We start from the raw sequence: 72,089 nt of genomic DNA, 5'->3' as shown, positions 1-72,089 counted from the left end.
ACTATGCTTACAACACCCTGAAAATGCCTGAGCCATTAGGAGTCCTCACTATCCCGTCATATGAGAAGGATGCAATTATCTGTGTGGACAAGATGTATCGGGATGCAGTTGCAGTAGAGGCTGCAGCAGCAGTAGTTCCCGCCAAGGAAAGCAAAGGAAAGAAGAGGGATTGTAGTACCTCCGGCAAGGAGTCTGGGAAGCGTGCCCCCTCCGAGTGCATGACACCCATTGACGACGTGCCGAAGTGTTCCAACAGCAAGAGATCCAAGGTTACTACACCCCATGTGAAGAAGGTCCCGGCAGGGCTAGCTGGCATTGATGGTACTTTCACTATCAGCGCCACCCTCGATGACAAATAGGAAAGCGCGCTCGTTGCCTTCCTGTGGGTGAATATCGATGTGGTTTCTTGTCAACCATCTGATATCCCCAGTGTTCCCAGGGTGGTAATTGAGCAGCACCTTGCTGTCTGCCCACATGCCCGACCCATTAAGCAGAAAGTATCAAAGCAGGCCTTGGAGAGGTAGCAGTTCATTGCCGAAGAGATCAAGAAGTTAGAGGCAGCTAGTTTTGTCAGAGGAGTATTGCATCCTTCATGGTTAGCAAATCCAGTAGTGGTCCGGAAAGCTAACGGGAAGTGGAGGCTTTGCATTGATTTCACAGACCTCAACAAGGCTTGCCCAAAGGACCAATTTCCCTTGCCGCGCATCGACCAGATCATGGATTCTACTTCAGGATATGATTTGATCTCCTTTTTGGATGCATACTTAGGATATCATTAGATTTTCATAACCAAGGAAGGTGAAGAGAAGACATCATTCATCACTCCGTGTGGTACATACTGCTTTGTCCGTATGCCATTCGAATTGAAGAGTGCCGGGTCCACTTTTGCAAGGGCAGTCCAGATCGGTTTTGAGCCATAGTTGCACAGAAATATAGAAGCCTATATGGATGATATCGTGGTCAAAACCAAGGATAAGGCCACCCTTATCCATGATTTGGAAGAGACGTTTTCCAATCTGTGCAAGATCAATTTGAAGCTTAATCCATAGAAGTGTGTACTTGGTGTTCCCTCTGGCAAGCTACTTGGGTTCTTCGTGTCCCAGTGGGGGATCGAAGCCAACCCCGACAAGATCAAGGCCATTGAGCAAATCCAAGCGCCAAGGACAGTTAAGGATGTGAGGCGCTTGACGAGATGCGTTGCCGCGCTAAGCAGATTCATCTTCAAGTCTGCCGAGCATGCCCTGTCGTTCTTCAAGGTTTTGAAGGAGGTGGGGCCTATGAAGTGGACCCCGGAAGCAGATGCAGTTCTGCAGGAATTGAAAGCCTACCTATCATCGGTGCCTATCTTGGTTGCACCCAAACCCCAAGAGCCATTATTGCTTTTCTTGGCGGCAACCAACCAAGTGGTTGGTGCAGCCTTGGTAGCACAGCGAGACGTAGATGAGGCAGAAAGTGGCCAGATCACGCCAGATTCAAAAGAATCAGAACATCAATGAGCACGGCAACGAGAGCAACCCCTAGGACGCGACAAAGGAAGAAAGTGGTGTAGCGCCCAGTGTACTTGTTAGCTCCTTGTTACAGGGGGCTAGATCTAGGTACTCTGGCGTCCAAAAGTTGATCTTTGGTCTCATTATGTCCTCAAGGAAACTGCGCCACTACTTCCAAGCCCATGAGATCACGGTTGTCACTCGTTTCCCGTTGCAAAGGATACTCCAAAACCCTGAGGCAACTAGAAGAATAGTGGAATGGGCTTTGGAGTTATCTAGGTTTGGTTTGAAGTTTGAGAGCACTTCAACTATTCAGAGCACACTACAGGAATCAGCTACTTTGCCGTCTGCCACGGCGGACGGCAAAGGCCTGAACGGCGGACGGCAAAGGCCTTTCCCGTCAGCCACGGACGGCAAAAGGCTCCGGCAAAGTAGGCTTCGGTAAACAGCTACTTTGCCGTCTGCTACTGACGGCAAAGTCTTTGTCGTCTGCGGCGGACGGCAAAGAGAGCGCGGCGGACGGCAAAGAGAGCGGACGGCAATAATTGCGCTGTCAGTCCGTTAAGTGGCTAACGGAAGGCCTTTGCCATCCGCCGCTGACGGCAAAATTTCTAGGGTCTTTGCCGTCCGCCGTGTGATGTCATCTACACGTCACTACATGACAGGTTCTTTGCCGTCCGCCACTGACGGCAAAGTCTTTGCCGTCTGCCACTGTAGGCAAACTGACCAAATGGGTCAGCTCCCAGGAAGCACAGCTGGATGCCACGTGGCTTCTTTGCCGTCCGTGGCAGACGACAAAGAGCCCGTTGCCGTCAGTGGCATACGGCAAAGAGCCTGCATTGCCTCTGTTTTTTCATGTACCCAACCATTTTCACAGCAAATAGATGATACATATATATTTTTCACATGGCAAGTTCACAGCAAACATATGAGATATCCAACACATATAATTTCATCATACATGCATAGTTCCATCAACCATACATAGCAAGTTCGACATACATGCATCCAACCATACATATTACAATAGTGTCATCCTACCATACATGCATAGTTCATAGATACAAAGGAAACATAGTTCATCCAAACAAGCACTCCATCTATGCAAGCTTCCGTGAAGTGAATGAATTCTGCAAAATGGGAAATAAGAAAGTTAGAAGAAGAAGATTAGAAGAAGAAGAAGAAGAAGAAGAAGATTAGAAGAAGAAGAAGAAGAAGAAGAAGAAGATTAGAAGAAGAAGAAGAAGAAGAAGAAGAAGAAAATGAAGAAGAAGAAGAATATATGACATTTATGAGCTAATTTAGGTGAAATTGATCATTTGTGAGCTAACTTAGGTGAAATGGATCGTTTATGAGCTAACCTAGGTGCAATGGATCGCTTATGAGCAAACTTAGGTAAAATGCATCATTTTAGAGGTAACCTAGGTAAGATGGATCATTTTGGAGCTAACCTAGGTAAAATGGGTCATTTCAGAGCTAACTTGGGTAGAATGGATCATTTATGAGCTAAGTAAGGTTAAATGGGTCATTTTAGAGCTAATGTAGGTAAAATGGATCGTTTATGAGCTAAGTAAGGTAAAATGGATCATTTTAGAACTAACTTAGGTAAAATGGATCGTTTATGAGCTAACTAAGCTAATTATGCCATTTTTGACATAAGTAAGCTAAGTACATGTCATTATTGAGCAAACCTAGTTAACTAAGCATATTAGAGCTAACTTTGGTCATTTTGGAGGAAACAAAGCTAAGTACAGACCGTTTTAGAGCTAACTTAGGTAAAATGGATGGTTTTGGAGGTCAGTAAGCTTATTAAGTCATTTTGGAGGTGAAGAAGCTAAGTCTAGGTCATTATGGTAAGCATTGGAGAAAATAAAGCTAAGTCTAGGTCTTTATGCATGTGTTAAGCAAAGCACTAGATAAACTTACCAAGATGTAGGAGGTGTAGGAGCGGGGTGGCTCGTGTCGGTAGCTGGAGAAGGATCGTGCGATGCTTGTCTGGAGTTACGCTGCACCAAAGATCATTTCCAATGTCTTGTTAGCATGATGACACTCAAATGTTAAGACTAGCAAGTAATGTCCATTCAATAAAACTCACCGTGGTCCCAGGAGCAATCACTGGCATCGGCGGAGCGGTCTGACCTGTCTTCTCGCACACAGACTGCACATTTGGTTTTGACGACTCAGTCATACTAGTTAGTAATGAGACAAACACTACATGAATGTTTTGGCTAATCTGCAGAAGAAACTTACCACAAGGAGCTCGTACATGGCCCTTGCCTGCATGTCATTCCGTGCCCTCTCCTCCTCCATCATCTTTGTCGTCCTCTCCTCCAACTCCCGCTGCCTCTCCGCCGCCTCCGCCAGAAGTTTCTCCGTTCTATCTCTCTCACTCTGTATAGCAGCCTGCAACACCACTCACATGACCATTTGTAATCATTGATGGAAGCGCACAGAATGTAATGGAGAAAGATAACTAAGTACGTATCACTAACCTTGATGGCGAGTTGCACTGGCTGTTCACGAGGCCTTATCTAAGGAGCGGAGCTCGACTGGCGCGCCTTGATCTCTGGGAGAGTGCTAGGACAACGGATAAGTCCATGTCCAATGGCTATGGAGCCATGGGACCTCCCGCCACCAGATATCATCAACAGCTCTGGATCAATGGGACCCTGGCTCGGGTTAAATTCCTCCCCTTTCCTCGCCTTCCCCTCATCTCTATATCTCACGAGCTTGTTGTGGGAGGAGATGTTGGTGAAGTTGTTTGCATCATCGAGGTCAGACTGAGAGAAAGCCTTGACTTTCTTGAAAGAGGCAGTGTGGGCCATGGCATACAGGTCGTACACCTCTGGCACCTTATCCGCCTTATTGTAGCGTGCCTGAAAGAAAGAAACAATGAAAATTAGTAATTAAAGGGCTCAAGCTAGCATGATGAATGAATTGCATGAATCATGAAGCAAACCACATACCTAGTTGCGCCCGAACTGATATAAGTTGGAGCTGCCTTGATGGTGTGGCACACCTTCCATTTGGGCATGTTTGTCCTTGGCCTCATTGTGGAGGGCTAGCCATTGTGGAGAGCACCACTCATCGACCAACACCTCCCAACAATCCATCCGATCCGCACACCATCTCGGAGGCGCCTAAGTTAGCAAATAGAAACTTGAGCGCTATGGCTAAGAATTACTAAATGAAGGAACTTAAGTAGAGAAGGCCTTAAGAATTACCTTCATGTACTGCTCCTTACTCAGGAACTTATCGCGGCACGCCGGCTTGGTCTTCTTGATACCACGCAAGGCGTAGTAGTCTCGAACAGCCTGCACCCGAGCCTCGTGCCGTAAGTTCTGGAGTAGGCGCTTGCAGACGTTCTCGATAACATGTGCCGCGTCCTCCTCGTATCCCTCCTCACACCTGTAGAATGTCTGCAATCAAATGAGACAATATTGATTAGTACAATTAATAACTAGCTAGTTGAAGATTTTTAAATGTGTAAAGGAGAAACTACCCAAAACTTTCTGATCACCATGTCTGCCCTCGTGTCGCACACGACACCGTCGATAATCTCATCCGGCGGGGCCGGGGCAGCCACGTAGTGCTCCCAGCTCAATCCAAGCTCTGGAAGCCGACCCTCACCAGGCAACGTGACAAACCCCGGGAAGTTTTGCCGGCAAAGAACTCCAAGGACGGAGTTGGGCCGGCGGACACTATGATGGTGGTCCCAACCCCTGCAGCATGACAAGGCCAACGCATTAGTTATTTGAAAAAACGTGAATGCACAAGGTACAAAAATTTTAAATGCACTTACGTACCTCTCCCCATCAGGGAAAATCAACCACCTCTGCTCGCGGGTCACCGACACGGACGGGAGCCGTGTAGCACCACGCTGGTAGATGGTGCCCCCCTCCTCCTCAAGATCAGTCGGCTCCCCACCATCATCAGCATGGCCACTCGGCTCCTCGGGCTGATCCGGCCAGGTACCCCATCCGGACGTGTGCTCCTCCGGGGTCACGTGGGCCGAACTCTCGTGGGCCGAAGGCCAGTCGACCCGAGGCTCGTGGGCCCAAGACCCGTGGACCGGAGGCTCGTGGACCGGAGTCCGTGTAGCCTCCTCCTCGGACGAGTCCACCCTAGCAGTCACGTGCTCGGGTGAAACAGCCGGGGGTGGCGGCGAGGAAGGCGCCGTAGCCCTACCTCCTCTCCCACGACCACGTGCCCCACCTCCTCTCTTCCTACCTCGAGCTCGTCCCCTGCTGGGCACCGCGGTCGATGAAGAAGGGCCCGGCGGTGTGGCCATACTGTCCAGCAACGCTCGGCGGAGAGGTGCGTCTGGAATGGAAGACCTCAGACCACGCTCCCGACCAGCGCCCACCATCTTTCAACACCTGCCATGACAAACAGTAAACGAAATTAGTACAACATAAAAAAAGACCGACATGAATAATAATATGTGTATCACTTAAGTGTATCATCATCAAGTACAACATAAAAAAATGTAATACCTGACACTACTAATAATCTCGATCAGTATCATCAATAAATGCATAATCATCATCATCACTATAATCAATGACGGGCTCATAGGGTTCATTGGCATCAACATGTGCAAGGCCACCTTGACGTAATCGGTCAAGCATTGACAGGTCATCCCGCAGCAGTAACCTCTTCTTGTTCCGGCTCTTCTTGTTCCTCCTCTGGGGTGATGTCGGATTCATTGTCGCTGTCTACTTCAATGTTTTGGGGTGAAGTATAGCGGTTCTTGAAACGCTTTTTGGAAAGACGTGTCTCTTGGAAGAATTCTCCTTCATATGTGTCTGGGTTAATGTGAGGTTCATAATCCTCTTCCTTTGGGGGAGAAAGTCTAGCACGTGGCGGCACTTCATAAACGACATCCCAACCTTTCAGATTTGGATTAGTTTGGCAGGCCCACGGTAGATAGAATACTTGGGTCGCCTGTTGAGCCATAATATAGACATCAGGAACATCTAAATGAGTGCTTTGGTTGATTTCAACTAGCCCTACATGTTCATGAGTCCTTCTAGTCTCCTTCGGCTGAAACCAATAACATTTGAAGACTACGACATTCGGTGGATTTTCACCATAGAACAGAAGTTCATAAATTGCTTCAACTCTCCCATAATACTCGGTACCTCCTTCGCCGATAGCAGATACACAACAATTTGTTGACTTTCGGTCGGCCATAGATAGCTCTTTGCCATAGGTACGAAAGCGATACCCGTTGATGTTGTACTTGTCAAATGAACGGACCTTATAGTCAAAACCATTAGCGACTTGTCTCAATTCGGCGTCCATAGACTCTGAATTAGCCTACAAGTTTAATATGAAAGGATTGTTGCATTATGCACAAATTAGCGAATGAAATGAAATTGTCTAATAGAAATTACCGTTTGTTTGAACCAAGAGATGAAACCGGGATAGCCACCTCCTTGCTTTGCGAGAAGCTCATACTCTTCGACGGAATCCTTTTGGATCTCCGCTCCATACGAGAATATGGTGACGTATCGACTGTATGACATATCCAGGAATAAGAGTAGTTCAAAGGAAATAGAAGTTGCGAAACAATGTACCGAGAACTTACTCGATGTACGGCCGCACTTCTATCAGGTTGTTGAAGATATACAACGAAATGGTCCGCCATTCTTCGTTATCCAAAGATACTGGATGTGAAACACTAGCTGGTGCGAGATTCCCTTTGAATAGGCTGAGGTTGGATCCACCCTTTTTAGGCTCGTCAGCATTGTACCGAGGCTTCGGATTATGCAAATGACGATTTTTGGCTTCGTAGTGCGCTGTTACGAAGTTTGCCGCCTCCTCTGTGATGAATGCCTCAGCCATCGATGCTTCAATTCTACGTTTATTTTTACATTTTTCTCGAAGCGTCTTCTGCATCCTCTCAGTTGGGTAGCACCAACGATTTTGCACGGGCCCCCCCCAATCTTGCCTCGGTCGGGAGATGCAAAATCAAATGCTGCATTGGATTAAAGAAGCCCGGTGGAAAGATCTTCTCTAACTTGCAGATCAACTCCGGCGCCAACTCTTCCATTTCTTCTAGCACGCCAGGCGATAGTTCTTTCGCACAAAGAACACGGAAGAAATAGCTGAGTTCTGCCAGTACTAGCCATTCATCCTCAGGGATGAAGCCACGCAACATCACCGGCATTACCCGCTCAATCCATATGTGCCAATCATGACTCTTGAGACCAAATATCTTCAGTTTATCAAGATTCGCTCCCCTCTTTAGATTCGCTGCATACCCATCGGGGAACATCAACTGCTGTTGCACCCACAAGAATATTCCCTCATAGCTGGCCTTCCAAGATTGAACCATGCCTTTGGCTTCGTCCAGTTCTGCTTTCCTTTCGGTTCTTTCATGTTTTGTAACGGCCTATCACATAGCGCCTCCAGATCGACTCTAGCCTTAGTATTATCCTTTGACTTCCCATCTATGCCGAACAATGTACCAAAAAGTGCCTCGGCGATATTCTTCTCAGTGTGCATCACGTCGATGTTGTGTGGGCAAAGGAGGTCTTTGAAGTAAGGCAGATCCCATAAGCATGTTTTGTGAGTCCACGCGTGCTTAGTATTATACCCCTTGAAGTACCCTGGACGTTGTGGATCTGGCTCGAGAGCGTTTAACTGATCCAGGGTCTGTTGGCCTGTCAATGCAGGTGGTGCAGAGTTTTTGACAACTCTACCCCTGATGAAGTTCTTCTTGTCTTTCCTGAACTTATGGCGAGGATCCAGGAACTGTCTATGCATGTCGAAGCAAGAAAACTTGCGACCGGCCTGAAGCCAACGAAACTCAAGAGCTCCCTTGCATGTGGGGCACGGGAACCTTCCATGCACACACCAGCCAACGAATAGCGCATACGCCGGCAAGTCATGCGTCGAGTACATGTACCAGACACGCATTATGAAGTTCCGTTTGCTAAAGGCGTCGTATGTCTTGAACCCATTATCCCAGGCTTCTTGCAATTCGTCCTTAAGCGGCTGCATGTACACATTCATATTTTTGCCCGGATAGTTGGGTCCTGGAATTATCAACGTCAGGAAAATGTTCTTTCTTTGCATAATCTGTCCGGGGGGGAGATTGAGTGGAAAGACAAATACGGGCCAACAACTGTATTGGGCTGCCGTCATACCAAACACACTGAACCCATCCGTGCTGATGCCGACTCGAGGATGCCTCGGATCTGCCGCTTTGTCAGCATGTAATTCATCAAACTTTTTCCACGCAACACCATCCGATGTGTGTACCATCATCAGATTCCCATCTGCATCTAGTTCGGTTCTTTTGCCTGTTTTGTGCCATGTCATCTGTCTGGCCGTCTCTTCGACCATGAAAAGACGTTGAAGTCTTGGTACGATTGGCATATACCGAAGAACACTAACGGGGATTTTGGTCTGTGTCTTCTCACCCATACCGTTGTCTACCACAATATACCTGGAAGACTTGCAAATGGGACAATAGTTCAAGTCCGCATAGTCAAGCCTAAATAAGGCACATCCTTTCTCACAGGCATGTATCTTCTCATAGGGCATCTTCAGTGCACGGAGGATTTTGTCCGACTGGTACAGGTTTGCAGGCATTACATGGCCTTTGGGTAGAAAGCGTCCAAATACTGTCATAATTGCGTCATAGCATTCTCTGCCCAAGTTGAACTGAGCCTTCAGAGCCATTACTTGTGAGATGGCATCCAACTGACAAAGCTCAGTGTGCTCGTGGAGCGGACGTTTGAAGACTCCAACATTTCATTGAAGGCCTTTGCAGATTCCTCCATCTCCTCGTCCGAATACCGAGCATCATCATAGTCTTGCACCATGTTTTCCATCCCAGTACCATGCTCGTCGGTGCGACGACGATCCACCTCAGCTCGGTCAAGTTGGGCAAACTCACCATGAAATGTCCACACCGTATAATCGGGCGTAAAACCACTCTTCTACAGGTGTTTGCCCATTTCAGCATCTGTCCTCTTTTCCCAATTGCCGCACCGGAAATAGGGGCACCAGGTTTTCTTCTGGCCATTTGCAAATGCGGCTTGCACAAACCCCTAGGTTTTTGTGAACCATTCAGCGCTCCATTTGTTCTGACCAGTGTGACTGGTATACATCCACACACGATCACTCATCTTGAATTTCAGAGCTACTGGACACACAACAATTATATATGTAATTCACCATGTATATTCTCATCAGTTGATCTACTTTGTCAATTTTATTACGTCCATGCAACCTACACTCTAATAGGTAATGATAGGTCCTAATCCCACCCGTGTATGTGTAGATTGGGTTCATTTTCCCATGCTATGCTCCGGATCAGACGCAAAATTTCGGCAGCACCTCCCCGCTGTTCTCCTGATACACGTCTCTGCAATAAACAGAGAGGACGTGTACCCAGAGAACAACAGGGGAGGCACTGACGAAATTTATGCGTCGGATCCGGAGCAAAGCATATGGGAAAACGAACCCAATCTACACATACTCGGGCTGTCCATGGATAGCGTTGGACAATTCGAAAGAATCAAGGTTATAAATATGCAAATGCATGCATATTTATAACTATGACGCTTTCGAACGGGAGACACATATTGGTTACGCATACTGATGATTCAAGACACATATATAGCTAGCTATCAAGTTTCATCGGAATAGATCAAATAATTAATGGGGGAGGAGGACATGTCATTTGTGCTCACCCACGAACGAAGGGGCAGAGCTCGCCAAACACACAACGAGGTCGTCGAACACCAAACCTCGCAGCGATGAAACAACTGCACATTTAAAACTACCCGATCAACACAATTATATATGATGTTTTTCATAACAAAATCGAAAAATATATGACCTAACTAATAATTCACAAATATATGACCCCGTCGGCCTCTGGAAGGCCAAAGAACACCTTTTCGGGAGGTGTCGGTGGTCGGGGTGTCCTGTCGGTGTCGGGGTGCCGTGTCGGGGTCGGGGTGCTGTTTCGGGGTCGGGGGGTCGGGGTGTCGTGTCGATGTCGGGGTAGTGCCGTGTCGGTGTCGGGGTGTTGTTTCGGGGTCGGGGTGCGGGTGCGTCGGCCGGTCAGGGTGTCGGGTCAGGCTCGGGGTCGGGGGTGTCGGGGTCAGGCGGTGTCGGGGTCGGGGTCTGCTAGGCCCGACCCCGGGTAGTCGGGCTCCCCAGGCTTACCCGACCCCGACGCTGCCGACGGCTGCAGTCCGGCTCCCCCCGGTGTCCTGTGCCGACCCCGACCCCGTGACACCACCGACCCTCTGACCCCGACGACCCCCAGCCCGTCTGGGGCCCGGACCGAGCGCCGATCCGGTCCCTGGCCCGGGTCGGTGGCTCGGCCGAGCCTGATGCCGACACCCACCGGGGTCACGACATAGGGGAGTCGATATTGACGTCTCCGGTTGGTCGGGGTCGGGGTCTAGGGGTCGGGGGTGTCGTGTGGGGTGCGTGGGGGTCTGGGTACCGTGTCGGGTCGGGGTCGGGGTGTCGGGGTCGGGGTCGGGGTGTCGGGTCAGGCTTGGGGGTCGGGGGTCGGGGTCTTTCTTCCTCCTTTCCTTTTTCCTCTTCTTCTTCTCCTCCTCTCCTCTTTTCTTCTTCTTCCTCCTTTCCTTTTTCCTCTTCTTCTTCTCCTCCTCTCCTCTTTTTTCTTCTTCTTCTTCCTCCTTTCCTTTTTCCTTCTTCTTCTTCTCTCTTCTTCTTCTTCTTCCTCTTCTTCTTTTTTCTTCTCCTCCTCCTCTTCTTCTTCTTCTCCTGATCTCCTCTTTTTCTCTTTTTCTTCTTTCCTAAAACTAAACTAAACCTAAAACTAAAACTAAAAAAACAGAAAAAGAAAAAAACTAAATCTAAACCTAAAACTAAACTAAAACTAAACCTATAAACCTAAAACTAATCCTAAAACTAAAACTAAATCTAAACTAAACATAAACCTAAAACTAAAAAAACAGAAAAAAGGAAAAAGAAAAAAAGGAAGAAGAAGGCCTCACCTGCAGGGTGGAGGAGGGGGGCGGTGCGGCCTGGGGCGACGGAGGAGCGGGGCGGGGCGGCCTGGGGCGGGGGGGGGGGGGGGGGGGCGCGGGGGCGGCGGCGGGGGGCGCTGGGGCGGCGGCGGGGCGTGGTGCGATGGGGCGGTGGAGGTGGGAGAGAGAGAGGAGGGTGCGGGGCGCGGCCCCGTTAACGTTACGTGGGGCCTCCCTCTTTGTCGTCCGCCTCCTTGCTCTTTGCCGTCTGCTAGCGGATGGCAAAGAGGGGGGCTCGTCAGGTTTTTTTTTTGCAGCTCGTCAGTGGGGCCCCTCCCTCTTTGCCGTCCGCTAGCCGACGGCAAAGAATCTTTGCCGTCCGCTTTTTGGAAGCTGATGGCAAAGAGCTTCTTTGCCGTCCGCTAGCGGACGGCAAAGAACTGGCAGATGGCAAACTAGCTGATTCCAGTAGTGGCAGGGCATTTGCAGAGTTTATTGCAGAATGGACGCCAACCGTTGAGGAGGAAAGGACAAAGACAGCTCTCCCCGGCAAGGAATCACCCCAAGAATGGATCATGTATTTTGATGGTGCTTTTCCCTACAAGGTGCAGGGGCTGGCATGCTTCTTGTTGCCCCCTCTGGGGAGCACTTGAAGGATGTCATCCTGATGCACTTTTCCCGGGAAGAAGCCACCAACAATACAGTAGAGTATGAAGGGCTCCTTGCCGGCCTCAGGATTGTAGCAGAGTTGGGAATTAATAAGTTGATCATTCGAGGAGATTCACAACTCGTGGTGAGACAAGTCAACAAGGATTGCCTAAGCCCATTGATGGAAGCATACGCCGAGGACTTAAGGAGATTGGAGGAGCACTTTGACGGGTTGCAAATAGAGCACGTACCTCGTGTGGAAAACAGCATAGCTGATCACCTGTCAAAGTGAGCTGCGCACAAGCTTCCTATGGAACCAAGAACTTTTGTTCTCCATCTCTCTCAACCCTCCGTATCATCATCCACAATCGCCAGGAAGAGGAGAAAGTTGGACTACGGTCAGCCTCTCCCGGCAGAGCCATACACTCCCGACAGAGACCCTACCGAAAACAACTCCTCACAGCTTGCCGGACCGCCCCCTCCAGCTGGGCCTATGGACCCCGCGTGCGAGGCTGGTGCTCCCGCAGCAGAGGAGGTGCTGCTAGTCCTCGTTGTCGAGCCCCGGGCTCCAACTTGGGCAAGGCATATTGTCCACTTCCTCCAAACCGGAGAACTTCCTGGCAACCATGATGAAGCTGAAAGAGTATCCCGGAGGACCAGTATGTATCAGTTTGTCGATGACACTCGATACAGAAGAAGGCCCAACGGTGTTAAATTGAAGTGTGTTTGCCGGGAGGATGGAAAGGAACTGCTGGCTGAGATTCACACAGGAATGTGCGGATCACACATTGGATCAAGGGCATTAGTTGGGAAAGCATTCCGGCAAGGATACTATTGGCCCACAGCCCTCCAAGATGCAGTTGAGCTCATCACGAAATGTGAAGCTTGTCACTTCCATTCCAAGATAACAAACCCCCCTGCCCAATCCCTTCAGACAATCCCTCTATCATGGCCATTTTCGTTCTGGGACCTCGATATCCTCAGCCCTTTCTCTCAAGCAATCGGGGGCTTTGAATTCTTGTTCGTTGCCGTCGACAAGTTTACAAAGTGGCCGTAAGTGACTGCCGTGAGAAAGGTAACTGCTCAGTCAGCTATCAAGTTACTGAAAGAATTGGTGTGTCGTTTTGGAGTTCCTGCAAGGATCATCACTTACAACAGCACCAAGTTCACGAGCCACACCTTCATGCAATATGTTCATACCCACGGATGCAAAATCTCATTCGCTTTTGTGGCACACCCCCGGAGCAATGGACAAGCTGAGAGGGCGAACGCTGAAGTGCTTCATGGACTCAAGACAAGAACTTTTGATATGCTGCAGAAGCACGATAGGCGGTGGATTCAAGAGCTGCCGGTAGTTCTTTGGTCCCTCAGAGCGACACCTAATCGAGCTACCGAGCAGACTCCCTTCTCCCTGGTCTACGGGGCAAAAGCAGTTATCCCCATGGAACTCATTTATAGGTCCCCTCGAGTGCTTGCCTACGATGAAGTAGCGCAAGATCAGCACTGGCGTGATGACGGTGTGCTATTTGAGGAGTACCGTCTCCAGGCTGCTACGCGTGCTGCACGCTACCAGCAAGCCCTGCGTCGCTATCATAGACGCAGGGTTCATGCCCGGTGTTTTGAGGAAGGTGACCTTGTCCTCAGGCGCGTTCAGTCCTCCAAGGGTACAAACAAGCTATCACTAAAGTGGGAAGGCCTTTACTAGGTGGTACGAGTCAGCAGACCTGGCGCAGTCCGTCTGGTGACCGGGGATGGCACACAGTTGCAAAACTCATGAAATATTGAGCATCTCCATAAGTACTACCCGTAAGGTGCAAGGCTCTCGGGCACTGGCTGGCAGCCACGATTTTGTACATTCCTTGCCTCAGTTGCATATAACCCCATGTACAAAGCCGGGGCGATGACCCCCTGCAAGATAAAATAAAGAAGCGCTGTGGGGGTGATGTAGGGTAGGAACCCTATAACCCGGTCATTCACAATAGGAGCGGGATCCCACGAAGAACACGAAGAACACGAGGTGGAAAGAGAGGGAAAACACAAGGGAAACACGAGGGAAACACTAAACCAACACAAGAGAGTCACACATGTGCTAGATCCTCGAATACATAGGGTTCACATGGTACACAATAAACCAAGGACGATACAAGGGTAACGGTCTTCTCCGTGAGGAGGTCTTGATGTTCTTCTCCATAAGGAGGTCTTGAATCCAAAGGAATCTTTTCCGAAGAGGCTGCGGTCTCTCACGAGGAGTAGATTCAATGAGGATGAGCGAAGCAATATCTCTCAAAATGAGCTAAACCAACGCTAACCCTAGCTAGAAGGAATAGGTGGAGTATTTATAGTCTTAGTGCAAAAGAGGGGGCGAAGGGGTACATGGGCTGCGTCCCAACATGAATTAGCACACAGGCGTCGGACGTCCGGGGGTCACCGGTCGTCCAGAGGCTCGCGTGGGTCCGGACGTCCGGTGCCTGTCGGACGTCCGTAATTTCGGTTCGGGTGTGCTTCGGTCGGACGTCCGGGCGTTGTCGGTCGTCCGACGGGCTCTGGAAATCCGTAGATTTTGCTCGGGTGTAGGGGCGTCGGTCGTTCGGAGAGGGCCGGACGTCCGGAGCCTCGAGGTCGTCGAACGTCCGGTCCAGGCCGGTCGTCCGGAGCCTGTAGCTTCCTCTTCATCACTTATTTTCCGTCTTCACGTCCAGCTTCCTCTTCTTCATCTCCTTGCTCCTTAGCTTCTCCATGGTACCTAAGCATGCACAAAGTATCCATATGAGGTAGTAGCCATGTCTCATGTGTATCAAAGTGGAAATGTGAGAGGAGAGATGTCACCTCAGTTTCAAGAGCTCTTGCACGTGCTCGTGTCATGGGTCCAAGAGGTGTCGAAGGAGATGTAGTTGGGTCCATGGGGATGGGATTGGAATGCTCTGCATCATCTCCCCTCCCTTGGGGAAGATCCGTCCTCGGATCAAATTCTTCATCACCATGCAAGGGAGAGAGATCTTTGACGTTGAAGATGTCGCTCACGTTGTACTTGTCGCGTGGGAGGTCGATCTTGTAAGCATTGTCGTTGTATCGTGCGAGAACCTTGAAAGGTCCATCCACTCGTGGTCGAAGCTTGGACTTGCATTCTTGTGGAAAGCGATCGTTGCGAAGGTGTAGCCGCACATGATCACTAATGTTGAAGACCATAGGTTGCTTGTTGAAGTTGAGCTTGGTCGCAAGGCGTTGAACTTGGCGCTCGATGGTCTTTCTTGTATCTTCATGCACCTTCTTGAGATGTTTCGCTCGTGCACTTGCGTCCAAATTGATGCGCTCTTGGAGTGGTAGAGGAAGAATGTCCAATGGTGACAATGGGTTGAATCCGTAGACGACCTCGAAGGGGGACTTGCCGGTAGTTGAGTGTTTTGCTCGGTTGTAGGTGAACTCGGCGATAGGTAGGCACTCCTCCCACTCCTTGATATTCTTCTTAATGAGTACTCGAAGTAGAGCGGAGAGTGTGCGGTTGGTCACCTCCGTTTGGCCGTTGGTTTGAGGGTGGTAAGCCATGGAGAAGAGTAGCTTGATTCCGAGCTTGGCGCATAGGGTCTTCCAAAAGAAGCTTAGGAACTTGACGTCGCGGTCCAAGATGATCGTCTTTGGCACTCCATGTAGACGCAATATTTCCCTACAAAAGAGATTAGCAACATGTGAAGCATCGTCTATGTTGTTGCAAGGAATAAAATGTGCCATTTTTTGAGAAACGGTGCACAACGACAAATACTGAATCGTTCCCATTTCGAGTCCTAGGAAAACCAAGTACAAAGTCCATGCTAATGTCTTCCCATGATTGGTATGGAATTGGTAGAGGCATATAAAGGCCATGACATTGAGGTTTGGACTTAGCTTTGCGACATGTAGAGCATCGGTTGGTGAAGCGATTGACGTCCCGAAACATCTTGGGCAAAAAGTAGGTTTTCAAGAGCGTAGCGAATGTCTTGTTGCGTCCGAAATGTCCCATTAAGCCTTCTCCATGAGATTCCTGCAAAAGCAACAAACGAAGAGAAGACTCGGGGATGCAAAGTTTGTTAGCTCTCATAAGATATACATCTTTGATGTAATAGCGTTTCCAAGAGGTGTGCGACAAACACTTGGCATAAGGAGTAGAAAAAGTTGCATCATGCTTATACAAGTCTTTGATATGCTCAAAACCAATGACATCCAATTCAAGTTGAGTAACAAGCATGCATATGCGAGAAAGTGCATCCGCTTCAATGTTTTCCTTTCCTTTGATGTACTTGATGACATAAGGAAAAGACTAAATAAATTCACTCCATTTAGCATGACACTTGTTCAACTTGGTTTGACCCTTAAGATACTTGAGAGTCTCATGATCGGTATCAATGATGAAATCATGTGGGTGAAGATAGTCTTCCCATTCATGCAAAACACGGACTAAAGCATATAGCTCTTTGTCATAGATGAGGTAATTGAGTTGCGCTTCGGAAAGTTTCTCACTAAAGTAGGCTATGGGGCGCTTCTCTTATGTTAACACACCTCCTATGCCATTACCACTAGCATCGCAATGAATCTCAAAAGGCTTGTCGAAGTTGGGTAAAGCAAGCACGGGAGCATGAGTAAGCTAATTTTTAAGATCATTGAATGCGGTATCTTGGGATGGTCCCCAAACAAAAGGTGCATTCTTCTTGCTCAAAGCATGCAAAGGCGAAGCAATGGTGCTAAAATCCTTCACAAAGCAACGATAGAAACCCGCAAGGCCAAGAAAACTACGCACTTGATGCAAATTGGTTGGTTGTGGCCAAGTCTTGATAGCATTGATCTTGGACTCATCAACATGAACACCCTTAGAAGAAACAACAAAACCCAACAAAACGAGCTTGTCAACGCCAAAAAGGCATTTCTCCATATTAGCATAAAGATGCACTTTTTGAAGAGTTTGCAAAACGGTTCAGACATGGGTGACATGCTCTTTGAGAGACTTGCTAAAAACAAGGATATCATCAAAGTAGACCACAACAAATATACCAATGTAAGGGTGAAAGACATGATTCTTAAGCCGCATAAAAGTACCTAGTGCTTCCGATAGGCCCATGGGCATAACTAACCACTCATACGAGCCAAACATGGTTTTGAAAGAGGTTTTCCATTCATCACCCTCTTGTGTGCGGATTTGATAGTAACCACTCTTAAGATCAATTTTAGAAAATATAGTGGCACCACTAAGTTCATCAAGCATATCATCAAGGCGTGGAATGGGATACCTATAGCGAACGGTGATAGCATTGATAGGTCTACGATCGGAGCACATGCGAAAGCTACCATCACGTTTTGGCACAAGAATGACCGGGACGACACAAGGGCTTAAACTTTCACACACATGTCCATGGTCTATGAGATGCTTTACTTGCCTTTGTATTTCTTTGGTTTCTTCGGGGTTGACGCGGTAGGGAGCTTTGTTCGGAAGCGGTGCTCTGTGGATGAGGTCGATGCGGTGCTCAATGCCTCGTAGTGGAGGTAGTCCCGGAGGTAGCTCGTCAGGGAAAACTTCGTGAAATTCCTGCAAAACAGAAGACAACACTAGAGGAAGAGTGTGAGAAGTGTTATTTTGTGGTGCATTGTCCTTGCACACGAGGAGGTAGTGTAGGACACTAGACGGGTTTTCACACACTCCTCTTATCTCACTTTTGGTGGCAAATAGGACTAGATTCTTCTTGTCGCTCATAGCGGAGGTGTTCGATTTGGGCTTGTGGCGCTCACTCTCTTTTTGGTGGCTCGCTCTCTCACTATGATCTCCACGATGGGTGGCTTGCTTGTCGGCGATCACTTGACTTGGCGACATTGGACGGAGGACGTACTCCTTGCCCTTCATCTTGAAGATGTAGTGTTTCGTTCGGCCGTTGTGGATGACTCCTCTATCGAATTGCCATGGGCGTCCAAGGAGAAGATGGCAAAGGGTCATTGGAACTACGTCGCACTCCAAGTGTCTTCGTAGGCGCCAATTTTGAAGGAGACTTGTACTCGGTGCTCGACTTGGATGGTGCCAGAGTCGCTAAGCATTGCACTTTGTATGGATGTGGATGCTTTGTCTTGGGCAATTGGAGCTTGGAGCAAAGTTCTTCACTTGCGAGATTATGACAACTTCCTCCATCGATGATGACCTTGACGGATCATCCATTGGTGCCGGCCTTGGTGTGGAATATGTGGCATCTTTGGTCTTCTTCTTGGTGATGTTGGAGAGTCAAGACTTTGGAGACAACAAGTGCGGGACTTGAATCTTCATCACAAAAGACTTGTTCCTCTTCATCATTCACTTGCCGGTGCATGGCGACTTGCTCAATGGCATCCATTTCTTCTTCACTCATTGAATCATAAGTGCCGTCGTCATTGAGGATCATGGTCCGCTTGTTGGTGCACTCATAGGACTTGTGGCCTCGGCCTCCGCAAGTGAAACACTTGAAGGAACTCGTCTTGACAGTCTCATCGGTTGGAGTTGATGATGATGAAGCTCTCGGCTTGAAGTTGCTCTTAGTAGGAGGATGACTTGGAGTGGACGAAGCTTTCTTGGAACTCGATTTGTCGATGGTGCTAGTAGAAGGCTTGGTAGTCGGTGTTGGAGTCGTTCAAGCTTGGTTGTTGGAGAAGCTATATGACTTGGATGAGAACTTGGCATACTTGAAATCATCTTGCACTTGGCGTTCTGCTTTGGTAGCTTGGTGCACTAGCTCGATGAGGTTTGAGTATGGTTGGAAATCGGCGATCTTCTTGATAGGATGGTTGAGTCCATTCAAGAAACGTGCCATTGTTTGCTCTTCATCTTCCGTGACATTGGCTCGTATCATGGTAATCTCCATCTCCTTGTAGTACTCTTCAACTCTCTTGGTTCCTTTCTTGAGTAGTTGGAGTTTCTTGAAGATGTCGCAGTTGTAGTAGGTAGGCACGAAACGTGCTCTCATGACATCCTTCATTTGTGCCCAAGTGGTGATGGGTGGTTCACCTCTTGTCTCACGGCGCTCGATGACTTGTTCCCACCAAATGAGGACATAGTCTTGGAACTCAAGGGATGCCATCGCGATCTTCTTCTCTTCTTCATAATTGTGCAAACAGAAGATCTTGTCAACTTTCAATGCCCATGAAAGGTACTCTTTGGGATCGTTGCTTCCGTTGAACTTGGGCATGGTGAACTTGAACTTGCCATAGCGTTGCTCTTCATTGTGTTGGGGCCCGGGATGATGATGCCCGTGTTGTAGATGATTGTTCAACTCATGGTGCTCTTGGCGCAGAGGGTTGTCAACCTCATGTTGCTCTTGTCGTGGAGGATCTCCATTGTCTTCATGATGTTGAGGAACTTGTTGTTCTTGACGTGCTTGTGGAGGAGCTTGTCGAGCTCGAGGATGAGCTTGAGGAACTTGACGATGCACGTGAGCTAGAAATCTCCATTCTTGAATTTCTTCGCGAAATGCTTCTTCTTGTTCTTGAGCTTGACGGCCTTGGTTCGCTATGACTCTACTTGAATCTTAGAGGGCTTGTTGCGCTGCAAGTGCTTGAGTTTCACGGAGTTGTTCTTCTTGGCGTTGTGCTTCGGCCTCTTGTGCAACTTGGTGTAGACGCGCTCGCTCTTCCTCTTCATGTTGGCATTGTCGTTGCTGTTCTCGTGCAAGCGCAAAGGCCTCTTGAGTTTGACGTTGTCGGTGCTCTTGAGAGTCGGTGTCGTGTAGGGGATTGTGGCTTGCTTGACGATTGTTGCGCGCGGCTCGGCGAAGAGTGTTTGATGTCGGTATACTTGAGCAGGCGAGTGTGAAGTCGGAGTGTCGGCTTGAGCGAGTCCTTCTTAATGAAGACGAAGTGGAAGAAGAGCGGTTGAGCAACAAAGCGCGAATTTCGTCCATCTTTGCATCATTCTCTTGCTTGTGATCGTCGAGCTTGTGGTCGAAGTAGTCCCTTGTACATTGCTCAGAAAGTCGCAAGTCGGTGGCGAGGTTGTCGATGCGTTCACTCATAGCTTGTTGCTCTTGATGCAAAGCACGTTGTGCACCAAAGAGGTGACTCTTGGTGACGAAGGAGTTCATGTCGTCGTGTTGCTCCATGAAGAGTGGGTTGGTAGAAGTACTTGGCCTATCCATCATTCCAAGACAAATGTGAGTGGTAGAAAGAGAAGAACAAATACCAAATGTACCATGACCGAAGTTGAATGTGGATCAAGGATCACTCCAATGTAGGACAAGGAAATATCACAATTGGTACTAGCTCTTGTCGGTTTCTCACACCTACACAAGTAAAAGCTTTTGATGGAGCTTGGTTAGGATGGTGGCACAAAATTTGATGCAATTGTAAGTGAGCTTCAATAATGTTGGAAAAGATTCGCAAGATGCAATGTAACAAGTCGACCAAGTATGTAAGGTACAAAGAAACACACACGCAAAAAGATAAGTGGGTCGTGCAACCAAGGTTTAGCCAAAATGTGGAATCCACAAAAATGCTCTTGTTGCACAACACTAGAGAGACGCTAGCACGATTGCACAATAGGCGGATACAAGAACTTGTGCACAACCTACTAAGCAAAAATGCAATGACTTCTATCCCAAGTATGCTTTATGCAAGGTGTTTCTATGATATGATCCAAGATGATCGACTATGACAATCTTAATGTTATATGATGCTATGGTTCTTGCTTAAAAGCTCTTTACTTATCTTTCCTCTTTGCTTAAAAGCTTGTTTGGCTCTTTGATGTTGGAGCTCTTTTTCTTATGCGATGCTTGACGAACCAAGATAGCAATTGTGTATGCGATGACAACTTTGTGACACAAGAGATGATACCAATATATGCAACAATGATGTATGTATGCTATGGGAAGTATAATCACTAATGTGCACAAGTCTCGTTGCCGGCAATACTCAATGGCTAGTCTCGGTGGGTAAGCAACGCAAAGGAGTAAGGCTATGATGGGTATCAATGTAATGGCAAGAGTGATATGTCCAATACCAAGACGAGGTTACCGGTATTGCTTCCGGTATGGTGTCAAAATGGTGGCACGAATACCAAGGTGTAGTCGAGGTGGTCGTTGTTGATGACGCGTCCGTGGCAAAGATGAGCGGCGGTGATGTCGATGTCGAACCGTACCTAGATAGCCGAAACACAAAAGGATACGGAACCGCGTGTCAGAGTGCGAAACGGGCCAAAATGTTGGTGGTATGCGGAAGTGAGGATGGTGTATAGTGGTAGGAGTGCGTTTGGGAAATGTGGGGCGGTGGTGTTGACTACACTGAAAAAAATCAGTTTCGCCAGGGTCGGTCGGACGTCCGGGCTGGGCTGGTCACCCGGTCGTCGTCGGACGTCCGGGCTGGGTCGGGCGTCCGATGCCTAGGCGATTTTCAGGCACAGGATGAACAGTAAGGGTTCTAGGTGGAGATGGCGAAAATGGTCAAATCCGGAAAATTTTGTGGATGGAAAGGGTGGGGAAAGGGGAAAAAGCTAGATCCACTCAAAACAAAGCAAATCCACGGATCCAAACCAACAAAATCTCAACACACTAACAAATCACAAAAAAAATTGGGGCTATTTTTGTGGGGAATTTTCGAATTAGGACGAAAAACAACAAAACAAGGCTAGCAACAAGACGGGGAGGCTCCAAAATCGTGATCAACGTGGCTCATGATACCAAGATGATGTAGGGTAGGAACCCTATAGCCAGATCTTTCACCATAGGAGCGGAATCCCGCGAACAACACGAAGAACACGAGGTGGAAAGAGAGGGAAAACACAAGGGAAACACTAAACCAACACAAGAGAGTCAACATGTGCTAGATCCTCGAATACATAGGGTTCACATGGTACACAATCAACCAAGGACGATACAAGGGTAACGGTCTTCTCCGTGAGGAGGTCTTGATGTTCTTCTCCATAAGGAGGTCTTGAATCCAAACGGATCTTCTCCGAAGAGGCTGCGGTCTCTCACGAGGAGTAGATTTGATGTGGATGAGCGAAGCTCTATCTCTCAAAATGAGCTAAACCAACGTTAACCCTAGCTAGAAGGAATAGGTGGAGTATTTATAGTCTTAGTGCAAAAGAGGGGGGTGAAGGGGTACATGGGCTGCGGCCCAACACGAATCAGCACACAGGAGTCAGACGTCCGGGGGTCACCGGTTGTCCGGAGGTTCACGAGGGTCCGGACGTCCAGTGCCTGTCGGACGTCCGTAATTTCGGTTCGGGTGTGCTTCGGTCGAACGTCCGGTCGGGGTCGGATGTCCGGGCGTCGTCAGTCATCCGAGAGGCTCTGGAAATCCGTAGATTTGGCTCGGGTGCGGGGGCGTCGGTCATCTGGAGAGGGCCGGACGTCCGGAGCCTGGAGGTCGTCGGACGTCCGGTCCAGGCCGGTCGTCCGGAGCCTGTAGCTTCCTCTTCATCACTTCTTCTCTGTCTTCACGTCCATCTTCCTCTTCTTCTCCTTGCTCCTTAGCTTCTCCATGGTACCTGAGCATGCACAAAGTATCCATATGAGGTAGTAGCCATGTCTCATGTGTATCAAACTGGAAATGTGATAGGAGAGATGTCACCTCAGTTTCAAGAGCTCTTGCACGTGCTCGTGTCATGGGTCCGAAAGGTATCGAAGGAGATGTAGTTAGGTCCATGGGGATGGCCGTGGGATGCTCCGCATCAGGGGGGGGGGCCTGATCGAGATCGCATGCATGCACGAGCACACCCAGATCACTGCATAAGCATTTCATGAGCATTTTGATATGCATATAGATAGGATTGCATCCTGCATTCATTCTCATCTTCATGGACTTGCAGGTTCCTGCCGTGAACTTGACTCCGATAAGGGACGAGAAGATTGCACGACACAGTGATCCCTGGCAAGCCAAACAGATAAGTTTACCTCTTCTACATTAGTGTTCTGTAAGCTATAACTTGTGCATAGAGAATCCTCGCCGCTCTATTGGAACTAGGGTGCTCCCATCCTTGGCTCAAACGCTGCTTCGGCCTGGATGGTTGCAGTGGCCCTTGGTGAAAAGGGAGTGGACGGGGGGCTGGCACCTCAGTATGTTCCCCGACAGACTTGGTTCTCCGGCAGACGAAAAGGGTGCCAGTAGGATTGAAGGAAATATGCCCTAGAGGCAATAATAATGTTATTATTTTATTTCCTTATATCATGATAAATGTTTATTATTCATGCTAGAATTGTATTATCCGAAAACATAATACTTGTGTGAATACATCGACAAACTAAAATGTCACTAGTATGCCTCTACTTGACTAGCTTGTTAATCAAAGATGGTTATGTTTCCTAACCATAGACATGTGTTGTCATTTGATTAACGGGATCACATTATTAGGAGAATGATGTGATTGACATGACCCATTCCACTAGCTTAGTACCAGATCGTTTAGTATGTTGCTATTGCTTTCTTCATGACTTATACATGTTCCTATGACTATGAGATTATGCAACTCCCGTTTGACGGAGGAACACTTTGTGTGCTACCAAACGTCACAACGTAACTGGGTGATTATAAAGGTGCTCTACAGGTGTCTCCAAAGGTAAATGTTGGGTTGGCGTATTTCGAGATTAGGATTTGTCACTCCGATTGTCGGAGAGGTATCTCTGGGCCCTCTCGGTAATGCACATCACATAAGCCTTGCAAGCATTGCAACTAATGAGTTTGTTGCGAGATGATGTATTACGAAACGAGTAAAGAGACTTGCTGGTAACGAGATTGAACTAGGTATTGAGATACCGACGATCGAATCTCGGGCAAGTAACATACCGATGACAAAGGGAACAACGTATGTAGTTATGCGGTCTGACGGATAAAGATCTTCGTAGAATATGTGGGAGCCAATATGAGCATCCAGTTTCCGCTATTGGTTCTTGACCGGAGACATGTCATGGTCATGTCTACATTGTCCTCGAACCCGTAGGGTCCGCATGCTTAAGGTTTCGATGACAGTTATATTATGAGTTTATGAGTTTTGATGTACCGAAGTTAGTTCGGAGTCCCGGATGTAATCACGGACATAACGAGGAGTCTCGAAATGGTCGAGACATAAAGATTGATATATTGGACGGCTATATTCGGACACTGGGAGTGTTCCAGGTGATTTCGGAGAAAACCGGAGTGCCGGAGGGTTACCGGAACCCCCCGGGAGAAGTAATGGGCCATATGGGCCTAAGTGGAGAGAGAGAAGGGTAGCCAGGGTGGGCCGCGCGCCTCCTCCCCCCTTGGTCTGAATTGGACTAGAAGAGGGGGGGCGGCGCCCCCCTTTCCTTCTCCCTCCCCACTTCCTTACCCCCTCCTAGTAGGAGTCCTACTCCTACTAGGAGGAGGACTCCTCCTTGGCGCGCCAATAGGGCCGGCCGGCCTCCTCCCCTTGCTCCTTTATATACGGGGCAGGGGGCACCCCTAGACACACAAGTTGATCCACGTGATCATTTTCTTAGCCGTGTGCGGTGCCCTCTTCCACCATAATCCTCGATAATATTGTAGCAGTGCTTAGGCGAAGCCCTACGACGGTAGGACATCAAGATCGTCACCACGCCGTCATGCTGATGGAACTCTTCCCCGATACTTTGCTGGATCTGAGTCCGGGGATCGTCATCGAGTTGAATGTGTGCTAAAACTTGGAGGTGCCGTAGTTTCGGTGCTTGATCGATCGGGCCGTGAAGACGTACGACTACATCAACCGCGTTGTGCTAACGCTTCCACTATCGGTCTACAAGGGTACGTAGATCACAATCTCCCCTCTCGTTGCTATGCATCACCATGATCTTGCGTGTGCGTAGGAATTTTTTTGAAATTACTACGTTCCCCAACAATGGTATCAGAGCCTAGGTTTTATGTGTTGATGTTATATGCACGAATAGAACACAAGTGAGTTGTGGGCGATATAAGTCATACTGCTTACCAGCATGTCATACTTTGGTTCGGCGGTATTGTTGGACGAAGCGGCCCGGACCGACATTACGCGTACGCTTACGTGAGACCGGTTCTCCCGACGTGCTTTGCACAAAGGTGGCTAGCGGGTGTCAGTTTCTCCAACTTTAGTTGAACCGAGTGTGGCTACGCTCGGTCCTTGCGAAGCTTAAAACAGCACCAACTTGACAAACTATCGTTGTGGTTTTGATGCGTAGGTAAGATTGGTTCTTACTTAAGCCCGTAGCAGCCACGTAAAACTTGCAACAACAAAGTAGAGGACGTCTAACTTGTTTTTGCAGGGCATGTTGTGATGTGATATGGTCAAGACATGATGCTAAATTTTATTGTATGAGATGATCATGTTTTGCAACCAAGTTATCGTCAACTGGCAGGAGCCATATGGTTGTCGCTTTATTGTATCAATGCAATTGCGCTGTAATGCTTTACTTTATCACTAAGCAGTAGCGATAGTCATGGAAGCATAAGATTGGCGAGACGACAACGATGCTACGATGGTGATCAAGGTGTCGCACCGGTGACGATGGTGATCATGACGGTGCTTCGAAGAGGGAGATCACAAGCACAAGATGATGATGGCCATATCATATCACTTATATTGATTGCATGTGATGTTTATCTTTTATGCATCTTATCTTGCTTTGTTTGACGATAGCATTTTAAGATGATCTCTCACTAATTATCAAGAAGTGTTCTCCCTGAGTATGCACCATTGCGAAAGTTCTTCGTGCTGAGACACCACGTGATGATCGGGTGTGATAGGCTCTACGTTCAAATACAACGGGTGCAAAACAGTTGCACACGCGGAATACTCAGGTTATACTTGACGAGCCAAGCATATACAGATATGGCCTCGGAACACGGAGACCGAAAGGTCGAGTGTGAATCATATAGTAGATATGATCAACATAGTGATGTTCACCAATGAAACTACTCCATCTCACGTGATGATCGGACATGGTTTAGTTGATTTGGATCACGTAATCACTTAGAGGATTAGAGGGTTGTCTATCTAAGTGGGAGTTCTTTAGTAATATGATTAATTGAACCTAAATTTATCATGAACTTAGTACCTGATAGTATCTTGCTTTTTTATGTTTTATTGTAGATAGATGGCCCGTGTTGTTGTTCCGTTGAATTTTAATGCGTTCCATGAGAAAGAAAAGTTGAAAGATGATGGTAGCAATTACACGGACTGGGTCCGTAACTTGAGGATTATCCGCATTGCTACACAGAAGAATTACGTCCTGGAAGCACCGCTGGGTGCCAGGCCTACTGCTGGAGCAACACCAGATGTTATGAACGTCTGGCAGAGCAAAGCTGATGACTACTCGATAGTTCAGTGTGCCATGCTTTACGGCTTAGAATCGGGACTTGAACGACGTTTCGAACGTCATGGAGCATATGAGATGTTCCAGGAGTTGAAGTTAATATTTCAAGCAAATGCTCGGATTGAGAGATATGAAGTCTCCAATAAGTTCTATAGCTGCAAGATGGAGGAGAACAGTTATGTCAGTGAGCATATACTCAAAATGTCTGGGTATAATAATCACTTGATTCAATTGGGAGTTAATCTTCCAGATGATTGCGTCATTGACAGAATTCTCCAATCACTGCCACCAAGCTACAAGAGCTTCGTGATGAACTATGATATGCAAGGGATGTATAAGACTATTCCCGAGCTCTTCGCAATGCTGAAAGCTGCGGAGGTAGAAATCAAGGAGCATCAAGTGTTGATGGTCAACAAGACCACTAGTTTCAAGAAAAATGGCAAAGGGAAGAAGAAGGGGAACTTCAAAAAGAATAGCAAGCAAGTTTCTACTCAAGAGAAGAAACCCAAACCTGGACCTAAGCCTGAAACTGAGTGCTTCTACTGCAAGCAGACTGGTCACTGGAAGCGGAACTGCCCCAAGTATTTGGCGGATAAGAAGGATGGCAAGGTGAACAAAGGTATATGTGATATACATGTTATTGATGTGTACCTTACCAATGCTCGCAGTAGCACCTGGGTATTTGATACTGGTTCTATTGCTAACATTTGCAACTCGAAACAGGGACTACGGATTAAGCGAAGATTGGCTAAGGACGAGGTGATGATGCGCGTGGGAAATGGTTCCAAAGTCGATGTGATCGCGGTCAGCACGCTACCTCTACATCTACCTTCGAGATTAGTATTAGACCTAAATAATTGTTATTTGGTGCCAGCGTTAAGCATGAACATTATATCTGGATCTTGTTTGATGCGAGATGGTTATTCATTTAAATCAAAGAATAATGGTTGTTCTATTTATATGAGTAATATCTTTTATGGTCATGCACCCTTAAAGAGTGGTCTATTTTTATTACATCTCAATAGTAGTGACACACATATTCATAATGTTGAAGCCAAAAGATGCAGAGTTGATAATGATAGTGCAACTTATTTGTGGCACTGCCGTTTGGGTCATATCGGTGTAAAGCGCATGAAGAAACTCCATACTGATGGACTTTTGGAACCACTTGATTATGAATCGCTTGGTACTTGCGAACCGTGCCTTATGGGTAAGATGACAAAAACACCGTTCTCTAGTACTATGGGGAGAGAAACAGATTTGTTGGAAATCATACATACAGATGTATGTGGTCCGATGAATGTTGAGGCTCGTGGTGGATATCGTTATTTTCTCACCTTCACAGATGACTTAAGCAGATATGGGTATATCTACTTAATGAAACATAAGTCTGAAACATTTGAAAAGTTCAAAGAATTTCATAGTGAAGTTGAAAATCATCGTAACAAGAAAATAAAATTCCTATGATCTGATCGTGGAGGAGAATATTTGAGTTACGAGTTTGGTGTACATTTGAAACAATGCGGAATAGTTTCGCAACTCACACCACCCGGAACACCACAGCATAATGGTGTGTCCGAACGTCGTAATCGTACTTTACTAGATATGGTGTGATCTATGATGTCTCTTATTGATTTACCGCTATCGTTTTGGGGTTATGCTCTAGTGACGGCCGCATTCACGTTAAATAGGGCACCATCAAAATCCGTTGAGACGACACCTTATGAACTGTGGTTTGGCAAGAAACCAAAGTTGTCGTTTTTGAAAGTTTGGGGTTGCGATGCTTACGTGAAAAAGCTTCAACCTGATAAGCTCGAACCCAAATCGGAGAAATGTGTCTTCATTGGATATCCAAAGGAAACTATTGGATACACCTTCTATCACATATCCGAAGGCAAGACTTTTGTTGCTAAATTCGGAAATTTTCTAGAGAAGGAGTTTCTCTCGAAAGAAGTGAGTGGGAGGAAAGTAGAACTTGATGAGGTAACTGTACTTGCTCCCTTATTGGAAAGTAGCACATCACAGAAACCAGTTTCTGTGACACCTACACCAATTAGTGAGGAAGCCAATGATGATGATCATGAAACTTCAGGACAAGATACTACTGAACCTCGAAGATCAACCAGAGTAAGATCCGCACCAGAGTGGTACGGTAATCCTGTTCTGGAAATCATGCTACTAGATCATGATGAACCTATGAACTATGGAGAAGCGATGGTGAGCCCAGATTCCGTAAAATGGCTTGAAGCCATGAAATCTGAGATGGGATCGATGTATGAGAACAAAGTATGGACTTTGGTTGACTTGCCCAAAGATAGGCAAGCAATTGAGAATAAATGGATCTTCAAGAAGAAGACTGACGCTGACGGTAATGTTACTATCTACAAAGCTCGACTTGTCGCAAAAGGTTTTCGACAAGTTCAAGGGATTGACTACGATGAGACCTTCTCACCCGTAGCGATGCTTAAGTCTGTCCGAATCATGTTAGCAATTGCCGCATTTGATAATTATGAAATTTGGTAGATGGATGTCAAAACTGCATTCCTGAATGGATTTCTGGAAGAAGAGTTGTATATGATGCAGCCGGAAGGTTTTGTCGATCCAAAGTGTGCAAGCTCCAGCGATCCATTTATGGACTGGTGCAAGCTTCTCGGAGTTCGAATAAACGATTTGATAGTGTGATCAAAGCATTTGGTTTTGTACAGACTTTTGGAGAAGCCTGTATTTACAAGAAAGTGAGTGGGAGCTCTGTAGCATTTCTTGTATTATATGTAGATGACATATTACTAATCAGAAATGATATAGAATTTCTGGATAGCATAAAGGGATACTTGAATAAGAGTTTTTCAATGAAAGACCTCGGTGAAGCTGCTTACATATTGGGCATTAAGATCTATAGAGATAGATCAAGACGCTTAATTGGACTTTCACAAAGCACATACCTTGACAAAATTTCGAAGAAGTTCAAAATGGATCAAGCAAAGAAAGGATTCTTGCCTGTGTTACAAGGTGTGAAATTGAGTAAGACTCAATGCCCGACCAATGCAGAAGATAGAGAGAAAATGAAAGATGTTCCCTATGCTTCAGCCATAGGATCTATCATGTATGCAATGCTGTGTACCAGACCTGATGTGTGTCTTGCTATAAGTCTAGCAGGGAGGTACCAAAGTAATCCAGGAGTGGATCACTGGACAGCGGTCAAGAACATCCTGAAATACCTGAAAAGGACTAAGGATATGTTTCTCATATATGGAGGTGACAAAGAGCTCATCGTAAATGGTTACGTTGATGCAAGCTTTGACACTGGTCCGGACGATTCTAAATCACAAACCGGATACGTGTTTACATTAAACGGTGGAGCTGTCAGTTGGTGCAGTTCTAAACAAAGCGTTGTGGCGGGATCTACATGTGAAGCAGAGTACATAGATGCTTCGAAAGCAACAAACGAAGGAGTCTAGATGAAGGAGTTCATATTCGATCTAGGTGTCATACCTAGTGCATCGGGTCCAATGAAAATCTTTTGTGACAATACTGGTGCAATTGCCTTGGCAAAGGAATCCAGATTTCACAAGAGAACCAAGCACATCAAGAGATGCTTCAATTCCATCTGGGATCTAGTCCAGGTGGGAGACATAGAGATTTGCAAGATACATACGGATCTGAATGTTGCAGACCCATTGACTAAGCCTCTTCCACGAGCAAAACATGATCAACACCAAAGCTCCATGGGTGTTAGAATCATTACTGTGTAATCTAGATTATTGACTCTAGTGCAAGTGGGAGACTGAAGGAAATATGCCCTAGAGGCAATAATAATGTTATTATTTTATTTCCTTATATCATGATAAATGTTTATTATTCATGCTAGAATTGTATTATCCGGAAACATAATACTTGTGTGAATACATAGACAAACTAAAACGTCACTAGTATGCCTCTACTTGACTAGCTTGTTAATCAAAGATGGTTATGTTTCCTAACCATAGACATGTGTTGTGATTTGATTAACGGGATCACATTATTAGGAGAATGATGTAATTGACATGACCCATTCCACTAGCTTAGCACCCGATCGTTTAGTATGTTTCTATTGCTTTCTTCATGACTTATACATGTTCCTATGACTATGAGATTATGCAACTCCCGTTTGCCGGAGGAACACTTTGTGTGCTACCAAACATCACAACGTAACTGGGTGATTATAAAGGAGCTCTACAGGTGTCTCCAAAGGTAAATGTTGGGTTGACGTATTTCGAGATTAGGATTTGTCACTCCGATTGTCGGAGAGGTATCTCTGGGCCCTCTCGGTAATGCACATCACATAAGCCTTGCAAGCATTGCACCTAATGAGTTAGTTGCGAGATGATGTATTACAAAACGAGTAAAGAGACTTGCCGGTAACGAGATTGAACTAGGTATTGAGATACCGATGATCGAATCTCGGTCAAGTAACATACCGATGACAAAGGGAACAACGTATGTTGTTATGCGGTCTGACCGATAAAGATCTTCATAGAATATGTGGGAGCCAATATGAGCATCCAGGTTCCGCTATTGGTTATTGACCGGAGACATGTCTCGGTCATTTCTACATTGTTCTCGAACCCGTAGGGTCCGCACACTTAAGGTTTTGATGACAGTTATATTATGAGTTTATGAGTTTTGATGTACCGAAGTTAGTCCGGAGTCTGGGATGTGATCACAGACATAATGAGGACTCTCGAAATGGTCGAGACATATAGATTGATATATTGGACAGCTATATTCGGACACCGGAAGTGTTCCAGGTGATTTCGGAGAAAACCGGAGTGCCGGAGGGTTACCGGAACCCCCCCGGGAGAAGTAATGGGCCATATGGGCCTTAGTGGATTGAGAGAAGGGCAGCCAGGGTGGGCCGCGTCCCTCCTCCCCCCTTGGTCTGAATTGGACTAGGAGAGGGGGGGCGGCGCCCCCCTTTCCTTCTCCCTCCCCACTTCCTTTCCCCCTCCTAGTAGGAGTCAGTCCTAGTAGGAGTCCTACTCCTACTAGGAGGAGGACTCCTCCTTGCGCGCCAATAGGGCCGGCCGGCCTCCTCCCCTTGCTCCTTTATAAAAGGGGGGCAGGGGCACCCCTAGACACACAAGTTGATCCATGTGATCGTTTTCTTAGCCGTGTGTGGTGCCCCCTTCCACCATAATCCTCGATAATATTGTAGCAGTGCTTAGGCGAAGCCCTGCGATGGTAGAACATCAAGATCGTCACCATGTCGTCGTGCTGACGGAACTCTTCCCCGACACTTTGTTGGATCGGAGTCCGGGGATCGTCATCGAGCTGAAAATGTGCTAAAACTCGGAGGTGCCATTGTTTCGGTGCTTGATCGGTCGGGCCATGAAGACGTACGACTACATCAACCGCGTTGTGCTAACTCTTCCGCTGTCGGTCTACAAGGGTATGTAGATCACACTCTCCCCTCTCGTTGCTATGCATGACCATGATCTTGCGTGTGCATAGGAATTTTTTTGAAATTACTACGTTCCCCAACAAGGATATCATGTCAGGAAAACTTGTTTAATTACAGTAAAGAGGCACTCCACCTCTGCAAGGACATATACATGCACGGGTTCCCGGCAAGGCTTATCTCTTTCATTGACATGCAGATACAAATACAAGCATTACAGAACACAGACATGGATGAAAGGATTACATTATTTGAATTAATTTGGCAATTGCCTACAAGTTTAAGATGGTAAAAAGATAAGTGCTCCGTAATGCCCTTTACTGTCCCTATCCTCCTAGGCACATCCATCAAAGGCGAGGAGGACAAAAGGAGCGCCAGAGCTAAAGTCCCGTCCATTCCCATTGGGCTCCAGGGAGGTAGCCCAGAGGGAACGGAAGCACGAGGGAACGCCTCGATGAAGAGCACGGTGGAAGGCGGCCCCGTCAACCACCGTCACCAGGGCCAGCAGGACTAGGCAGGGCTAACGGAGCTGCAGCCCTAGAGGAAGCCTGCCGGGGTCCAGTTGGAAGACTGTTGGAGGAGCCCGGCAGCACCATCCACACCTCTGCATCCATCTCCCCGGCAAATCACATTGTCGGGGAAGAGGCACAGATGCAGATGGTCGTGCTGCCACCTGATGAAGATGGTGCGGGCGAGGATCAGCCGGAGTCAGAGTCGTCGCTCCTCCGCCCGCTGCCATCATCATCGCCATCACTGTCCTCCTTGTCGCTTTCGCTCGAGGAAGAGCTTTTGTCGTCGGTCGATCTCTCCATGCAGCACCCTAAGCGGCCTCCTGAGAGCCCAAAGATCTTGACGAAGAGCAGGCTAGTCTCCATTAATTTACAATAGCAAATGTGCCCCTCCGAGAAGCTGTGGGCACGAGTGAAGGTCTTCCAGCCACGACGAAGATAAATTACATGAGGGGCGGGGAAATTGACGTCAACCCACAAGCTTCCATTTCCATAGCCCCTCATGTCGGAGTCAAAACCGGCGGATCTCGGGTAGGGGTCCCGAACTGTGCGTCTATGGCGGATGGTAACAGGAGGCAGGGGACACGATGTTTACCCAGGTTCGGGCCCTCTTGATGGAGGTAATACCCTACGTCCTGCTTGAGTGATGTTGATGATATGAGTATTACAAGAGTTGATCTACCACGAGATCATAGAGGCTAAACCCTAGAAGCTAGCCTATGATCTGATTGTATGTTGTCCTACGGACTAAACCCTCTGGTTTATATAGACACCGGAGGGGGCTAGGGTTACATAAAGTCGGTTACAAGGGAGGAGATCTACATATCCGTATTACCAAGCTTACCTTCCACGCCAAGGAGAGTCCCATCTAGACACGGGACGAAGTCTTCAATCTTGTATCTTCACAGTCCAACAGTCCGGCGGTCTGGAGACCCCCTAATCCAGCACTCCCTCAGTAGCCCCCGAACCAGGCTTCAATGACGATGAGTTCGGCGCGCAGATTGTCTTCGGCATTGCAAGGCGGGTTCTTCTCCAAATTCTAAATATCTGCTGAGTAGTGTCCAGCTCCCCATAAATGTTGCACTTCTTGGCTTCTGCGCCCAATAAGGGCTATCTTGCACGTGTCGAGCGAATGCGAGGAGCCATGGCATTTTTACATTCGCCACCCTAGCCATGTAAATAAACTGTCTATTAAAGCGACGGGGATTCTTAGATCCAAACCACACCATCCTCCCACAACGAGTATCCATCGGAGCGCGCTCGGAAAAATCCATTCCAACATGGCTGGCCATCGCAGCCCCTCCTCCCGCTCCCGTAGCCCTAAGCCCGGTGATTGGGAGAAGTGTTACGTCCCGCACAACCAATTAGTAGAGTTGCAGACCCAAGGATTTCTCCCTCCAGCATATATGGTCCCCGTTCGAGCCGGGCTCGCCACCTATAATGGCGGGTAGCAAGCGGAGAGCTTCCCCAATCCCTACAAGGGGGAGCGGGTATGCCTTGTCCCTTATTTACTAAGGGGACTTGGATTTCCAATCCATCCGTTCCTCCGTGGGCGCCTGGAGTTTTACGGCCTCCAGTTGCATAATTTCACCCCCGCTTCCATATTATACATCGCTGGTTATGTTGCCCTTTGTGAGCTGTTTCTGGGCTGCGAGGCTCATTTCGAGCTGTGGAAGAGGCTATTCTGCCTTGTGCCCCGTACACAGGAGGGGTCACTATATCAAGTCGGTGGAGGCGAAATATGACGCATCGTCAGGACCGGATACCTGTCCAATACCCCGAAGAAGACGTCCGAAGACTGGCCTTCAGAGTGGTTTTACATGGAGGACGTCCCCCTTCCATATCCTATTCGGAGGGGTCTTCCCGAGTTCAACAATGCTCCTCTGAAGAAATGCTGAAGCTGGCGGCCACGGAGCCCCCAGGAGGAACACAACAGAGAAGTCCTTTACCTGATGGAACGGATTAAAGTCCTGGCTCAATCAGGATTGGCAATAATCAAGGTTATGTCAATATGCATAATGCGGGGGGTGCAGCCACTTCAGTATCGAGGGAACCCCCTGTTATGTCAACAGCCCACCTCCACAACCGGAGGACCCTGACGGGGCCCTCGATCCCGAACTCGAAGAGGATCCGGACATATTTGTGGAGCTGATAGATAGGACATTCTATCAATTGAGCTGCAATGACGCCATGGTGGCCATCACGGCCGACTATCCTGGGCTACTCCCTGCATCGCATGTAAGAAAAAACTGGAGTCCCAACTTCCGAGAAGGATCCCCTTTTATGCACTTCAACTACTGTACACATATGGTGTTTTACAGGGAAGGCCTTCGGGACGCCATGACGAGCCCGCAGTGACTCGCCAACAAGGGGCACCGAGGCCGGGTAGGCAAAAAAGGAAGGCGGTTAGGACTGAGACGTCGGCGTGGAGGTATGATACAAAACCTCGCTCCGTGGTTGTCGTCTTTCTTAAAATACAATGACGTCCATGTTTCCTAGTAGAAAAAATGCTCACCGGACTATATCCGGAGATGTTGTCGATCACGCCTCCTCCAGTCGGGCTCTAGGGCCGGACATAGAGGTGGAAGCTAACACGGGGCGAACGTTGGATGCTCCTCCTACAGAGGATGCGGATAGACTATCCGCTACAAATTGCAAAGTGGAGAGCGCCATGAATCACAGGCGTCGCTGGGCCGTACTCCATGACGCTTGTTTCTCCCAAGAGGCGTTCGATGCCTTCAACTCAGGAGACGCGTACATCCGTCCTGCTCAAAATGGTCTAGCCAGAGCCACCGACCAGTATGTAAGGGATATACGGGTAAGAAAATCTGACAATTATATATATCAGTAGCCCCCGAGACTTGAAATAGTTGACGCAACTGATTTAAGGATCATTATTTGTGCAGGTTCTTACAGAGAAGAATTCCCAATTGTCTCAAGAGCTGGAAGAGTGCAAGGCCCAGCTACGGGTCGCTGTTGCCATGTTGAAGGAGTCCAAGAGGGGCCCCTCTGGTAACACTTGTTTCCATTGCAAAGAATACAGGTACCAGATAGTATGTGGCATGCATGCAAATCTAACAATAGATGTTGCAGATGACCCCGGAGTGAATCCGGAGGCTGTGCCGGTGAATGCGGAACGTGCTGATCGACAGCTAAATGCCGGCGAGTGCATGCTTACACGAGTCAGGCAAGAGAAAAATAATCTCCGGGACACCAATATCCAGCTGGGCGTGGAACTGAAAGATGTCCGAGCCCAGCTTGCAGACTCCATGAAGGAGAATAAGCGGCTTCGACACGGCATTTTCAGTAAGTGCTTTGAACAAACTTTGGAAGGAGTTCGGCGAAGAAGCCGGCTAAGAGTGTTATGTCTGCAGGTATGCTGACGGGTCGTCCCGCGGAGGAGATGCCCGGGTCTGCAGGTGATCTTCTACCAGAGCTCTCACAACTGCACGAAGAAGTTCGGCAGGTGATGCAGGGTATTACCCAAGCCTTGTGGCCATCCGCGTCCCCGCCAGGAGGCATGGGGGAGCTTATAGAGAAGCTCAAGGGAGCGCGGCGGCGCTTCCGATTATGGAAGATATCGGCCTGCCGACAAGGTGCAAGGGAAGCCTGGGCTATGGTGAAGACGCGATATACCAAAGCTGACCCAAACCACATGGCCGATGTCGGACCTATGGGGCCCGATGGGAAAGAGATCCCCATCAGTTTGGTGTATGACCAAGTAGAATTAGCCGCAAAGTATTCCCAACAGGATTGTAGGCTAGACAGCCTGTTGGATGGTATAGAATAAGAATTTAATCAGTCTTAGTGACTGTGTACTTCAAGTGACATATATAATGTCCCTAGCCGGATTGTAAATCATTTGTCATGGCGGACCTTTTCGCTTCGACCTCTGGACCCGATAGTCCGGAGTGCATCCGAATACCCGCTCGGTTATGTAAAAACTGGGGTATGCATGGAAACCAGGCGTAGGGGTCATAAGTGCTTGAACAGACAAGTACCCAACTAGCTATGTTATATTACATGGATAGTAAGAAACATCTTCCAGATGTAATAGTTCCGTTAAGGGTTCCTGTCCCTGGGTACACATGCCCTAATGTGCATGTCCGAACTGCGAAAAGAGACGCAAGCTATAAACATCTGGGTCATGTGTCAAATTAAATAAAAGTCATCTTTTCTTCACCGACCGAATATTCCCTTAAGAACGCTAGCTTTCGGCTTCACCCAGTCTGAGGTACACATCCGGCTGACCCGACAGTAACAATCACAGAGGTGCTCCCCTTTTACCCTAGCCGAATTAACGGGAACGTAGGGCATAAATACAAGAGCCAGGCAACCCAGCTTGGCCAAAACTTAAGTCATATCGATGCATATAATGGCGAAAAAGGGTACATGTGGAAGAATAACACATGTGCAGGGCATAAAGCCTAGAAAAATAGTTATATTAAGCTTCTGTATAAGAAGCCCCCAGGTATAATGACCGCAGTTAGCGCGTCAAGATTGTGTAACCAAGACACAAGTGTAGCCTTTTAAGGCTTTAAGGAGAATAAAAAGAGAGGAAGAGAGAAAAGATAGATAATTGATATGCAAAAAATTGACGGAGGTAAGGAGACGAACATAGAGTCTGGCACTAGGCGTAGAATCTTTGGAGTCTGGCTGCGTTCCATGGGTTTGGCTCTAGTCGATTATCCGATGCATCCCGCAGACGGTATGCTCCACCGGTCAGAACCTGGTCAATAATGAAGGGACCTTACCATTTGGGCTTGAGCTTGTTCTTTTTCTTCTCCGGCAGGCGTAGAACTAGTTCGCCGATGTTATAGGTTTTGGCCCGTACTTCTCTGCTTTGATACCTTCGAGCTTGTTGCTGATAGAATGCGGAACGGGCTTTTGCCACGTCGTGCTCCTCCTCCAGGGCATCCAAACTGCCCCGCTGATCGAGCTCGGCCTCTTTTTCTTCGTACATGCGCACTCGAGGTGAGTCGTGAATTATGTCGCAAGGAAGAACCGCCTCTGCGCCGTACACCATAAAAATGGTGTGTATCCGGTAGTGCGATTCGGCGTGGTCCGCAACCCCCATAGTACGGAGTCGAGCTCCACTACCCAGTGCGTGTTTGATTCCTTTAAGGACCGCACTAATCTGGGTTTGATGCCGCTCATGATAAGACCATTTGCTCGCTCGACTTGACCTCAAAGTGATAGACATAAGCATAATCGAGCTTGATGCCCATGTTGCTGCACCAAAGTTTCACCTCGGTGGCTGTAAAGTTTGTGCCGTTGTCAGTGATGATGCTGTGGGGGATGCCATAACGGTGTACAACCCCAGATATGAAGTCTATCACCGGTCCGGATTCAGCCGTTTTGACAGTTTTGGCTTCTATCCATTTGGTGATTTTATCCACCATGACCAGTAAGTATTTTTTCTTATGGGTTCCCCCTTTAAGGGGTCCGACCATATCAAGCCCCCAGACCGCAAAGGGCCAAGTAATGGGGATTGTTTGGAGAGCGGTAGGCGGCATATGGCTTTGGTTTGCAAAAAGCTGGCAACCGACGCAATGTTGGACCAGATGCTGTGCATCTGCTCGGGCCGTCGGCCAATAGAAACCTGTATGGGAGGCCTTGCTTACAAGGGCCCGGGCTGCGGCGTGATGGCCGCCGAGTCCAGCATGGATTTCTGCCAAAAGCTTCCGCCCTTCCTCTTAGGAGATGCACCTTTGAAGGACTCTGGTAGTGCTTTTCTTATAAAGCTCTCCCTCGTGGACCTTGTAGGCTTTAGATCGCCGCACTATGCAGCGTGCCTCATTTTGGTCCTCGGGTAGTTCCTACCTGGTTAGGTAGGCGAGGAATGGTTCTGTCCACAGTGCGATGACGGCCATTATCACGTGGGTTGAAGGTGTTATTTCGATGGTAGAGCCTCCGATTGTATCAGAGTGTTCGGTATCTGATGTTGTGGCCGGGTCCGGACTATTGTTACCGGTGTCCCCTTCCCATACCACGGATGGCTTAAACTATTTTTCCAGGAAGATGTTAGGTGGGACAGGGTCGCGCTTAGCGCCGATACGGGCAAGGATATCCGCCGCCTGATTGTTTTCCCGAGCCATATGGTGGAATTCAAGCCCCTCGAACCGGGCTGACATTTTGAGGACGGCGTTGCAATATGCCACCATTTTCGGATCCTTGGCATCGATGTCTCCATTTATTTGAGATATTGCGAGGTTCGAGTCCCCACGCACCTCCAGGCATTGAATGCCCATGGAAACTGCCATCTGGAGACCGTGTAATAGGGCCTCGTATTCGGCTGCGTTATCGGAGTCTGTGTATAGTATTTGGAGTACGTATTGCACTGTATCTCCGGTGGGGGATGTCAGGACGACGCCAGCCCCCAGAAGAGCCAGCATTTTAGAGCCGTCGAAGTGCATGATCCAATTGCAGTATGCGCCGTACTCTTTAGGGAGGTCGGCTTCTGTCCATTCGGAGACGAAATCGGCCACTGCGTGGTCTATATGTTATGTCGAACAGGAGGAGCTCGATAGCCCATTTGGCAATCCGGCCGTGGCATCGCGGTTGTTTATTATGTCGTTGAGTGTTACTTCTGAGGCCACCGTAATTGAACACTCTTGAAAGTAGTGTCGTAATTTCCGGGATGCCATGAATACCGCGTATGCTATCTTTTGATAATGTGTGTACCATGATTTGCATGGAGTGAGGACAGTGGATACATAATATACCGGCTTTTGAAGTGAGAATTTATGTCCGTCCTCTCTCGTTCAATGACAAGCACTGCGCTTACAACTTGGTGAGGTGCCGCTATATATAACAACATTGGTTCGCCGACATTTGGTGCGGCCAAGATTGGGTTGGTGGCCAAGATGGCTTTTTATTTCTTCCAATCCAGCCGTGGCTGCATCCGTCTACTCGAAGTGTTCGGTGCGCCGAAGAAGGCGATAGAGGGGGAGTGCCTTTTCTCCTAATCGGGATATAAAGCGGCTTAAGGCCGCCACACATCCAGTTAACTTCTGGATTTGCTTGAGGTCAGTTGGGATAGCCAACTACAAAAGAGACCGGATCTTAGCCGGATTTGCTTCAATTCCTCTACTGGAGATGATAAAGCCCAGGAGCTTTCCGGCGGGTACGCTGAAAACGCATTTTTCCAGATTGATCTTAATGTCGTATGTTCGGAGATTGTCGAACGTGAGCCTCAAGTCATCTATTAGGGAGTCGACGTGTCTGGTTTTAACGACCACATCATCGACGTATGCCTCCACTGTTTTCCGATCTGCTTTTCCATACATGTCTAAATCATGCGCTGATACGTTGCGCCGGCGTTTTTAAGCCCGAAGGGCATTGTGTTAAAACAGAAGGGGCCGTATGGAGTGATAAATGCCGTTGCGGCTTGATCGGACTCCACCATCTTAATTTGGTGCTAACCGGAGTATGCGTCGAGGAAGCACAATGAGTCGTGTCCTGCGGTAGTGTCGATAATTTGATCGATGCGAGGGAGGGGGAAGGGATCCTTTGGGAAAGCCTTATTAAGGTCCTTGAAGTCGACGGATAGGCGCCAGGATTTGTCCTTCTTTGGTACCATCACCAGGTTTGCTAGCCAATCCAGATGCTTTATTTCTCTAATGAATCCGGCCTCCAGTAACTTGTCTAGCTCCTCTCCCATGGCTTGTCGCTTAGGTTCGGAGAAACGCCGAAGAGTCTGCTTGACTGGCTTGAATCCCTTTAGAATGTTAAGGCTATGCTCGGGCAGCCTACGTGGGATTCCTGGCATGTCTGAAGGATGCCAGGCGAATATGTCCCAATTCTCGCACAGGAACTCCCGTAGTGCGGCGTCTACAGCGGTGTCGTGGGTTTGTCATGGCAGATGTCCTCGTGAAAGGACTTAGTCATGTAGCCATCGCTACGGGTTAGCTTAAAGGGGTTAAACCGGACAAGGGGACACGATGGGTTTTATACTAGTTCTGCCCCTTCGATGAAGATAAAAGCCTACATCTAGTTGTGATTGGTATTGCTAGGGTTTTGATGACCAGGGAGCGAATCCGCTTTGCCTGGCTTTCGAGTTGTTGTCTGTTCCCCTCAAACCGCGACCGGATCGTACCTTTATATACATAGGTTGACTCCTGCCGGTTTACATAGTCCCGAGGCCGGGTCATAGAGGTGTCCGGCTCGGTCTCTATTCCTCTAACTTATAATACATGTTTATATGACAAAGTCGGTTCACATCTACAGGCTTTAACCCGCCTTTGGGCCTTGGGTCTTCGTAAAGCGCCACCATCTTCATATCTTCATGGGCTTCTATCTTCATGGAGCAAACCCGGCCACTCCTAGCCGGTTTACCTCCAGTAACCATATCCCCAACATTACGCCCCAGATTGATTTGCACTTGTTCAAATCAATCTTCAATACTTAGAAAAATTCTTGCCCTGGCACCTTCTTATAAATCTAGTAAATCGCCATGACGCCATCCTTTAAATCCGCAGTAAATCATTATGACGTCATCTACCCGTTGAAGCCGAAGATATCCTTCATTAATGAACATTCAACCCTTGAGGTGACATCCTTATTAACTATCCATTTCCAGCTCCTCGATTTACGCACCTGTCGCTTATCGGTTCACCTTATAAATAGGACCACGGGCCCTTCTCTTTTTCCCCTTCGTCTTCTTCACCTCTTCTTCCTCCTTGCGACATATCTGTCCCTGAGCGCCGCCGCTGCCACCAAGCTTTTCCTCCATCTCTTCGCCGGCCGGTGCATCAACCTGGTTGGGACAGAAAGCTGCGGCGCTCCTTCGTTGCTTCCATCAGTCTCTGTAAGTCTTTCCCTTCCCCCCTTTGTAGATCTGTTTATGGTTCCCTCGTTCTACGTAGTTCTCGAAGTTCATCAGGGCTCCAGTGCGGATCTTCCCTGTTCCTCCTTATCTATGGATAAAAAACTTCAAGCTTGATATATTGCTCGTAATGGTTTACTTTCCGCTACCACAACAAACCTTTTGTACTCGAAAAACTGATCTGATCCATTACGAACTGCTTTGGGTCCACCCCTTTTAGGTCAAAATATTTTTGCTTTCCTGTATTTCAGTAGATCCAAAATTTCCATGTCTCCTCGTGGAACCTGTTTCACCTTACTTAGTCATTTTTATCTTGGATTTGTATCCTCTTTACCACATAGGTGGTTTACCTTTCTAAGAACAACCTATCACATACCATTAGTCCCTCGTAATCCGGAAAACCCTTTTACATCCGTTGTTATAATCCGGTTTAACAACATGTGTATACCTTTGTTCTGATATGACCTTGTCATTCATTATTGTATCAACCTCTGATTTACGCAATTTTACATAGCTGTATATCTTTATTCCGTCGCACCTTGCGTACCACCATGAATGATTTGTAAACCAGTATTTCTTTTTAGCTTCTTGTTCACAGTGGCCAAACAGTTTTATGCTTGCAACTGGGCTCCTTCCCGATTACAGAAGAACAGTTGAACGGAATGGTAAATATTGGCACTTTGCCCAAAAAAACTAAGATTCGATGGCGAGTTCCAGGAATAGAGAATCCTCCAGTAACCGGGTGAGGTAGTGGTCTCTGTCGACCACATAGGTCATGGTTTCAAACCACCCATGTCGAAGTTTTTCCGAGATGTTCTTGCCAGTTTCCAACTCCATCCTCAAGATATTGGACCCAACTCGGTGTCCAGTCTATGCAACTTCCAAGTCTTCTGTGAAGTGTACTGACAAGAAGAACCAACTGCTGAGCTGTTCTGGGATTTTTTTTCATCTGAACCGGCGCACGGAATTTGTAAACGGTCCCAACACTGAACTTGGTGGCGTCTCTATTCAAAAGTGGAAAGAAGTTGAGTTCCCTCATGCCAAGCTGCACAGTCACCCTAAGGACTGGAACCAGACTTGGTTCTACTGTAAGGATACCTCTCCTGAAGATGAGAACCCTCTACCAGGCTATCGTGACCACCAGCTTTCCAACACTCATCCATTGCCGCAACGTTTAAGTTCTGCAGAACGGGCCGCATATGCCCCTCAACTCGCCAAGCTCCGAGCCTTTATGGCCAATGGTTTATTGGGCGTCGACTTTGTGCGTTGTTGGATATCTTGGAGCATCTTGCCATTAAGCTGCCGCTCCGGTTTAATGTGTGAGTACACCGGTGAATTAGAAGACCCCCAACGCCACATCAACATTCAGTTAACTGATGAAGAGGTCACTGAAGGTGTTAAGAAAATTTTGAATGAATCGTAATCTGTCTATCGCCAAACCGGCTTGAACCCCTTATACACACAAAATAAACCGCCTGTTGTAAGTACTATCCTTCCTTTTTATCTTCGATATTTTTTAAATTGTTCAACCCATAAACATTCTTATGTTTGTTTATAAACAGGGTGATGATCCATTCTGGAAGAGGAAATCCGTAGATAAAGCGGCAAAGCCATCCCGTCTCAAAACAAAAGCCGTCAAGAGAACCTCAAAGAGGAAAACAGCTGAACATATCAACATGGAACTTGATGAAGATGCAGATGAACCGGAAGTTGTGGTAGAACTTGACTCACTTGGCTCCCTTTTCATGCACCTCATTAACAATGATCTTTATCACGAGGACGTGGAAGGCAGCCAGGCTAATGACATAGAGATAATTACCCTTTCCTCCGGTTCAGACTCTATGCCAACACAAAAACCCGTCAAGCGGTCCGGAAAGTAAGCTTTTCTCATCCTCTTGCTTAATTGGATCCAACATTTATTTTGAAGACGCAACAGCACGAGGCTCGCCGGACAACCCGGCACAGCGGCTAGCAGGTCACTTTGGCCGGTTTACCTGACAGCCTGGTTCAGAAACGCCGATCTGAGGTCTCCCCCACTTCTGACAAGTCTTATCCCAAGGCAGGTTATTTCCGTCAACCTCTTAATCCGTCTGATTCAAATTATCAGGTGACACCTCCCTCATCCTTTGGCGAGTCAACAGCGACCCAACTCCCTCCTCTTAAAACTGTAGCTGGGTAAGTACTCAAACCCTTTCTTCGAATGTTTGCATATCTTGAATAGTATGCTTAATTTTCACCTCTTTTATTTTTGTTTGCACAGCCAAAGCCAGACCCAGCTAAAAAGGTTGGGTGAACAACCCGTCTGAAGACCAGGTGGTTCTTGAATAGGAGCAAACAGGTGAACCGGACCAAACTGGTGAGCCGGAGGGTCCCCATCCTGAAGCTACCCTTGATGAGCCACCCCCTCAAAATCAGAATATCGACAAATAAACCGAAGCTGACACTGCTGTTCCTGATACTGAACCGGCAGCTCCAATCCGGGCTAGTCCGGTGAGAATTACTGGCACTCCACCATCACCCGTAAAAACTACTGGAGGCCAAGGAGATGATGTTATCATTACTGGCATAGGCCACAGCTCTCCTGGCCATCCTGTAATCTTGGCCAAACATAGTGCCAAAGAAAAGTGTGCTGCCATGGAGAAGGGTAAATGGAGCACTGATTTATCAAGTTATGCTCATCTCAGCGCTGAAGAACTCCACTCCAGTTTTTTAAATTGTCTGCACTCAAACCATGATTATGAAGCCAGTTTGGTGAACCTGATGAAGGAACGCTATGAGGTATTTTTCATCTCCTTTCATTTCTTGCCTCCAAAGTCTAAACATCAGCCCAAGTAGCTCCCAAGGGCCGTTTTATGATGTGAATCTTAAACTGGGACTTTGTAATACCGTAATCCTTACATGTTGATTCTCAATATGTCAAGTCCTCAGTAAAAACAAAATCGATACTTTATCAGTGTAGTTATGTAGCTTTCATCGGTGTAGCCCCCAAGGGCCGGTTTAGCTTTGCGAGGTAACCGGGGTCTTGAATCCATGCATCAGTTTTGAACAAATGTACATTACCCCCCAAGTGTTAAGGATAATGCTTGCATTGTACTTGAGACTTGTGAAAGACTTGTTGATAATAGAGCAAATAAGCATTAGCCCCCAAGTACGAAGTGCATAACTTATTATACGCTTAGTACTTAGAAAATACATGTCCTGTTGTTGACATATCTTTGCCTTTGCAGGCCGAGCTAAGTAATAGGGATGCTCGAATCGCTGATCTTCAAGAGAACGTGAAGTCCCAACAAGTAGAGGCTTCGAAAGCCAAGGAGGAGCTGACCAATGCCCTGGTAGCTATGGAGAAGTTAAACAAGACTTTTAACAAGGAGCGTGCTGACTGGGAAGCCGAAAACGCCAGTTTAACCAAGAAAGCCGAAGACGCAAAAGCAGCCCTGAAGCCAGTTTTAGACGAACTGAACGGCTTGAAGCAGCAGATCGACGCCATGACGTCCGCTGTGTTCGGTAAGTACCTCCTTATGTTGTTTGTCCAATTCATGAGATCTTATCATTTACCAGTTTGCTGATATTGAACCATGACAGGCACTCGTATTCTCATCTAGGCGCTGATATGCGGATGAAGCTTAAAGCGGCTTATACCTTAATAGAACAGCTATACTCTGGATCCCAGCGTGCTATTTGCACTGCAGCCTAGAACAAGCCGGCACCATCATTGATAAAAGAAACCCTTGAGAAGCTGGCCATGCTACCAGCCCGGATTACCGAACTGAAGAAGGCAGCCGCAAGATCAGGAGCGCTGACCACACTAATCCGGGCCAAGGCATGGATTCCGGATCTTGAAGCGGATGACATCATTAAAGGATATCCAGGTGTGATGGAGGACGGTTCAAACTTCAACAATGATGATCTCCGAAGGCTGACAAAGGAGATGCGGCCAATAGCCAGCAAACTGGCGGAGGACACGAACTTATCTCATTTCCAGCCGGTTTACGATGCTGAAGGAAAGAGACAACCAGCCAAAATCCATGAAGTTGAAGAACTTGTGCCTCCAATCCGTAAGCATACGTATGCTCCTGACATTAACCCCTCCAGCCTTATCCATGAAGAAGCCGTGTTTCAAGCTTTAACGGGAATCGATGGGTCAACGGTTGATTTCCAGCGTCTAGGGAGGGATGAAGAAGAGGTGATTGCACTAAATGACCCTCAATCGTCAAGCCGTCCCGATGAAGCATCCTAAACCGGTAGCCGGTTTATCAGCTACTGTGTGCCACTGCTTGAAACAATTATTCAATTGGAGCCGTTTTGAAGCTTCTTGTAATAGGATAGCAAAAACACATTTATCTGCCATGCCATCGAGCATGCTTTGTGTTGCTTGATATTGTGAAAAACTTGCTCCACTTCTGGAATCTATCTATGCATAATCCATTATACTTTATGTTCCTACATATAAGAACTAAAAAGCGTCCTAGTGGTTTACCACTAGACGGGTCATGATGCCCAACAGCCATACATAACTTGGATGGCTATCCAAATTTTATTTAAACCAGATAAGATAAATACTATCTGTGACATACCTCGTTTTAGCTGACCAACTACTTGTATGATAAAGGTGAAGAACACCAGTCCATAGCATTGTCAACTCATTGCCCTCTTGCCGGTTCATATAGAAACCATTTGGAGCTATAATAGCTGCATAATACTGGTGATATATAATCAAAAACCAGACCGGAAGAATATTCTGCTGATTTAAAACTCATCATGTACTGACAACTAAGCGTTGAAAGGCATGCCGGGTTGGAAAGAAACACCGGTTTAGCATAAAAAATATTTATAAATCCCTTATCATAAAAAATCGCAAAGACAAAAAATATAAAAGGCTTTTCATGGGCTGCCAGGCCCTAAATCAAAGCTTTTCATGGGCTGCCAGGCCGCTGAGTTAAACCGTTTTGCAAAGCCTGTTAAGATGGACCTCAATCTTTAACCAATCACCGTTTTAACTTTGACAAGTTCAGGGTCCATGGAAGTAACTTGTCAAACGTTCGATGGGTCATACCAGGTTTACCTAGACGGAGTGGCTTACTTAAAGAGGCAGGATAACCCGGAGTTTTAGGTGAATACACCTGGCTTCCAAGCCTAGCTTGATAGCCTATTACAAGGGTTCAAGTTCACTGTTCTTTGAGAAGCAAGGAGCCCCCAGGTAGTATGTGAGCTATGCTTAGTGGTTACCTATGTTTGAACTGTGCTTAATGCAACAGATTCTCTTTGGCTCCACATAATTTCCTTTTGGCTTAAAGCCTATCAAGATGTGTAGCTATGGTGTGAAAACAACCAAGCCCCCTAGTGACATCCCTTTTTTGGTTTTAAACCGATCAAGAGGTGTAACTATGGTTCAAATATGATCAAGCCCCCTAGTGATTTTCTTTATATACGTGCGTTTGTAGAGGCCGATTTAACAAAACTCCGCTTTCTCCGTAGAAGCCCTTTGTAGGCTCACATGATGTAAAAAAGAACAGATACCCCGCTTTATTCGAGGCTCTGGTTTATTATATAATATATACATTGTCATAAGTATGTACATAAGAAGAGCCTGTGGCTCAAGTATTCCACATTCGCTTGGTGTCCTCCTCCGATTTACGTGAGTCTTTGTGCTCTCGAACATCAATGAGGTAGTATGACCCGTTGTGCAGATTCTTGCTGACCACAAAATGTCCTTCCCACGGTGGGGATAACTTGTGCATATCAGTCTGATCCTGGATGAGCCGGAGCACCAGATCACCCTCTTGAAAGGTTCTGGTCTTAACCCGGCGGCTGTGATAACATCGGAGATCTTGTTGATAAATCGCCGAACGTGCTACTGCGAGATCACGCTCCTCATCTAACAGGTCCAGTGAGTCCTGACGTGTCGTCTCATTATCAGCTTCAATATAAGCTGGCACACGTGGCGAGTCGTGACGGATGTCACTAGGAAGAACTACCTCCGCTCCATAAACCATGAAGAAAGGCGTGTAACCCGTAGATCTGTTAGGTGTGGTGTTGATGCTCCATAACACAGAAGGCAACTCCTCCACCCAACAACCCGGTGTCCGCTTCAAAGGAGCCATGAGGCGGCGTTTAATACCTCTCAAAATTTCTTGATTTGCCCTCTCCGCTTGACCATTAGATAGGGGGTGAGCCACCGATGCCATATCAAGCTGTATGTGCTCACGTTGGCAAAATTCCTCCATCTCTCCCTTTGACAGATTAGTACCATTATCAGTTATAATAATTTGTGGAAAGCCAAACCGGAATATCACCTTTTTAATGAACTGAACCGCCGTGGCCGCATCACACTTGCTGACTGGCTCTGCTTCCACCCATTTGGTGAACTTGTCAACTGCCACTAAAAAGTGGGTCTATTTGTCCTTGGATCGCTTAAAGGGTCCAACCATATCGAGCCCCCAAGTCGCAAACGGCCAAGTTATTGGAATCATCCTCAACCCCTGAGCCGGAATATCAGCACGGCGTGCAAATTTTTGACAACTGTCACATCTTTTGACTAAATCCTCAGCATCAGTGTGAGCTGTTAACCAATAGAAACCATGACAAAAAGCCTTAGCCACCAATGATTTTGAACCAGCGTGATGACCGCAATCTCCTTCATGGATTTCTCGCAAAATCTCACAACCCTCTTGAGGAGATACACAACACTGAGTTGCTCCCGTGACACTATAACGATGTAACTCCCCATTGACTATGGTCATTGACTTGGAACGCCGGATAATCTGACGGGCCGAGGTTTAATCCTCTGGCAACTCGCCCCGGTTCATGTAAGCTAGGTATGAGATTGTCCAATTCGGTATAACATGCAAAGCTGCCACCAATTGGGCCTCCGGGTCCGAAATAGCCAACTCCTCCTCTGTTGGTGTCTTGACCGACGGGTTATGTAGTACGTCAAGGAAGACATTTGGTGGGACCGGTTTACGCTGAGAGCCAAGGCGGATTAAAGCATCCACCGCTTCATTCTTTCACCGGTCTATAGGGTCAACTTGATAACCCTTGAAGTGACCAGCCACCGTGTCCACCTCTCGTCGATATGCAGCCATGAGTGGGTCTTTAGAATCCCAAGGGACAGACACCTGTTGAACCACCAGATCCGAGTCACCGAAGCACTTAACCCGACTTAAGTTCATCTCCTTAGCCATCCGAAGACCGTGGAGTAAGGCCTCGTACTCAGCTGCATTGTTAGTACAAGGGAACATTAAATGGAGGACATAACAAAACTTGTCACCTCGTGAGGAAGTTAGTATGACTCTAGCCCCCGAACCCTCCAACTATCTGGATCCATCCAAGTGAATAGTCCAATACGTGTTATCTGGCTTTTACACTAGTGTATGTAACTCTGTCCAATCATTGATGAAATCCACGAGTGCTTGGGATTTAATCGCTGTGCGAGGTGTGTATTTGAGCCCGTGAGGTCCAAGCTCAATGGCCCACTTGGCAATCCGGCCAGTTGCTTCTCTGTTTTGAATGATATCTCCCAGAGGGGCTGAACTTACCATTGTGATAGGATGACCCTGAAAATAATGTTTGAGCTTCCGACTTGCCATAAATACTCCATACACCAGCTTTTGCCAATGTGGATACCTCTACTTTGATTCAATAAGCACCTCACTGATATATTAAACCGTCCGTTGAACCGGATATTCCTTTCTAGCCTCCTTGCGCTCCACAACAATAGCCATGCTAACAGCTCTGGCATTAGCAGCCACTTACAGGAGTAAAGGCTCTTTATCGATCGGAGCTGCAAGCACAGGCGGTCCAGCTAACTGCCTCTTCAGATCCTCAAACGCTTTATCAGCCACCTCGCTCCAGACAAAGTCATCTGTTTTCTTTAGCATCTGATATAAAGGGATAGCTTTCTCCCTGAGAGGACTGATAAACCGGCTCAAAGCCGCAATCCGGCCGGCCAAACGTTGAACGTAATTGATACACGCCGGTTTAGCCAAAGATGTATTGCTGAAATTTTTTCCGGATTAGCCTCAATGCCCCTGTTTGACACCAGAAAGCCCAAGAGTTTGCCTGCCGGGACACCAAAGAAACATTTGTCCGGATTGAGCATCATCTTGTAAACCCAGAGGTTGTCAAAGGTTTCTCTCATGTCATCTATCAATGTTTCCTCTTTCCTGGACTTTGTCACAATATCATCCACATATGCATGAACATTGTGCCCAATCTTCTTATGGAGACAATTCTGAACACAGCTTGATAAGTCGCCTGGGTACTCTTGAGCCCAAAGGGCATGGAGACATAGCAGAAGGCTCCAAAGGGAGTTATAAAAGCTGTCTTCTCCTGGTCCTTAACTGCCATTTTGATCTGATGGTAACCAGAATAAGCATCCAAAAAACACAAGCAGTCACAACCCGCCATTACATCAATAATCTGATCAATACGAGGGAGGGCAAAGGGATCTGCTGGGCAAGCCTTGTTCAAGTCTGTGTACTCCACACACATATGCCAAGTGCCATTTTTCTTGAGAACCAGCACCGGATTAGCCAACCACTCCGGGTGAAAGACCTCCACGATAAATCCTGCGGCCAACAACCGAGCTACCTCTTCACCAATAGCCTTGCGCCTTTCTTCGTTGAAGTGGCGGAGAAACTCTCTGACCGGTTTAAACTTAGGATCAATGTTAAGTGTGTGCTCAGCGAGTTCCCTCACTACACCTGGCATGTCATAAGCCTTCCATGCAAAGATGTCCCGGTTCTCATGGATGAACTCGATGAGCGCGCTTTCCTATTTGGGATCCAGGTTAGCGCTGATGCTGAACTGCTTGGATGAATCTCCAGGAACAAAATCAACCATCTTAGTATCTGTGGCCAATTTAAACTTCAACGCCGGATCGTGTTCCGTAGTTTGCTATTTTCAAAGAAGTCATATCTGCCGGATCAACCTTGTCTTTGTAAAACTTCAGCTCTTCTGTGGCACAAACCGACTCAGCATAAGCCGCATCACCTTCCTCACATTCCAAAGTGATCTTCCTGCTCCCATGTACTGTGATGGTCCCCTTATGACCTGGCATTTTAAGCTGCAGATAAACATAATGCGGCCTTGGATTGAACTTGGCGTAAGCCGGTCGCCCAAACAGAGCGTGATACGAACTTTTGATTTTTACCACCTCAAAAGTCAATGTTTAGTATTTAGCACACACCGCTTCGTCCACATCTAGAATCTCCATTGCCATCTCATAGCTTTCAACCCATGCCTCTGGTTGCAAATCGGCGGTGTAATTGGGTACCTTACGAGGGCCCTTAAAATCCTTGGGCAGCTGCACATTACGCAAAGCGGGGGTGAGACACGGCACCCCTAAGGAACTGAATACCGCACCTGGCTCTACCGAAGCGGTAGGGTGAACTGGAGTAGGTTGACGGGCTCCATGCAGAGCTACTAATTTGGCCTCTCGACGTGCATGACCATGATCCACCACATCCTGCGCATTAGCCCCTCCACCTGCCGGGTTGTGACCTCGTGGTGAATTACGGCGACGTGCACTGCTGCACACGACCGGTTCATCCTCAACGTGCCTGTTGTAGCTCCGGCTCGGGCGGAGGGTGGAATGAATCCTCTCACGACTATGCGAATAAGCCTACTGCTAGTTTAACGCCGTTTGAAGGAGCTCTCTGGCCCGTCGTGCCTCAATTGCAACTGGTGACTCGCCGTCGTCGGGAGGGCTGCCAATCGTGAAGCGGCGGCCACAATGTTGTCCAACGGGTTGGAGTAATGCCCCCGGGGCGTCGGAACATACTGTGTCACAATGTTGTTCTGACGAGGCGGGTCCATCATGCGCGGCCGAACCGGCGCTCCAGTTCTCGGCGCCTCCTTCCGGTTTAATACTGGCTGGTTACTAGTTCCTGCTCCTGGCGTGTTGAAGAGATTTCTTGGCTCATAACTCGGCGGGATATGCGACTGGAATCTTCTTCTCATGACTTCCTCTGAGGCATTCTGATCCAGCCTAAGCCTGTAGGCCTGAGCTTCCAACTCGGCCTGTTATGTAGCCATCCCGGCATTCTCTGCTACTAGGTCCGCTTTAGCCTGAGTTATCTGATCTTTCACCTTTGTGATCTCCGCATTGTGCTGATCCCGGGCCGCTGCGTAAACCTCTGCGGCCATCAATGTTGCTAGAGTGTCGAACAAGTCAGACAGAATTTGAGCCGGAGGTGGTGCAGAGCCCCCCGCTCCCGCCGGTGTTGTTGTTGCCGAACCAGAGAGCATTGCCGCGGTGGTTGATGAGTGGGGTGCTGGTTGTGTACCGGCCATAAAGATAGTGACCCGGTTTGGCAGATCAAGGGGGTCCAGAATACTGTTGCCATCGGAACCTTCGCTAATCCGACCGTCCTGCAACTGATATAGCGATTCTGTTTCTCCAGTTGAAGACTCGTCATCAGAGCAGACAACGGTTTCTCCATCAGATGCCGGTCCTTCCTCGTATTCTGCTCCATGGATGACACCTACAAAAACATGCCTTGCTGCGGGCTGAACCAGGGGAGAGCTTGCACGCTGAGCCATCTCGATGATGTCGGCGCAGGTGTCTAGCTCAGGGCCCGGTTCGCCGATCTTGCCGATGAAGATGTGAATCCCACCAAAGGGGACCCGGTACCCGTATTCGATTGAACCGGCCTCGGGGCCCCATCCAGCGTCATCGATGTAGAGCTTGCCGCGACGACTCTTGGTCATCAGGCCCATAGCGTATCCCTTGAGTCCATCAAAGCTGCCCTTCAAGAACTCGAAACCATCGTGCGATAGCCCCAAAGTGGGCGCCAACTGTCGTGGGTTTGTCATGGCAGATGTCCTCGTGAAAGGACTTAGTCGTGGAGCCATCACTACGGGTTAGCTTAAAGGGGTTAAACCGGACAAGGGGACACGAGGGGTTTTATACTAGTTCGGCCCCTTCGATGAAGGTAAAAGCCTACATCTAGTTGTGATTGGTATTGCCAGGGTTTCGATGACCAGGGAGCGAATCCGCTTTGCCTGGCTCTCGAGTTGTTGTTTGTTCCCCTCAAACCGTGGCCGGGTCATCCCTTTATATACATAAGTTGACACCCGCCGGTTTACAGAGTACTGAGGCCGGGTCATAAAGGTGTCCGGCTCGGTCTCTATTCCTCTAACTTATAATACAAGTTTATATGATAAAGTCGGTTCACATCTACAGGCTTTAACCTGCCTTTGGGCCTTGGGTCTTCGTAAAGCGCCACCATCTTCATATCTCCATGGGCTTCTATTTTCATGGAGCTAACCCGGCCACTCCTAGCCGGTTTACCTCCAGTAACCATATCCCCAACAGTGGGGTTTAACTGTGCCCCGATGGATGCTATTTTGTGGGGTCCCTTGGATGGACTTGGAATTTGACTATTTCATCCGCTGGTTTAAAAGAGGTGGACTTGGACCTTTTGTCTAGTATCACGTCGTCCCTGTCCAATATGGAGCGCAGCGTGGTTAATTCCTCCGCCATAAGGGCTTCGAATAATGCCTCGAGGGCCAGTGTGGCTGTTTTGTTCTGGCGCGGAGTGCTATGTCCAGATCACTAGCTAGAGTGATGATTCCATTGGGCCCGGGCATTTTGAGCTTCATGTAACTGTAATGGGGTATGACTTGGAAAATCGTGAATGCCTCCCGCCGTAGAAGGGCGTGGTATCCACTACTGAACGGGGCCACTTGGAATGTAATTTCTTCGGACCTGTAATTATCCGGAGTGCCGAATACCACATCTAGTGTGATTTTCCCAGTGCAACGTGCCTCCCGACTAGGGATGATTCATCGGAAGGTCGTGCTGCTTTGCTCAATACGGTTTCTATCTATTTCCATTTTTTGAAGAGTCTCCTCATAAATGAGGTTTAGTCCGCTTCCGCCGTCCATGAGAACTTTAGTGAGCCGAAAGCCGTCCACAATTGGACTGAGGACCAAGGCGGCTAGTGCTCGGGCTTTTCGGAATTTAGGTTCGTCACTGGCATTGAAGGTGATAGCCATGTCGCTCCATGGATTTATTGCTGCCACGTGGCAGACTTCGGCAAGGCTGCGGAGTGCTCGCTTAAGCCTATTATTTGAGGCGAAGGTCTCGAAGACTGTCAATACTGCATTGTTATCCACGGGATGGTGCTCTGAGGTGTTTTGGATGAGGAGATCCTCACCGCTCTTGGCCACCTGCCGGAGTACCCAACATGCTCTAAGGGTGTGTCTTGGTATGGTATCCGCTGTACTATGAATTTTGCAGGGCCTGTTAAGCCATCCCTCCAATACGGTTCCACGCCCTGTAGTGGGCTTTTGCTTCTTTGTAATTGAGTCGGGCGACTTATGAGAGTGCACCCTTTTAGTTCGAACTGGGGGTTTTGTCAGAGCCGGATTATGCCAAAATTTTGTTTGGGTTTCCAGGAGCTTTCCATCGCACAGTACTTCCGTACTATGGCCGCCAAGTCAGCGAAGTGTGCTATGTCACAGCGACTTATGGCGTTGAGGATTCCCTTGTCCGTGCAATTGTTGCAAAAGAACGAAATTGTCTCTTCCTCGCGACAGTCCTTGACCTTGTTCATTACAAGAAGGAATCTGGCCCAATAGTGATGTACTGTCTCTTGGGGCTCTTGCCTAATGTGGAAAAGATCGTTTGTATCTAGGTGGGTGGGTTGATTTAAGTCCAGACCTTGACCCAATCTGAGACCCCAGGGCGGGGGAGTTTCCGATCTTGGAAGTTCGGGTTCCGGGATGTTGCCCCGTAGGTTCGGTATGCAGCCTGATTCTAGGTTCAGGGTTAGGGCGATGTCCTCCCGTGGGCGGGTATCCGGCTCAGATGGCTCGGGAATCCGGACATAGTTCGTCCTTAGGATAGAGGGAGAATCGCCGCATTGCTCCTCCACCACCGCTATCTGATGGGTGACCGACGAAGAGTTAATCTCCCTTTGGTCGGGTTTAAGCCCAATCTGATTGTAGTCCGTAGCGACTCCCAGAGCGGCGATGCGATCTAAGAGCTCATTCAAAGAGGAGAGCTCCATTGGATCCATCTGCTCAGTGAATTTCGAGCCAATGTGGAGGATATTTTCGATGACCTGAGAAGTCATCGTCGGTGCAGTGGCCAAGTGGGCGGTCATGACGAAGCCGCCTAGTCAGAGAGTTTGGCCTACAGCCAGGGCTCCCCCAGAGGTGATGTTGTCCTTGACAACGAGACGAGACATCCCTCCCTATGATGACGACACAGTGGAACTCTCAATGAAAGCACCAATGTTGGTGTCAAAACCGGCGGATCTCGGGTAGGGCGTCAGGAATTGTGCCTCTAGGGCGGATGGTAACAGGAGGCAGGGGACATGATGTTTACCCAGGTTCGGGCCCTCTTGATGGAGGTAATACCCTACGTCCTGCTTGATTGATCTTGATGATACGAGTATTACAAGAGTTGATCTACCACGAGATCGTAGAGGCTAAACCCTAGAAGCTAGCCTATGGTATGATTGTATGTTGTCCTACAGACTAAACCCTCCGGTTTATATAGACATCAGAGGGGGCTAGGGTTACACAAAGTCGATTACAAGGGAGGAGATCTACATATCCGTATTACCAAGCTTGCCTTCCGCGCCAAGGAGAGTCACATCCGGACACGGGACGAAGTCTTCAATCTTGTATCTTCACAGTCCAACAGTCCGGCCAAAGGATATTGTCCGACTGTCCAGAGACCCCCTAATCCGGGACTCCCTCACCTCATGTGTAGCTTTAGAGCGCGCGGTTGCTCGAGCTCCATCTCCCGCGCAATGCTCAGGAACTCTGCTGGGTTCAGCCTCCCATCCTACTTCTCAGGTATCTCCGGCTTGAACGTGCATACGGACGGCCAACGGACTTCCGGCAACTCTTGTGTAAAGGCAGGGCAGTCGACCTCGAAAGGTAGGCACCCGCCAACACCGAGCGTTGGCTCATCGACGTTGAGGTCATCGCACCCATCGGTCTGGCGAGGGTCGTTGCGGCGCCGTTCGGCGACGATGCGCGCGTCTCCCTCCTGCCTGTGTTCCGGGGTTCGACGTTGGCCTAGACGTGCTCGAGGCTCAGAAGAGGCCATCGAGACGTCGTCGGTGTCTTGATTCTTCTGCGCCCTCACCGGCTACCGTGGCAGAGACTAAACCGTGGGGACAGCCCACTTCGTACAGCTACTGGCGTGGGCGGAGGCTGTTGCTTGGGTAGGTTGAAGTGGGCAAGCTCGTCATGATCCCCCAGCTTCAGTGAAACCGAGCAAGCTTTGGATTGTGGCACACCACTCATCCATATGCACGGTTGCCGGCGGGAACCTCAATAAAAGTTGACCTCACGCCATGGCTTCCATGGCCGTGCCTGGCATGGATGTCGATGACGTCGACCGCAGCATCGCCTGGCTCCGGTTGGTGCCACCGGTGGCGGCGGCAGCGCCGCGCCCATGCTGCGGTTGGACGACCACTAGGGCAGTGGGGTCGCCCGGCGATGGTGCTCGAAGATCAGCGGCTCCGTTGAGCACAGTGGCTTGGTTGGCTCGTCCGGGAGGAGGCGCACGTGCCACGGCTGCTCCCGTGATGCGGGCGACCAAAGGGCGACGGCTCGCCGCTGACCGAGCGTCGTTACTGCGGCTGTGTTCGTCGGCGAGAGGAGGGGGCCCAGACGGAGTGACCTCCTCGCCCGCACCTTGCAGAGGTTGACCGTCAAGATGCTGCTGATGTTCTCCTCTAGTAGCTCCGGCCCTCGTGTCGGCCGCGGGGGGGGGGGGGGGGGGGTAATGGCGCCACCTTCTCCAACCACGCGCCCAGCAGTGCCCACGTTGTCGCACACTCACGTGTCCCCCACGGCGTGAGAGGCCGCGGGCGGTGGAGCCTTCGAGGTGGATGGATGGGCCGAGGTGCCTGATTTCTTCTTGGGCGCCATGGTCGATGGCGCTATCACGGACGAAGAAGGCGACAAAGATGATGCGCGGCGTACACTTTCAGGTTCGCACAAGCGCTCCCCCTACCTGGCGCGACAAATATTTTGCTGGATTTCCGCGGCCACCTATGGGACCGTGTGGCCCATTGTTGGTTCGGCAGGGGGACGACGTGTTGCACAAAGAGCAGACCAGCGTACGGCAGCGCGTCGGAGGGCACACAAGCGATTTACCCAGGTTCGGGCCGCCGCGAGGCAAAATACAGTACTCCTGCTTTAGTGGATTGATGGTGGAATGATTGTGGTGGTGCGTAGTACACTTCGCCCGGCAAGGTTTGCCTTAGGGTCGCAGCGACTACGCGCGTATGGTGGCTTGGGTTTGTCAACTTTCCAACCTTCTAACCCCTCCTACGAGTGCCATGGGCCTCCTTTTATAGATTAAGGGGTCACCACAGAGGCAAAGTGGTCATTAACCGTTGATATGATAGCGAACAGTGCTATCATACCTAACTCTGCAGGCTAATAGTTGCATTAAGTGCGCCGCTAAGTGTCAGATGACTGGTCGCCCGCCAAGGTCTGTCGGGCTATCTTGCCATCTATGCACCTGTTCTCTTCACACGTCGCAGGATGGGTGTCATCCGTAGGCTTCTTCTGTAGGAAATGGCTGCCATGTGGCGAACGGTTGCCACTTAATCATCTTGCAGCTTGACACCACACTAATTGACGACGTGAGTCGTGCTTGAGTGGTTGGTGGGGTGGTTCTGCCCCCATGAGCCCCGGCAAGCTCTGCTGGGGAGCCTCGGTTGCTTTCTTCTGGTGGTCACCTCGCCCCATGTCGGGCTCGCCTGCCCGACAAGGGAGGCCCTTCTCTTGCCAATATCTTGCTCCTTACGCTCGATCCTGGTCCCTCTGAGCTGCATGTTGGTTCTTCAAATCTCTTGGTTCTTCAATCTCTGGCTTAAGCTAGTGCTTCAATTCTAGATCTTGTGCCTGTGCACAGTTGGTCAATAGACCCAGGGTTTGTTGCACCGATAGAAGCCCCCGGGCCTACCCCGAACACGCTGCTGAGCGTCCTCTAGGTAGGCCTAATAAGTGTACAGGAAAGGTTCCTGAAGGGGTTGGCCCCTTAAGTTTTCTGTTGCTGCTTCATCAACCTTGATTCCGGGCCAGTTTCCGGTTTCCCCGCTCATTGTGCGCGGCGTCGTGGAAGAATTTGGATCCCGGCATGCGGATTCTCCTCGCACCATGATCATGGGGTGGAAACGGCTACCCCACTCGCCCACCGTTCTGCACGCACCTCACCATGTGTCCCGCATGCATTGGGCGTGGTAGGTGGTGGGTGCGGAGGGTACAGGGAGGAGTGCCATGGTTGAAAATTAAACATCGGTGGTTGAAGTAGAGGGTCGGCCTTGATTCCCAAAGCCGTCGATGGTGCAGAAGGGGCCGTATTGGAGGAGCGGGGTGGCCATCTTTACCACGAGAAGCTAGCCCCCCTACCTCGTCCCCTCTATAAAAAGAGGCAAAGGCAGTAACCCTCTGCACATACCTCTCCTTCTTCTCCGCAATTCTTCCTAGTCATGGTGAGAGGGTGATGCCTATTACACAACCTTCTTCTTGTAGACGTTGTTGGGCCTCCAAGTGCAGAGGTTTGTAGGATAGTAGCAAATTTCCCTCAAGTGGATGACCTAAGGTTTATCATTGCGTGGGAGGCGTAGGATGAAGATGGTCTCTCACAAACAACCCTGCAACCAAATAACAAAGATTCTCTTTTGTCCCCAACACACCCAATACAATGGTAACTTGTATAGGTGCACTAGTTCGGCGAAGAGATGGTGATACAAGTGCAATATGGATGGTAGATATAGGTTTTTGTAATCTGAAAATATAAAAACAGCAAGGTAACTAATGATAAAAGTGAGCGGAAATTGTATTGCAATGCGTTGAAACAAGGCCTAGGGTTCATACTTTCACTAGTGCAAGTTCTCTCAACAAGGATAACATAATTAGATCATATAACAATCCCTCAACATGCAACAAAGAGTCACTCCAAAGACACTAATAGAGGAGAACAAACGAAGAGATTATTGTAGGGTACGAAACTACCTCAAAGTTATTCTTTCCGATCAATCCATGGGCTATTCCTATAAGTTTCACAAACAGCCCTAGAGTTCGTAGTAAAATAACACCTTAAGAAACAAATCAACCAAAACCCTAATGTCACCTAGATACTCCAATGTCACCTCAAGTATCCGCGGGTATGATTATACGATATGCATCACACAATCTCAGATTCATCTATTCAACCAACACAAAGAACTTCAAAGAGTGCCCCAAAGTTTCTACCAGAGAGTTAAGACGAAAACGTGTGCCAACCCATATGCATAGATTCCCAAGGTCACGGAACCCGCAAGTTGATCACCAAAACATACATCAAGTGAATCAATAGAATACCCCATTGTCACTACAGGTATCCCACGCAAGACATACATCAAGTGTCCTCAAATCCTTAAAGACTCAATTCGATAAGATAACATCAAAGGGAAAACTCAATCCATTACAAGAAGGTAGAGGGGGAGAAACATCATAAGATCCAACTATAGTAGCAAAGCTCGCGGTACATCAAGATCGTGCCAAATCAAGAACACAAGAGAGAGATTGAGATCAAACACATAGCTACTGGTACATACCCTCAGCCCCGAGGGTGAACTAATCCCTCCTCATTATGGAGAGCGCCGGGATGATGAAGATGGCCACCGGTGATGATTCCCCCTTCCGGCAGGGTGCCGGAACAGGGTCCCGATTGGTTTTTGGTGGCTATAGAGGCTTGAGGCGGCGGAACTCCCAATGTAGGTTTCTTTTCGGGGTTTCTATATTTATAGGAATTTTTGGCGTCGGTCTCATGCCAGGGGGGGTCTCTGAGTCATCCACGAGGTAGGGGGCGCCCGCCGAGGGGGGTAGGGTGCACCCTCACCCTCGTGGATGGCTCGGGACGCTTCTAGCCCAACTCTTTTACTTCGGGGGCTTCTTTTGGTCCATAAAAATGCACAAAGTTGGCAGGTCAATTGGACTCTGTTTGGTATTCCTTTTCTATAAAACTCAAAAACAAGAAAAAAACAGAAACTGGGACTGGGCTCTAAGTTAATAGGTTAGTCCCAAAAATCATAAAAAAATAGCATATAAATGCATATAAAACATCGTACATGGAAAATATAATAGATTGGAACAATAACAAATTATAGATACGTTGGAGACGTATTAGAGGGCGAGGGCGCAGTAGTGTCTCGACAGCGGTGACGAGGGATTCCACTCGGCAGCGTATCCCTCCTCCTCCAGATCCTCAGGCGGTGGAGCCCACTGCGAGAGGAGGGGCGCGGCCGAGGCCTCCATGGTGCTCGAGGAGGAGGACGAGGGAGCTCCTTGACTGTGCCCTCACCGTCGACTCTTCCCCTGATGGAAGGCCACGTCGGGGATCAACCTCGAGAGTTCATCATCAGGTTGTATAAGACCTTGTGTGGTCACCTTCGCCTTCCAACCTTCTTTGCGTGGGATGAAGTGGGCCGTCCCCACGGTTCAGTCTCGGCCACGGTAGCCGGCGAGGGCGCAGAAGAATCAAGACACCGACGATGTCTCGATGGCCTCTTCTGAGCCTCGAGCACGTCTAGGCCAACGTCGAACCCCAGAACACAGGCAGGAGAGAGACGCGCGCGTCGTCGCCGAACGGCGCTGCAACGACCCTCACCAAACCGATGGGTGTGACGACCTCAACGTCGATGAGCCTGCGCTCGCTGTTGGCGGGTGCCTATCTTTCATGGTCGACTGCCCTGCCTTTACACGAGAGTTTCCGGAAGTCTGTTGGCCGTCCGTACGCACGTTCAAGTCGGAGATACTTGAGAAGTATGATGGGAGGCTGAACCCGGTACAGTTCCTGAGCATCTACACCATCGATATTCTGGCTACCGGGGGAAGAGATGAGAAGGTGTTCGCCAACTACTTCCCTTTGGCACTAAAGTCCAATGTGAGGTCGTGGCTGATGCACCCGCCGGAGAACTCCAATTCGTCATTGATACGCCCATTTTGCATCATGCTTTTATTTCGACATTTATTGCATTATGGGCTGTTATTACACATTATGTCACAATACTTATACCTATTCTCTCTTATTTTACAAGGTTTACCTAAAGAGGGAGAATGCCGGCAGCTAAGATTCTGGGCTGGAAAAGGAGCAAATATTAGAGACCTATTCTTCACAGCTCCAAAAGTCCTGAAACTTCACAGAAGACGTTTTCAGAATATATAAATAATACACAGCGAAGAAATTCACCAAGGGGGCCACACCCTACCCACGAGGGTGGGGGGCGCGCCCTACCCCCTGGGTGCGCCCCCTACCTCATGGGCCCCCTGGTGGCCCTCCGGTGGCCATCTTCTGCTATATGAAGTCTTTCGGTGGGAAAAAAATAGGAAGCCATCTTCTGGGACGAAACTCCGCTGCCACGAGGCGGAACCAATCTACGGCTCTGGCGGAGCTGTTCTGCCGGGGAAACTTCCCTCCGGGAGGTGGAAATCATCGCCATCGTCATCACCAACGCTCCTCTCATCTGGAGAGGGCAATCTCCATCAACATCTTCATCAGCACCATCTCCTCTCAAAACCCTAGTTCATCTCTTGTATCCAATTCTTGTCTCCAAGTCCGGGATTGGTGCTAGTAGGTTGCTAGTAGTGTTAATTACTCCTTGTAGTTGATGCTAGTTGGTTTATTTGGTGGAAGATCATATGTTCAGATCCTATATGCATATTAATACCCCTCTGATTATGAACATGTTTATGTTTTGTGAGTAGTTACGTCTATTCCTGAGGACATGGGAGAAGTCTTGCTATTAGTAGTCATGTGAATTTGGTATTCGTTCGATATTTTGATGAGATGTATGTTGTCTCTCCTCTAGTGGTGTTATGTGAACATCGACTACATGACACTTCACCATTATTTGGGCCTAGAGGAAGGCATTGGGAAGTAATAAGTAGATGATGGGTTGCCAGAGTGACAGAAGCTTAAACCCTAGTTTATGCGTTGCTTCGTAAGGGGCTGATTTGGATCCATATGTTTCATGCTATGGTTAGGTTTACCTTAATACTTTTGTTGTAGTTGCGAATGCTTGCAATAGAGGTTAATCATAACTGGGATCCTTGTCAAGTAAGGATAGTACCCAAGCACCGGTCCACCCACATACCAAATTATCAAAGTATCGAACGCGAATCTTATGAACGTGATGAAAACTAGCTTGACGATATTCCCATGTGTCCTCGGGAGCGCTTTTCTCTATATAAGAGTTTGTCCAGGCTTTTCCTTTGCTACAAAAAGGATTGGGCCATCTTGTTGCACTTTATTTACTTTTGTTACTTGTTGCTGGTTACAAATTATCCTATCACAAAACTATCTGTTACCACTTATTTTAGTACTTGCAGAGAATACCTTGTTGGAAACCGCTTATCATTTCCTTCTGCTCCTCGTTGGGTTCGACACTCTTACTTATCGAAAGGACTACGATAGATCCCCTATACTTGTGGGTCATCAAGACTCTTTTTCTGGCGCCTTTGCCGGGGAGTGAAGCGCCTTTGGTAGGTGGAATTTGGTAAGTAAAAATTTATATAGTGTGCTGAAATGTACTGTCACTTGTTACTATGGAAAGTAATCCTCTGAGGGGCTTGTTCGGGGTATCTTCACCCCGACCAGTAGAGCAAAGAGTTGCTCCTCAACCTACTGAACCTACTGAAAATGAAAATGTCTACTTTGAAATTCCTTCCGGTATGATATAAAAACTGATAGCTAATCCCTTTTTAGGAGATGGAACAAAACATCCTGATGAGCATCTAATATATGTGGATGAAGTTTGTGGATTATTTAAGCTTGCAGGTGTACCCGGAGATGTTGTTAAGAATAAGTTCTTCCCTTTATCTTTGAAGGGAGATGCATCGACATGGTATAGGCTATGTGATGATATGGGGTCTTGGAATTACAAATGATTGAAATTGGAATTTCATCAGAAGTTTTATCCTATGCATCTTGTTCATCGTGATCGCAATTATATATATATATATATAATTTTTGGCCTCGCGAAGGAGAAAGCATTGCTCAAGCTTGGGGGAGGCTTAAATCAATGTTATATTCATGCCCCAATCATGAGCTCTTAGGAGAAATGATTATTCAAAATTTTTATGCTCGGCTTTCTGATAGCAATCGCACCACGCTTGATACTTCTTGTGCTGGCTATTTTATAATGAAGACTATTGAATTCAAATGGGATTTATTAGAAAGAATTAAACGCAACTCTGAAGATTGGGAACTCGACAAAGGTAAGGAGTCAGGTATGACACCTAGGTTTGATTGTGTTAAATCTTTTATGGATACCAATGTTTTCCGTAAATTTTGCACTAAATATGGACTTGACTCTGAGATAGTAGCTTCTTTCTATGAATCTTTTGCTACTTATGTTGATCTCCCCAAGGAGAAGTGGTTTAAATATCATCCTCCCATAGAAGTAAAAGTAGCTGCACCTATTAAAGTTGAAGAAAAGATTGTCACTTATAATGATCCTATTGTTCCTACTTCTTAGAAACTGTGGTACGTAAAAGCAATATTAAAACTTATACACCTCATGAGCAAATTAAATTTGAACCTGATATTGCTATTGTTAAAGATCTCTTGTCTCATAATATTGATGGGCATGTTATTTATTTCTGTGATGAAACTGCTAGAATTGCTAAACCTTGTGCTAAAGATAAACCTAGACCCGTGGTAGGCATGCCTGTTGTTTCTGTTAAAATAGGAGATCATTGTTATCATGGTTTATGTGATATGGGTGCCAGTGCTAGTGCAATACCTATTAGCCTATATAGAGAAATTATGCATGATATTGCACCTGTTGAGTTAGAAGATATTGATGTCACAATTAAACTTGCCAATAGAGATACTATTTCACCAATGGGAATTGTTAGAGATGTTGAAGTCTTGTGTGGGAAAACTAAATATCCTGCTGATTTTCTCGTTCTTGGTTCCCCACAAGATATCTTTTGTCCCATTATATTTGGTAGTCTTAAACACTGTTAATGATACCATAGATTGCAAAAGGTAAGTTGTTACTATCGGTTTAGATGATATGACTCACGAATTTAATTTCTCCAAATTTAGTATACAACGTCGTGAAGAAGAATTACCTAGTAAGGATGAAATTATTGGTCTTGTTTCTATTGCCGTACCTCCTAGTGATCCTTTAGAACAATATTTGCTAGACCAAGAAAATGACATGTTTATGAATGAAAGAAGGGAAATAGATGAAGTATTCTTTAAACAGGAACCTATTCTGAAACACAATTTGCCTGTTGAAATCCTAGGGGATCCTCCTCCACCCAAGGGTGATCCCATGTTTGAGCTTAAACCATTACCTGATACTCTTAAATATGCTTATCTTGATGAGAAAAAGATATATCCTGTTATTATTAGTGCTAACCTTTCAGAGCATGAGGAGGAGAGATTATTGAAAACTCTGAAGAAGCACCGTGCTCCTATTGGGTATACTCTTGATGATCTTAAGGGCATTAGTCCCACTCTATGCCAACATAAAATTAATTTGGAAGAAGATGCTAAACCAGTTCGTGATCATCAACGATGGCTGAATCCTAAAATGAAAGAAGTGGTAAAAAAAGGAAATACTAAAGCTCCTTGAGGCAGGTATAATCTATCCCATTGCTGATAGTCAGTGGGTAAGTCCTGTCCATTGTGTCCCTAAGAAGGGAGGTATTACTGTCATTCCTAATGATAAAGATGAATTGATTCCTCAAAGAATTATTACAGGTTATAGGATGGTAATTTATTTCCGCAAATTAAATAAGGCAACTAAAAAGGATCATTACCCCTTACCTTTTATCGATCAAATGCTAGAAAGACTATCGAAACATACACATTTATACTTTCTAGATGGTTACTCTCTCAAGTACCTGTGTCAGCCAAAGATCAATCAAAGACTAAATTTACTTGCCGTTTTGGTACTTTTGCTTATAGACGTATGCCTTTTGGTCTATGTAATGCACCTGCTACCTTTCAAAGATGCATGATGTCTATATTCTCTGACTTTTGTGAAAAGATTTGTGAGGTTTTCATGGACGATTTCTCCGTCTATGGATCTTCTTTTGATGATTGCTTGAGCAACCTTGATCGAGTTTTGCAGAGATGTGAAGAAACTAATCTTGTCTTGAATTGTGAAAAATGCCACTTTATGGTTAATGAAGGTATTGTCTTGGGGCACAAAGTTTCTGAAAGAGGTATTGAGGTTGATAAAGCCAAGGTTGATGCTATTGAGTAGATGCCATGTCCCAAGGACATCAAAGTTATAAGAAGTTTCCTTGGTCATGCCGGATATTATAGGAGGTTCATTAAGGACTTCTCAAAAATTTCTCGGCCTCTGACTAATTTATTACAAAAAGATATACCATTTGTTTGTGATGATGATTGTGTAGAAGCAATTGAAATACTTAAGAAAGCATTGATCTCTGCACCTATTGTTCAGCCACCTGATTGGAATTTACCCTTTGAAATTATGTGTGATGCTAGTGATTATGCTGTAGGTGCTGTTATAGGGCAAAGAGTTGATAAGAAATTAAATGTTATTCAATATGCTAGTAAAACCCTACACAATGCTCAAAGAAATTACGCTACTACTAAAAAAGAATTCTTAGCAGTTGGACCTTATATTGTTGATTCTAAAGTAACTATTCACACTGATCATGCCGCTATTAAATATCTTATGGAAAATAAAGATGCTAAACCTAGACTTATTAGATGGGTTCTCTTGCTACAAGAATTTGATTTACATATCGTTGATAGAAAGGGAGCTGGGAACCCCGTTGCAGACAACTTGTCTAGGTTCAAAAATGTGCTTGATGACCCACTACCTATTGATGATAGTTTTCCTGATGAGCAATTAAATGTCATAAATGCTTCTAATACTACTCCATGGTATGCTGATTATGCTAATTACGTTGTTGCTAAGTTTATACCACCTAGTTTCCCATGCTAGCAAAAGAAAAAGTTCTTCTATGATTTGAGGCATTACTTTTGGGATGACCCACATCTTTATAAAGAAGGAGTAGATGGTGTTATTAGACGTTGTGTACCTGAACATGAACAGGAACAGATCCTACGCAAGTGTCACTCCGAAGCTTATGGATGACACCATGCTGGAGATAGAACTGCACATAAGGTATTGCAATCTGGTTTTTATTGGCCTACTCTCTTCAAGGACGCCCGTAAGTTTGTCTTATCTTGTGATGAATGTCAAAGAATTGGTAATATTAGTAGACTTCAAGAAATGCCTATGAACTATTCACTCGTTATTGAACCATTTGATGTTTGGGGTTTTGACTATATCGGACCTTTTCCTTCCTCTAATGGATATACACATATTTTAGTTGCTATTGATTACGTTACTAAGTGGGTAGAAGCTATTCCAACTAGTAGTGCTGATCATAATACTTCTATTAAAATGCTTAAAGAAGTTATTTTTCCAAGATTTGGAGTCCCTAGATATTTAACGACTGATGGTGGTTCACATTTTATTCATGGTGCTTTCCGTAAAATGCTTGCTAAGTATGATGTTAATCATAGAATTGCCTCTCCTTATCACCCACAGTCTAGTGGTCAAGTAGAATTGAGTAATAGAGAGCTCAAATTAATTTTGCAAAAGACTGTTAATAGATCTAGAAAAAATTGGTCAAAGAAACTTGACGATGCATTATGGGCCTATAGAACTGCATATAAAAATCCTATGGGTATGTCTCCGTACAAAATGGTTTATGGAAAAGCATGCCACTTACCTCTCGAACTAGAACACAAGGCATATTGGTCTATTAAAGAACTCAATTATGATTTCAAACTTGCAAGTGAGAAGAGGTTATTTGATATTAGCTCACTTGATGAATGGAGAACCCAAGCCTACGAAAATGCCAAGTTGTTTAAAGAAAAAGTTAAAACATGGCATGATAAAAGGATACAAAAGCGTGACTTTAATGTAGGTGACTATGTATTGCTATACAACTCTCGTTTAAGATTTTTTGTAGGAAACTTCTCTCTAAATGGGAAGGTCCTTACGTTATCGAGGAGGTCTATTGTTCTGGTGCCATAAAAATCAACAACTTCGAAGGAACAAATCCGAAGGTGGTGAACGTTCAAAGAATCAAACATTATATCTCAGGCAATCCCATAAATGTTGAAACCAATATTATTGAAACCGTAACCTCGGAGGAATACATAAGGGATACTTTCCGAAACGCTCCAGACTCCCAAAAGGAATAGGTATGTGGTACGGTAAGTAAACCGACTCCAAAACAATTTTGTAAGGCAATATTTCTCCGTTTTAGAATATTTAGAAAAATAGAAAAATAAGAAGCAGTCCGGGAAGGACACGAGGGCTCCACGAGGGTGGAGGGCGTGCCCTACCCCCTGGGCACACCTCCCTACCTAGTGGGCACCTCGTGTGCTCTCCGGACTCCGTTTTCGTACATGACACATATTTTGGTCGCTAAAAATTTATTATATAATCTCCCGGAGGTTTTGACTCATGTATCACGCAAAAATCTCCTGTTTTTGTTTCGAGCTATTTTCTGTCAGGGTTTTCAATGCCAGGCACTATGTCGTCTCCCTCCTCCTCCAACCATGAGGGCAACGATGCTTGGCTAATGAAGGTAGAGCTGAATAGAGAAGAACCCATGGAGATCAACAATGATGAAGGGATCAAGAAGGCCATGGGGGACCAAGTTCCGGCAACAGAAGACACCCTTCAACTTGATCACAATCTTCTTACCCCAACATAAATCGAAGCTTTCAAGATGATTGAGTTAGCTCGTATAGAAAATAAGTATCTCACACGTGAAAATATTTTGTTGAAGGAGCATACCCTCGCACTCAAGGGCATTATCCGCAAGTTAGAAGACCTCCTACGCTCAATGTGCGACTATCCATCATCAACAATCCCACCTTCTTCACCAACAAAAGAGACATAATCACATGGGTATGGGCACTCCCCTTGGCAACTTCCAAGCTTGGGGGAGCGCCCTGGTATCGTATCACCATCACTTTTATCTTTACCATTTTTCTTAGTTCGGTCCTTTTGGTAATATCTTGATCTAGTAGAATAAAGAGTAAAATGCATCATAAGTCCTAAAACTATCGGAGGTGTGTCAGTTTAGTCCTATAACTTTGAAACTGCACTTTTGGGTCCTAAAACTATCAGAGGTGTGTCAGTTTAGTCCTATAACTTCAAAACTGCACTTTTGGGTCCTAAAACTATCAAAGGTGTGTCAGTTTAGTCCTATAACTTTGAAACAGTAGTTGTGGGTCCCAAAACTATGTAAGTTTCTTCCTCTTAGGTCCTAAGCTTGCATGGTTAGCATTGACCCACCAACGAGTCACATGAAAAATGCTCGGATTGTAGCCACGTTGACCTGACCCAATGGGCCCACCAGTTAAATATGCAAAAAAACTAGAGCGTTGTCTCGCCTCATTCTCACGCGCTCGTCTTCTCCCACGCACAGAATGCTCAGAGGCGACGGTACAGAGGCCATCAGTGGAATGATGGTTTGAGCTCCAGCGAGGAGAGTAGACCGGTCATCTCAGCCTCCCCCAACAGCAGCAGAACGACATGTCGCACAACGTCCAATTGCTACCCACCTATGGCTACTGCTAGGGTTGTGTCACTCTCGACGACCTCTGCGCGAGCTTTGCAGTTTCCGCGCACTCCTCTGTTTCGCCCGACAGCTCACCACCTATGACCATGCTCGTGCCCAAACAATAGCCTACATGGCCAACTCTACGGCAAGGGTGTCGGGGCAACGACGATATCATCAAACACACACAGAGAGAGAGAGGTGGGATGGCGTACTCCATCCCAATTGGCTCGGGATCTCCCCAGCGGCCTCGCCGAGGGAGAGGGATGTCGTCCTTCATGCCGACTAGCTGGGGATCTCCCCGACGGTCACGCCAAACCTCTCAGGGAGGCTACCGTGCAGCTCATGGCCATGCAGGTGGTGGGCATGCAGGTTGCAGGACACACTGCAACGTGGAAGCGTATGTACCACTTTGGGGGATATAAACACATACAAAGGGCTCATCTGAAAAAATGCACCATGGATGGTGGCCATGCAAGATTAGGACCTCAGATGAACAAACATACATAGTTTTGAGACCCAAAACTGCAATTTTGAAGTTATGGGACTAATAATAACACACCTTCAATAGTTTTAGGACCCAAAAGTGCAGTTTCGAAGTTATAGGACTAAACTGACATACTTCCGATAGTTTTAGGACCCAAAAGTGCAGTTTGAAAGTTATAGGACTAAACTGACACACCTATGATAGTTTTAGGACTTGTGATGCATTTTACTCTAGAATAAAAGTTCTTAGTATGATCTAGTCATGAGTTTTGCTTTATAATTCTTCTATGTAATCAAGTCCGTGAGCTATATAATAAAGATTAGTGTTGAGTCAAGGGCTTGATTATTTTGCCATGATCCTAAGTGAATAAAAGAAGAGAGAAAGAAATAAAAAGAAACAAAGAGATCATGTGAATCTCATGGAGAGTAATGAGCTCACATAGAAAAAGTATGATGAATAAAAGTTGTTGAGATTTGACAAACATAGTTTTGGTCATCGTTGCAATTAATAGGAAGTAATAAAGAAAGAGAGGTCTTCACATATAGATATACTATCTTGGACATATTTTATGATTGTGAGCACTCATTAAAATATGACATGCTAAATAGTTGATGTTGGACAAGGAAGACAATGTAATGGGTTATGTTTTCTTACATATGAGATAAATTATATTGTCATGGATCATCCAACATGGTTGAGCTTGCCTTTCCCCCTCATGCTAGCCAAATTCATCGCACCAAGTAGAGATACTACTTGTGCTTCCAAATACCCTTAAACCAGTTTTGCCATGAGAGTCCACTATACCTACCTATGGATTGAGTAAGATCCTCTAAGTAAGTTGTCATCGGTGCAAGCAATAAAAATTGCTCTCTAAATATGTATGACTTATTAGTGTGGGAGAAAATAAGCTTTATACGATTGTGTGATATGGAAGAAATAAAAGTGACAGACTGCATAATAAAGGTCCATATCACAAGTGGCAATATGAAGTGACGTTCTCTTGCACTAATATTTTGTGCATCAAACCATAAAAGCGCATGACAACCTCTGCTTCCCTCTGTGAAGGGCCTATCTTTTAATTTTATCTCCTACCTTGCATAAGAGTCATGGTGATCTTGACCCTTCCTTTTTACATTTTATCCTTTGGCAAGCACAGTATGTTGGAAGGATCTTGATATATATGGCTAATTGGATGTGAGTTTTCATGAACTATTATTATTGACATTACCCTTGAGGTAAAGCGTTGGGAGGCAAAACTATAAGCCCCTATCTTTCTCTGTGTTTGATTAAAACTCCATACCCATGAGTATTGAGAGTGTTAGCAATTGTGAAAGACTATATGATAGTTGAGTATGTGGACTTGCTGAAAAGCTCTAATATGTTGACTCTTTGCTATGTTATGATAAATTGCAATTGCTCCAATGACTGAGATTATAGTTTGTTAGTTGTCAATGAAGTTTATGATTCATACTCAAAATTGTGATTGAATTGTTACTTTAGCATAAGAAATTATATGACAAGAATTATATAAGTTGCTGTTCTAAGAATGATCATGATGCCCTCATGTCCGTATTTTATTTTATCGACACCTCTATCTCTAAACATGTGGTCATATTTTTCGATTTCGGCTTCCGCTTGAGGACAAGCGAGGTCTAAGCTTGGGGGAGTTGATACGTCCATTTTGCATCATGCTTTTATATCGATATTTATTGCATTATGGGCTGTTATTACACAATATGTCACAATACTTATGCCTATTCTCTCTTATTTTACAAGGTTTACCTAAAGAGGGAGAGTGCCGGCAGCTGGGATTCTGGGCTAGAAACGGAGCAAATATTAGAGACCTATTCTGCACAGCTCCAAAAGTCCTGAAACTTCACGGAAGACGTTTTCAGAATATATAAAAAATACTCAGTGGAAGAAATTCACCAGGGGGGCACACCCTGCCCACGAGGATGGGGGCGCGCCCTACCCCCCTGGGCGCGCCCCCTACCTCATGGGCCGCCTGGTGACCCTTCGGTGGCCATCATCTGCTATATGAAGTCTTTCGATGGGAAAAAAATAGGAAGCCATCTTCTCGGACAAAACTCCGCCGCCACGAGGTTGAACCTTGGAGGAACCAATCTAGGGCTCTGGCTGAGCTGTTCTGCCGGGGAAACTTCCCTCCGGGAGGGGGAAATCATCGCCATCGTCATCACCAATGCTCCTCTCATCAGGAGAGGGCAATCTCCATCAACATCTTCATCAGCACCATCTCCTCTCAAAACCCTAGTTCATCTCTTGTCTCCAAGTCCGGGATTGGTGCTAGTAGGTTGCTAGTAGTGTTAATTACTCCTTCTAGTTGATGCTAGTTGGTTTATTTGGTGGAAGATCATATGTTCAGATCCTATATGCATATTAATACCCCTATGATTATGAACATGTTTATGCTTTGTGAGTGGTTATGTTTGTTCCTGAGGACATGGGAGAAGTCTTGCTATTAGTAGTCATGTGAATTTGGTATTCGTTCGATATTTTGATGAGATGTATGTTGTCTCTCCTCGAGTGGTGTTATGTGAACATCGACTACATGACACTTCACCATTATTTGGGCCTAGAGGAAGGCATTGGGAAGTAATAAGTAGAGGATGGGTTGCTAGAGTGACAGAAGCTTAAACCCTAGTTTATGCATTGCTTCGTAAGGGGCTGATTTTGGATCCATATGTTTCATGCTATGGTTAGGTTTACCTTAATACTTTTGTTGTAGTTGCGGATGCTTGCAATAGATGTTAATCATAAGTGGGATGCTTGTCCAAGTAAGGACAGTACCCAAGCACCGGTCCACCCACATACCTAATTATCAAAGACCGAACGCGAATCTTATGAACGTGATGAAAACTAGCTTGACGATATTCCCATGTGTCCTCGGGAGCTCTTTTCTCTATATAAGAGTTTTTCCAGGCTTGTCCTTTGCTACAAAAAGGATTGGGCCAGCTTGCTGCACTTTATTTACTTTTGTTACTTGTTGCTCGTTACAAATTATTCTATCACAAAACTATCTGTTACCACTTATTTCAGTACTTGCAGAGAATACCTTGCTGGAAACCGCTTCTCATTTCCTTTTGCTCCTCGTTGGGTTCGACACTCTTACTTATCGAAAGGACTACGATAGATCCCATATACTTGTTGTTCATCAAGACTCTTTTCTGGCGCCGTTGCCGGGGAGTGAAGCTCCTTTGGTAAGTAAAAATTTATATAGTGTGCCTTCACCGGATGCCACCAAGAGCCCAGCAGGCCCAATGACCTGCAGCTTCTGCAATAGATGATGAGGACATCAATACCATTGTTACACCCACAGCCCCTACTGTTACATATACTGGACCAATTACTAGAGCTCGCGCACGCCAATTAAATTACCAGGTACTTTCGTTTCTTGGTAATGATTCTAATGTTCATGAGATTATGATGCTGCCTAAATTGGATACATTTGTTTTGCTTACAAATGAAGGGCCTAGCTTGGAGAAGGATGAACATTGGAGCAAGAACACGCATGGAGTTGATGGCATGCGCAAGGGGATCAAGAACGGAGTTACAAGTGATGATTTCAGGACTTTGAAGCCGCCATAAGGAGTGCATGAAGCCTTGGACGAAATATACAAGATGCCACTTCATAATATTCGTCCATAGGCTATTCTAGGTGCTGCGTCACCTTATTAATGGGCCAGGCCCATGTAATTTCGAAATACTTAAGTATAGGCTATTTTTAGAGTCTGTATGTCTGGGGAAGCAAGAGTTAGGGTTGGTTTCGGACCCCACCCTCAAGGGCCACGAAATTCCCCCCTCTTCCTCCATATATACAGCCCTTAGGGCGTCGTTTAGACTTTG

This window comes from Triticum urartu, chromosome 6 (genome assembly GCF_003073215.2).
Source record: "Triticum urartu cultivar G1812 chromosome 6, Tu2.1, whole genome shotgun sequence".
Classification (NCBI taxonomy): domain Eukaryota; kingdom Viridiplantae; phylum Streptophyta; class Magnoliopsida; order Poales; family Poaceae; genus Triticum; species Triticum urartu.
Note: the sequence above shows the minus strand (reverse complement) of the source record.